Genomic DNA, 72,089 nt, shown 5'->3' on the forward strand with positions numbered 1-72,089 from the left:
TAGTTCCAGGAAGCTCGACCTCAGCCTAGGTCTCCTGTGCAGCTGACAGGGATCCAGTGCTTGAGCCCACACCTGCTACCTCCCTTTAGGCACATTAGCAGGAAGCTGCATTAAAAGCAAAGGCAGAACTTGAACACAGTCCCTCAGATAGGATAAGTGGGCATTCCAATCAGCACCTGAATGCTTTGTACTACAGTGCCCACTCCTGTTCACCTCAGATTTTAGAATAGTACCACTAAGTAATGAATCAGGGATTGGAGGATATTTTCTTTCAAAACTTTGTAGATGTCTTTCCATTGTTTCAGTGGTGAAGTCAGACATCATCATGCCTGGTTGTTCCTGGTGTACTATGGGCTATAATTTCTCTCACTGCTTTCAAGTTCTTTTCTTGTTTTTGAGATTCTGCAGTTTCTGATTTCTTTAGGGTCATTTTCCTTCTATCTATCCAGAATAGTGTGTCACTGGGGATTTTCCATCTATAAATTGATGTTCACAAATCATGGGATGTTTGGTCATGACTAAATATACATTTTCTGATTTACTCATTCTCTTTTCTATCTGAAGCTCCAATTGCATGTATGAGGATACTTCAAAAAGATTGTGGAAAGTTGAAATAAAAGATAAGGTTATTTTGATGCAAAAATTTTTGTCTGAAATGCTCACACTAGTTTTCAAGAAGTTCATTGACAGGGCTGGTTTTGTGGCATAGCAGGTGAAGCCACCAATGGGGACACTGATAGTTCCAGTTCAGTTGCCAATTGCTCCACTTCTGCTCCAGCTCCCTAAAATTGGAGTTTTTCCAACTGTGTGAGAGACTTGGATAGAGTTCCTGGTCCCTGGATTCAGCCTAGACCAGTTCCAGCCATTGCAGACATTTAGTTTTTGAACCAGTAGATGGAAGATCTCTGGCATGCTGCCTGTGAAATAAATAGATAATTTTTTTTAACAAAAAGAAGTTCAGGGGTCGACATTGTGGCATAGGAGGTAAAGCTGCCACCAGCAATGCCAGCTTCCCTATGGCACTGGTTTGAGTCCTTGTTGTTGCACTTCAGATCCAGTTTCCTGTTAATGTGCCTGGGGAAGCAGTGGAGGATGGCCCAAGTCCTTGGGCCCCTAAACCCATGTGAGAGATCTGGGAGAAGCTTCTGGCTCCTGGCTCCTGGCTTCAGACCAACCCAGCTTGGTCACTGAGGCAATTTGGGGAGTGAAACAATGGATGGAAGATCTCTCTTTCTCTTTCTGTGTCTCCTTATCTTTCTGTAAGCTCTGCCTTTCAAATAAATAAATAAATCTTTAAAAAAAGTTTAAAAGTTCCTGTATGATTTTAAAAATGGTTTTACCAAAGTGAACTTATGCTTACTTCCACTTTCTGCAAACTTTTTGAAGTACTTTAGCTTAGTATATTGGTTTCATAGTTTGCTAAAGCTTTCTGCATTTCCCTTCTCTCTTTCATAAATATTAGGAAATATCAGGGCCAGTGAGGTGCAATGGGTTAAACCACCAACTGCAATGCTGGCATCCCATATCAGAGTGCTGGTTTGGACCTGGCTACTCTTCTTCCAACCCATCCCCCTATTGATGCACCCAGTGAAGCAGCAGATGATGCTCTACATACTGGGGCCCAGCCATCGATGTGGAAGATCTAAATGGAGTTCTAGGCTGCTGTTTTTGTCTGGCTCAGCCCTGACCATTGTGGCCATCTGTGGAGTAAACCAGCAGATAGTAGATCTTTTTATGTCTCTCTTTGTCTACAAATATCCCTCTGCATTTCAAAATAAATAAACATTTTTAAAATATTAGAAACTATATATTGGTCTATTTGTCATAAAATGTCATAAAATGGATAATTTTATAATGAAAAAATTATCTCTTGCAGTCTGGAGTCTGGGAAGTCCAAGGCCAAGACGACCCATCTGAAGAGGGCCATATTCCTGCATCCTAACATGACAGACGTCATTACATGGTGATAGAGTAAGAGAAAAATCTCATAGCCTCAGGATCTTTCAAAACTGGTGTTAATCTGTTCCGAAGAAGTGAAATTATTGCCTAGGGGATCAGGTTCCTGACACATGCTTATGGGGAAGTACATCAGAATCAGACCATATTTCAAATTCTATTAGTTTTTTGTTTCTATGCTAAACTATTTAGCCTACAAGTGGATTTTTATTATAGGTACTCTATTTTATAACTATAGATATTAAATTGCAATTTTTTCCTGGTTTTCTTTTCTATTGGTAATCTTGTCTATCACCCTTTATATTATTATTATTTTAAAATTTATTTATTTACTTGAAAATCAGAGTTACACAGAGAAAGAAGGAAAGACAGAGAGAGAGAGAGAGGTCTTTCATCCACTGGTTCACTCCCCAATTGGCTGCAATGGCCGTAGCTGCATTGATCCGAAAGTAGGAGCCAGGAGCTTCTTCCGGGTCTCCAGGTGTGTGCAGGGGCCCAAGGGCTTGGGCTGTCTTCTACTGCTTTCCCAGGCCATAGCAGACATCTATATCAGAAATGGATCAGCCGGGACTTGAACTGGAGCCCACTTGGGATGCTGGCACTGCAGGTGGCAGATATACCTGCTATGCCACAGTGCCGGCCCCCCTTTATATTATTTTTATATTACTCTTTAAATACTGCAAGATATTTAAAGATAGTTTATAAATCTTGTAAGAGTGTAATCGGCAAACAGATGATTTTACTTCTGTGTACTTTCATGTGGTTTTATTTCTTTTTCTTGCCTAATCATTCTAACTAGAAATTTATGTACTGTATGTAATTGATATGATGAGAATGTATATCCTTGTCTTTTTAAGTCTTAAAAGGAAATCTCAGATTTTCATGACTCTGGTGGTAGCTTTGGGGTTTTCATTTATGACCATCATTGTGTTCAGGTATATTTCTTGGACATCTAATTTTTTTTAAGATTTTATTTATTTATTTGAAAAGTAGAGTTACAGAGAGGCAGAGAGAGAGAGAGAGAGAGAGAGAGAGAGAGAGAGAGAGAGAGAGATGTCTTCCATCTAGTGGTTCACTCCCTAAATGGCCGCAACAGCCAGAGCTTGGCCTATCTGAAGCCAGGAGCCAGGATCTTCTTCTAAGTCTCCCACATGGGTGTAAGGGCCCAAAGGTTTGGGCCATCTTCTACTCCTTTCCCAAGCTATAGCAGAGAGCTGGATTAGAAGTGGAGCAGCTGGGTGTCTAACTGGCATAGGGGATGCCAGCACTGCAGGCAGCAGCTTTACCTGCTATGCTGCAGCAGTTGGCCCTGGACACTTAATCTTGAGAGTGTTTTTATTCATGAAAATGTATTGAATTTCATCAAATGCTTTTTCTACATCTGATGTGATGATCACATGGTTTTCTTTACCCAGTTTTAAATTTTAGGATTTGATTTTTTTTAGGATTTGATATTTTTTATTGTTCCCTTTATATGTAGATATTATTTACATACACATATATGCTTTTGTCCTTTGTTCTGTTAATGTGATTAATCATTTATTGATTTGTATATATTTAACCATGTTTCCATTTTACCACTCAATTGTGGTAAATGATCTTTTTGGTTTTGCATATATAAGGTTATGTTTTCAGCAAAGAGAAAATTTCATCTCTTCATCTCATTTGCATGATTTTATTTATTTTTCTTCCCTAACTGCCAGGACTGGAGGTCATGTAACTAGATGCAGTAGGAGTGGTGAGAATGGGTATCTTTATCTTGTTTTTAAATTTTGAAAAACTTTTCAACTTTTCACTGACTGTGGTTTTAGCTCTGAGCTTGTTAATGGCATTTATTGTGTTGAGATATATTTCTTCTATAGCAAATTTCTTGAAAGTTTTTTTTTATGGATATGTGTTTGAACTTTAACAGACGCATTTCTGCATCTCTGGGGTTGTACTATAATTTTGTCCTTCATTATATTATTGTGGTGGGTCATATTTGCCAGTTTGTATATGTTGAATCATTTTTGTAACCTAGGGGCAAATGCCACTTAATTGTGATAAATGATCCCTTTAATGTGCTCTTGAATACTGTTTGCTAGTATGTTCCTGAGCAATGTTCCATCTGTTTATCTGAGATATTGGCTTGTTGTTTTCCTTTCTTTTAGTGTCATCAGGGTGATAGTCCTATAAGATGAGTACAGAGGTATCGTTCCCTCAAGTGTTAGAAGAGTTGCAGGATCAGTATCATGATGTTGTTCAAATGTTTGGTAGAAACCAGTCATACACCCCCTTGGCTGTGGCCTTTTCTTTGAGGGAAAACTTTGTGTTACTGACTCAGTCTTTTTACTCATTAAGATCTGTTAGTATCTGTGATTTCTTCAACTTCCGGTCTTGGTGGGTTATATGTTTCTAGGAATTGATCCATTTCATATAGATTGTCAATATTTTTTTTAAAAATGTTACTTTTTTTAAATATTTCTTTTTATTTATTTGAAAGGCAGAGTTACAGAGAGGCAGAGAGAGAGACCCCCATCTGCTGGTTCATTCCCTAAATGGCTATAACAGCCGGAGCTGGGCTGATCCAAAGTCAGGAGACTGGAGTTTCTTCTAGGTCTCCAACATGGGTGCAGGGAGCCTAAGGACTTGGGCCATCTACTGCTTTTCCAGGCCATAGCAGAGAGCTGGATTAGAAGTGGAGCTACTTTGGCTGGTGCCGTGGCTGAATAGGCTAATCCTCCACCTTGCGGCGCTTGCATACTGGGTTCTAGTCCCAGTTGGGGTGCTAGATTCTGTCTCAGTTGCCCCTCTTCCTGGCCAGCTCTTTGCTGTGGCCAGGGAGTGCAGTGGAGGATGGCCCAAGTGCTTGGGCCCTGCACTCCATGGGAGACCAGGATAAGCACCTGGCTCCTGCTATCAGATCAGCGCAGTGCACCGGCTGCAGTGCGCCAGCTGCAGTGGCCATTGGAGGGTGAAGCAATGGCAAAAGAAGACCTTTCTCTCTGTCTCTCTTTCTCATGGTCCACTCTGCCTGTTGGGATCACAATTGCATTTAATTTCACTAAACTTAAGTTATTGATCCTGATCTCTGTTGCCCTGGAATTCCAGTCCTGTTTGCTAATTGACCTATGGATTCCTGGTCACATTAACCATTCATGAAGAGATGAAACTTGGGTAATGTGGGCTGGTGGGCTAGTGAAGTAGAAAAGGTGGGGGCTCTGCAGGGAAGTGCTTTTAAGTAGTAATAATAACTTCATAATTAGCTCACTGGTTTGTAGTGCATAGATTTCAGTGATATAACTAAAACAGGCAGACAAACCAGCAGTAATCCTTCTGTTGTAAAATTAGATTAGGTCAATTATCTAACTGTTGAGTGATTTCAGATAGTTACTTATCACAAAAGGAAGCACTTGCTGCATGTGACAAATCCATAGCTCAGCCCACAGTGCTTAGGTTTGGAAGCACAATTAGTTTTGTCTCTCTTCTACCTTCATGATAGAAAATTTTAATGCCCAGAACTTTCCAACAAATCAAGAATATGACCATTAACCAGGTAAGACTATAGAAAAATTTACTTATCTGCCTTGGAATTATTATATAGGCACTTGTTGAAAGTGATTAACTTTCTTTCCCTTTGGTCCAAAAGGGAGGTTTTTTCTACTTACTGTTTACTTTGCTGATGGTGAAGTAAATCTAGCTATGAAATTATAATTTAAGCTCTTATTTTGGCTATGCTATTACAGAAAAATGTTAGCCACCTCTTTTATAAGGTCTAAAGATTAAATTGTGTGTCCTACAGATTCCTGCATAATAGAATTAGAAAGTTTTTAAGTGAGAATATAATTTTCCTCATGGGCATTGTCTACCTTAGAAAAACTACTACAGAACATGCCTGTGACTATAGACTTTTAGTTTAGGCCACCGAAGAATAGAGATGGGACACGGGCACTCCCTTGACTTGCATCCTCTGGTCTGCTTTAACACAAACCAGGAGGAAAAGAAAGCTAGGCATCATAAGCAATGGGTGGCAGGCCTATTAATGGCTGATCTGTACAGTGATCTGCCCTCAAGGAGACCCAACAGGCCAGTCCACTGCAGTGGCTTTCAATGTGGTAAGTCTGGGCTTCAGCAGAAGTCAGCTTGTGGAGAGCCCTGGCAGCTCTGCCAAGAGTTGGATCACTGGAAATGGACCTGCCCTGGAGTCCAGAGATCTTATTGGCTCTAAGCTGAAAAGCCCTTCACTCAACCCAACTTCCAAAGTGACCACTGCAGCTGAGGGGATGGCCAAGTAGGGTCAGCAACATTGCAGGCAGAACTGTAAATTTCTTGTTAGAGATGCCACCTGCCTTTACCTGGCCAGCTGTCCTCCCAAGCCAGCTAAGTAATGAAAGTCAACAGGGTGCCTTCCCCCAGGAGGTTCACACCTCCCTTAGGATGTACCCCATGTGAAGAGATAGATAGGTCTGGGCCTCTTAACTTACAAAGCCGAAAGCCCAACAGATTATTCTCAAGCCCCTTCTGTCAGGTTCTATTTGCCTCTCAATCAGAAAAAAATTGTAGCTTAGACAGCACCTTTCTTAGCTCCTCTAATAATGACTCTGTTCTTTTTTCTAGACCCTGTCTAGCACACTTGGGCCTCATTCCATTATAATCATAACCTCTACCACCAATGGCTCTACTCCCAACCTGTGTGTACTGATGGTCCCTCTTTCCCACTTAATGCTGTATAATTGTTCAGAATTCTCTACAGACAAACCCCTCTACCTACAAATGTTGAGTGACTTTTCTCCCAGTCTTGGCTGGAATCAGCTTTAAGCCATATCCATCAAACTGTCCCCACAAGGGTCGAGAGACCCCCCTCCCCCATTTCCTCTCCTCTATGAAATCCTCTCATTACTTGGTTAATGCCACTCTTAGGACCATTGGTTATTATTATCACCCTGTCTTATATACTACAGTGTCTAAGTGTTTACAGCAGGTTATAATGGAACAATCAAAGGCCTTCAATCACCAGGCAGTCAACCAAATGCTGCTACAAGGATATACTCAGTTCCCCACCCAGGAGACAGTAGCCTGAGGCATTGCCCCATGCCAGCAAAGAGTACCTCATTGCCCCATGTCAGCAGGAAGTAGCTCTAAAGACAGATCATTGTCCCTCTACCCCTCCTGGACTTTTGGGACTAATGTAACCCCATACAACTCCTGCTTTATAAAAAAAAGGGGGGGGAATGTTAGGAAACTGGGGCAGTTTTAGCCAGGTGGCCGAATGGCCCAGCTACCTGAGCCACGCTCCACCCCCCATCCTAATGTGATTCGCTGCTCCTGCTTCCCTGCCCACCCTCAGGCAAAGTTTTAAAAGGGCCTGTTCCTGAACAGCTCTTCCCTCCTGCTCTCTTGGCCTCTCTTGGCTCTTCTCATCTCTCTTCTCTCTCCTCTCTCTTAGCTCCTCTCCTCTCTATTTCTCCCTTATACTTTCTCTCTCTTTCCCTTTGCCGCCCCTTCACTCCGGTCTGTTGGGTGTTCCCCAATAAACCCTTTCCATTAAAAAAAAAGAGGGAGGTGCCTTTCTCTGAAGGGAGGAGAGAACTTCCACTTTGACTATGACTTTGTCTAAAAATGATCAGAGTCGGCGAACTCGGAAGGCTTCCATAGCCTTGGCAACTCATGATGGGTGGTTACTGGTGCCATAAACTAGAGTGTCAATTTGTTGGGTCAACAACAGGAGTCACTATGCACTTGCTCCTCATGTGGGATCTCTGTCCTTAATGTGCTGTACATTGTGATTTAATGCTATAACTAGTACTCAAACAGTATTTTCCACTTTGTGTTTCTGTGTGGGTGCAAACTGTTGAAATCTTTACTTAATGTATACTAAATTGATCTTCTGTATATAAAGAGAATTGAAAATGAATCTTGATGTGAATGGAAGGGGAGAGGGAGTGGGAGAGGGGAGGGTTGCAGGTGGGAGGGAAGTTATGGGAGGGGGAAGCCATTGTAATCCATAAGCTGTACATTGGAAATTTATATTCATTAAATAAAAGTTAAAAAAAGAAAGTGATTAACTTAACAGAACAGATTCATAAATAAGTGGAATAATTATGTTCCTGATAAGTGTGTATAATTACATAATTACATGTACCAAGAGAAAGCATGGAAGGATTTGCAACAGAAGCTAATATTGGTTACCATTTCAGTGGGCATTGAGGTGATGTAGGGTACACAAATATCCTTAAGATTGAATAAATTATTTAGACAACATTTACTATATGCTGGGAATTATTTTAGTTATTTTATAAACATTCACTCATTTAATCCCCTAACAACTTTTCCTGCTCTACAGATAAGGAAAATGAGGCCCAGAATATTCTGAAATCACTTGGCAAGCTGATTAAGTGGTAGTTCTGAAATTTAACACCATAGACTGAGCTCATAGGTGCTATGCTCTTCTGTCTGTATAAAAGGAGACACCAACAAAATAATCTCTTTTAGTGTAGTAAGACTCCAGGTAATTTTTACTCTTTCACATATTATTCAAATATTTTTAATGATGAGCATGAATAATTCATGCAATTAGAAAAAATAAAGTATTACTTGGGCTCACCTAATCAGACCAGGCCCTAATTTATTCATTTAGCAACATTTGTTGAGTTCTTAATATATCCAGACAGTATGCTGGATATTTATTATTATATACAATAGTACAATAATAAAAAAATATATATAGTCTCATTTAATCTGAACATGGTTTCTATTATATTACTATTTTTGTCTGTATTTTACATATGTGGAAATAAAGACTTAAGAAGAAGTAGCTTTCCCAACTCTAAGGAGGGAAATTGTAATAAAGAGAAAAACAAATCCTAGATTTCCTGGGTTCATGCCTTGCAGAATTATACTGTGAGCTATATATATGTAATCTAAAACTTCCTAGTAGCCACATTTGCAATTTAAAATAGGTGAAAATAATAGTAAATAGTACTGTTTTTGAGAGCTTGGTTCATTCTTTCAACTCTTCCTGAAAAGAGTGGCACCAGGGGTATGATGCTACCATTTAATATCCAAGCAGAATCCAATATCCAAGCCCAATCCAGCAGAAATCCCCTGCACCTATGTGGGAGACCCAGAAGAAGCTCCTGGCTCCTGGCTTCAGATCAGTGCAGCTCCAGCCATTGTGGCCAATTGGAGAGTGAACCAACCTATGGAAGACCTCTCTCTTTCTGCCTCTCCTCTGTGTTTAAAAAAAAAGTTTTTACAGAGATGGAAGTGCTAGGACAGTGGCTTTTTTTTTTAAATGGGCAGAGTAGACAGTGAGAGAGACAGAGAAAAAGGTCTCCTTTTTCCGTTGGTTCACCCCACAATGTCCACTGCAGCTGGTGTGCTTCCAATCCAAAGCCAGGTGCTTCCCCTGGTCTCTCATGTGGGTGCAGGGCCCAAGGACTTGGGCCATCCTCCACTGCACTCCCGGGCCACAGCAAAGAGCTGGACTGGAAGAAGAGCAACCAGGACAGAATCCGGTGTCCCAACCAGGACTAGAACCCAGTATGCAAGCGCCGCAGGTGGAGGATTAGCCTATTGAGCCGCAGCGTCGTCCAACAGCGGCTTTTATTAGGACCTGTTTTCAGTATGTTCATTTCTTGGACTGCCTCTGTGGATCACTGTGAAGGCTCAGGTTTTTTTTTTTTTTTTTTCTAAAAGTTTGAGATCAAGTTTTTTTTTTTTTTTGAATAGAACTGAATCCATATTCAACAATTCTGTTAACCCTATCAGCTTTCTAATCTCCCATTAGGTTTTGGGTAAACTCAAGTATACAATACCTGATATGCTCTTAAAGTTGATTTGGTGCTTTCTTTCACTTATGAGATGCCCCAAATATTTTACATATCTTTCCACAAATTGAAGCTTATGTTTAGAAATGCACAGCCCTCTTCTTTCAAAAAAAGTTATGAGGATCCATAGTGGCTACAAATACCTCCATCTGCCTTTTTTTTTTTTAATCTAGAATCAGTAGATCATCTCCATATTGTAACAGATTTCATGCACAGGCAGACATAAGTTTGCAAGAAGTTATTCTAAAATCTTGTCTAAAATTTGACCAAATAAATTGGGTGCCTCAGTGAATTGCTGGAGCAATGAAGTCTATGTGTATTGTATTCGTCCCTCATAGAGATTTTCCCACTCATAAGCAAAGTGGTCTCTGCTCTTTGTCTCTAGTGGGCAGACCTAGAAAGCAAATTTTAAGTCAACAACATTAAATCATTTGTGGTCATGGGGTATCTTACTGGGCAGGGTGTAAGGATTCTGCACCACAGGGTGACAAGCCTGTATGATGTGGTGGATAACACTTAAGTCAGTGATAGTCTACACAATCCATCAGATTTACTATAGGAAGAACTAGAGTGTTATATGGGGATACAGAGGATACTTACCGTTCATCTCTAATGAGAGTCCCTGTTTTAGGCTGACGTCCCTTTCTTCCTTCATTAGAAATAGGATATTATCTTTTATGAACTATTTGACCTAGCTGTTTCAGTTTAGTTTTTATAGGCATAATTTTAACACTCTTTTTAACCCCATACTGAGGGGCCAATGTGTTTTTCTTCTTTTTCTCCAAGGAAATTAATTAGGACTCTTACATCTGTCCATTTACACTGTGAGTCCAAGTCCTATATTTGACAATTAGTGCTCTGCCCAGGAGCTTGATTCCCCACTCCAGAACATATAAGAAGGATTCTTCAATTTGTCCCAATCCTAGTTTAACTTTTTTCTCCCCCCAAATAGGCTTTTTCTGCCTATTTCTGCCATAGCAGATAACTGTATCAGAAATGGAGCACCTAGGACTTTAACTGGTGCCCATTTGTGATGCTGGCATTGCAGGCAGCAGCTTTACCAGCTATGCCACAGCACCAGCACCTATTTATTGAATTCTTTACTTAGTGAAGGGTTAAGCTTATGATTATAAACTGAAAGTATGCCACTGTAAAAATTAAAAAAATAGGGGCCAGCCCTGTGATGTAGTAAGTAAAGCTGCCTCCTGCAGTGTTGGCATCTCATATGGGCACCAGTTCAATCCTAGATGTTCTATTTCCAATCCAGCTCTCTGCTGTGGCCTGGGAAAGCACAAGATGGCCCAAGTCCCTGAGCTTCTGCATTGGCATGGGAGACCCAGAGGAAGCTCCTAGGTCCTGGCTCTGATTAATGTGGCTCTTGCCCTTTAGTTGGAAAGTGCGGGAGGATTCCACCTCTAGATTCATCAATTGTTCTAGGGAGGACCTGTTGCAAACAATCCCTTGACACCCCCCCCCCCCAACATAGTCCTGATTGAGGGTCATAAGAAGAATTATCATTCTTTGTTTTTCTAACTCAGGACAACTTTGTATAAACATCCTGGCTTTGTACAATGGTGACTCAGTAGCTCTAGGAGTATACTCACCACATTCATCAACTTTTGGAGATACTCCTTCCCTCTTTATGATTCTTTAGTCCCAGTGAGATCTCATTTGCCTATGAGGGGGTATTTTTTTTAAACTTTTGTCCATTTTTCCACTGTGGATATCAAAGTTTTGTCTTTTGCTATTGTTTCTCCTCCTCCTTTTTCACAAAGACTTTTTGAGCTTCTGCTGATAATTCTTATCCAGCCAGCTGTTAGTTACAAAGTTGTCTGTTAACAGCCATTGTCTCAGCTGATTCTCAAGAGAGAGCTTAGAACATGTTCTCTTTAGATTAAGATTTTGTAAGAAAGCCAAGGAGCTTTTCTTTTCTTTTTGACTTAAATGCTCTTGAGATGTTTTGTGGTCTTGGGGTTGATTTTTTAATTCCCTTGATCACCAATTTCCTCAAATCTTGCATTCCTTCTCAGGAATAATTCCATTGGCAATCATTGGGAACTTGTCTGCAACTGAGGAGACTCTGGTCCAGGGTGTCTTCCCTTTCTCAAATGGTCATAACCTCCCTCCCAATCACACCCTTTCTTGTGAACGATATATTCATTATTTATTTACTCATATATTTATTCATTTGAAAGGCAGAGTTAGAGAAAGAAAGATAGGGAGAGAGAAGGAGGGAGGGAGAGAGAATCTTCCATCTACAAATGGCTAGGCCAGGCTGAAGTCAGGAGGCAGGACCTCCATCCAGATCTCAGATCTGTCACATGGTGCAGAGGCCCAAGCACTCTGGCCATCTTCTGTTGCTCCCTGGCTCATTAGCTGGAAGCTGGATTTGAATCAAAACAGTCTGGACTCGAACCAGCACTCACAAGGAATGCTGGTGTCAAAGGCGGTGGCTCAACCCCTGGTGCCACAACTCTAGCATTATATTTGTAGATTTTGTTAACTAGGACAGACAGTAAAAGCCTAATCTTCTGGAAAGAAGCTCCAGGATGTGACCAGTAAGAGATCCAACACATAATTCCCAGGGTTGTACAGAGCATGGACTCTGACAAACTCCCATATACTTAGAATTTAACTTCTCCTTTGATGTGGGATAGTTCCTGTGCATATGGATTAAACTTTGCTGGTTTGGTGGGAAAAAAATCAATGAAAGCAAATATTTGGAGATTGTACATTGAATGATAATAATTGACATGGTTGCATGTCCACTTATTAGTTATCTGTCTGAATCCCACAGTGAGAGGTGACTGTGTCTCCCAGTATGATTTGTCTACCTCATTACACTACCCAAAATCATTTTATATATGGTGAGATTCAGTTGGATCAGCAAACACTGTTTATAATGCTTAAATCATCCTGATAGTTTCAATCCTTTATCAATACTGAACGTTCTGTTTCTAAAAATGCTTTGATCTTAAAGTCAACTCTTTCTGGAATAATATTACAATTTTGCCATTATTTGGATTATGTTTTCAATGCAAGCATAGGTTTCCCTTAAAATATTTATTTTTGGATTTGAGGTTTGCAATTCATGAATAGCATTAGAATATCCCCATGGGCTATGCCCAGGGCCAATGCTGTGTCTCAACTTGTTGCATTTTAAGTGGAGATAATCACTTGTAAGACTGTCCTCAGGATACTAAATAAAAAGGTAGAGATGGGGCTGGTATTGTGGTGTAATGCATAAAGCTGGCATGTATAGTGCCAGAATCCCATATGGGAACCGGTTCAAGTCCCAGCTGTTCCACTTCCAATCCAGCTCTCTGCTATGGCCTGGGAAAGCAATAGAAGATGGCCCAAGTGCTTGAGCCTCTGCACCCATGTGGGAGACATGGAAGAAGCTCCTGGCTCCTGGCTTCAGATTGGCACAGTTCTAGCTGTTGCAGCCATCTTGGGAGTGAACCATCAGATGGAAGAACTCTCTCTCTCTCTCTCTCTCTCTCTCTCTCTCTCTGCCTCTGCCTCTCTGTAACTCTTTCAAACAGATAAAATAAATCTTTAAGAAAAATTTTAAAAGTTGGACTTGCCAACAGAGCATCCGTTATCACATTTGTACCCCAGTCATCTAGAAATGGCCTTTCCATATGGTTGAAGTGTCCACTCTGAATGGGCACAAGATGAGATAGAGTTGAATATAAATCCAGTTAGAGGCCAGCCAGAAAAAAACTTTGTGAGTTGGGAAATTCACAGAGATTAAAAAAAAGTGGGGGGGGGCTGAGGGTCACCTGGAAGGGAGAGGATAATGAAAAAGTAATGAAAAAGAGAAACAGAATCTGAAGCTGCCATATCAGACAACCCTGAAGCTCTCTACTAGTGTCTGTTAGAGAAGGAATTCCAAAACTAGATTATACTCCAAGTTCCTATTGCCAAATGTGAAGAAATTCCAGGAACAAAAGTAAATTAATGATAAAAGGAACAGAACACTCCCAGATGAGAGGGTGAGCAACCTAAGAAGAAAATGATGAGCCAGCACCATGGCTCAACAGGCTAATCCTCTGCCTTGCGGCGCCGGCACACCAGGTTCTAGTCCCGGTCAGGGCACTGGATTCTGTCCTGGTTGCCCCTCTTCCAGGCCAGCTCTCTCCTATGGCCAGGGAGTGCAGTGGAGGATGGCCCAAGTGCTTGGGCCCTGCACCCCATGGGAGACCAGGAGAAGCACCTGGCTCCTGCCATTGGATCAGCATGGTGCGCCGGCTGCAGCGCGCCGGCCATGGCAGCCATTGGAGGGTGAACCAACGGCAAAAGGAAGACCTTTCTCTCTGTCTCTCTCTCTCACTGTCCACTCTGCCTGTAAAAAAAAATGATTGTGGCAATACAAAAGTTGAGCATTTTCCCTTTCTAGAGGTGGCACGGTTCTGAGGCAATTCCTAATCAGATATTCAAATGAGTTGGAGTTTCGGGTGGGATTTGAGTGCTGCTCACATTTGTGTTCCTTTTGGGAAAATCTCAGGACTGCAAAAGTATTTGGTTGATGTGTTCCTATAGAACACATGGAGACTGAACAACATGCTCCTGAATGAACAGTGGGTAATACAATAAAAAATAAATAAAATTTCTGGACATAAATTAAGATGACAGCACATATCAAAACATATGGCGTTCAGGAAAAGTTTGTAATAACTGGTGTAACAATTGGTGCCTACATAGAGAAACTGGAAAAGTACCATATAAATGAGCTACCTATGCATCCGAAGAAACTAGAAAAACAACAAAATTGAAACAAAAATATTAAAAAAAAACAGTGAAATAAAGAGTGCTCGGCGCCGTCCTCGTCCAGCAAGAGACAGAGACCGAACACTTTGCACGGGGTTCCTTTATTGCTCGGCAAGCAGGAGATCCAGCTTCGATCTCTTCTGGGCAGGAACTTCCCTTACACCCGCGTAGCAAGGGTTTATATGCACAATACACGTCACAAATCAGGTGATAGGCTAGAAGCGCGGGGATAGGACAATCTCGTGGCAAGGCGGGAAGGAGCGAGCTAGAGCGGGAAATCTAAGGCGGGAAGGAGCGAGCAAGAGCGGGAACTCCCTGAGATGAGGAAGAACCCGGAAGCAGGGAGTCGGCGCCATCTTAGGGGCACGGTTCCTCCGGTCTGGTTCCCTACATCTCCCTCCTTTTGTTTTTGCACAAATCACATCCCCGACGGCCCTGGCTCATGAGGGCCGGGAGAATATTTACTAGGCAGAGAGTAGAGGTGCATACCCAGCGTGCTTGTGATCCGTTAGTTACGGAACTTCAAGGGCCTGGCCACAACCCCTGATGTCTCCGTTAGGGATCAGTTTTTATTCCCTTTTGCTGGGGCAGGCTGGGAATTGAACCTGCATGCATATGCATATGCTCTCCCAGGACCCCCGGAACCCCCGGGTGGACTCCTGCTGCAGTACCTTTGGTCTCGCATACCCAGTTTTCGCTCCCCGTCAGGGATGGGTGATACAGCCCAATGAATGAGAGGGGGAACAAGACAACTCGAGGAAGGTGTGTGCCTGATGGAGGCATTGTCCATATGTGAGGCGTGAGTAGGGATGGGGGGACGAGGGTTTTAATCGCTGGTATGGACCCGGTCATAAGTCATGCGAGCCAGCATGGCATATGCATCCGGATCACGGTGATGGAGAGCAGCATACGCTGCCGCGCGGAACTGATGTCTGACGCTCTCCAACTTGTTGTTGATGAAGGAGCTCACCCAGCGAAGTACACAGGGACGTCTCGTTGTTTTGTTGCAATTTGTCGTCCTGTGAGAGCGTGGTAATCTCGGTTATCTCGGGGGAGATGTCGTCCGTAGGTGATAGAGGTGTATCTTGTGGCGGCGGGGCTGTTTTTCTGACCAATCTTTCCGGTATCCAGAGAGGTTCTCTTCCAGATTCCTGTGGGAAGACACAGACCGCGCCTCGGTTCCAGCATAATACCGGATCCGGGCCGTACCACTTTCCCGTGAGGACATCTTTCCAACGGACATAGCCTCGTGAAGATGGCTCCTTTAACATGTGTCTCTCAGCGGGGGACATAGAATGATCTGTCAAATTCAAAAAGTTTATAGTAAACAGTGCAAGGGAGAGGCGCATTCGAGGGGTTTTGCCCGTGGCAATTCCCTCCTTTTGTTTTAAGAGAAAAGCCTTGAGGGTTCGATGAGCCCTTTCAATTATGGCCTGTCCCTGAGGGTTATAAGGGATTCCAGTTTTATGTTGTACCTGCATACGGGTGCAGAAATCTTGGAATGATTTACTTGTGTATGCAGGACCATTATCTGTTTTTAAAGTTTTTGGTTTGCCCCAGGCTGCCCATGCAGCAAGGCAGTGATTAATGACATGGGTGGTACGCTCACCCGTCTCCAGAGAAGCAAAAATTACTTGGGAACAGGTGTCAACTGACACATGAACATACTTTAAGGTCCCAAACTCGGATATGTGGGTGACATCCATCTGCCAGATATGTCCTGGTAGTAATCCTCGGGGATTAACCCCCACCGAAGGCACAGGGGTTAAAGTAGGGCATGCGGCACAATGGCGAACAATATCGCGAGCGGCAGCACGAGAAAGACCGAATTTGGCGGCAAGGGTTTTTGCGTTTACATGGAACTCTGAATGAAACTGGATAGCCTGCTCTTCTGGGGAAGAAAATTGGAGTATCCAAATGGGGCGTGTGGCTTGATCAGCTATAGCATTGCCTGTGGTCATGGGTCCAGGTAAGGAAGAATGAGCTCTAATATGAGTAATAAAGAAAGGAGCAGACCGATTCCAAATAGATTTTTGCAGGGTGAGGAAAACTGTCGCTACGGAGGATGAAGAATTGACTAGTCCTGCGGCCTCAAGGATAGACACAGAATTAACCACATAGCGTGAATCAGACACAATATTGACAGGTCCGGGGAAATCAGAGAAGACTTGGTTAACTATAAGAAGTTCAGTTACCTGGGGGGAGTTAGTAGCGAATTGGAATGTTTTTGGCACAGATCCTGAAACAACATATGCACCGACTCCTGTTTTAGAACCGTCGGTATACACTACTGGGGCTCCCTGTAAGGGCTTTTGGGATGTGGACTTTGGAAAAATAACTGGGTGAGACTGAACAAAGGTTAGCAAAGGATCAGAGGGTGTTCTGTTTGTAATAGTTGCGGAAGTGGAGCAGACTAAAACCGCCCAAGCATCAGTACAAGCGATTAGCACACGTACCTGTTCCATGGAATAGGGGACAACAATGGTGGATGGTTCGCGTCCAAAATGTTGGATAGCCCTCTGAATGGCTAGGAGAGTTATCTCCGCCACTGCCACGGGATAGTAACTAATAGATCTAGTAGATGACATTGAGGGATGGATCCAGAGGAGAGGCCCATCCTGCCATAGGACCGCGGTGGGCTGTTTAAGGGTGTCGAGGACCCAAAGAGTAAGGTCTCCCGCAGGGTCCCAACGTTTTAGGGCAGCTTTACTAAGGGCATCGTTGACAATTGACAGTGCTTGTTTGGCCTCAGAGGTGAAGGTTCGGGGGGAAGCAAGATCCGGGTCTCCTTTAAGTATATTAAAGAGGGGCTGCAATGCAGCATTAGGAATGTTAAGGTAGGGCCTAATCCAATTGATATCCCCTAAAAGTTTTTGTAAGTCATTTAGAGTGGAGATAGCATTGATTTTTATTTGAATTTTTTGAGGTCTAATTTGAGTAGGGGCGACTATAGCCCCAAGATAAGAAACTACAGACGACAACTGCACCTTATTAGGTGCAATATGCAGCCCTGCCCCTTCCAGCACTTGTTGGAGTGTACTGTATAAGGCCAGGAGCCTCTCTGCTGTGGGGGCTGCACACAGTAGGTCGTCCATATAATGTAGGCACCTGCAGTCGGAATATCGGTCTCTAAGAGGTTTTAGTACTTGGGCTACATAGACTTGACACATGGTGGGGCTATTAGTCATACCCTGAGGCAAGACTGTCCACTCCCAACGCTTGTCCGGTTGTTCCTGGTTCTGGGTGGGGACAGTAAAAGCAAAACGTGGGGTATCCTTTTTGTCCAATGGAATGGAAAAGAAACAATCCTTAAGATCTATTACAATAACAGGCCATTGGTTGGGAAGTGCCGAAAGCAGAGGAAGACCACGTTGCACAGGGCCCATAGGCTGCATCTGTGCGTTGACTGCCCTAAGATCATGTAAGAGTCTCCATTGACCTAATTTTTTGCGGATGGCAAAAATAGGCGTATTCCATGGAGAGGTGGATGGGATCAAATGACCAGCGTTGACCTGCTCCAAGACCAGAGTGTTGACTGCCTCCAGTTTCTCCTGAGATAGGGGCCACTGTGGAACCCAGACGGGTACGTCCGTTAGCCACGAGATGGGTAAAGGCTCCACTGGTTTAGGAGGCGAAACAGTGACCCCTAGGAAAAACCCAGGCCAACTTTACTTGGTCTTTGTTTTGGTTCAATGGGGGAAGGGTGGCCCTGGAGCTGGACACCGAGTCCCTTGCCTGGGACGTAACCCATATTTTGTAGCATAGATCGTACTGCAGGGGAAGTGGTGACCAAAGCAACATCCATTTCGGCCAGGACGTCTCTCCCCCAAAGGGAAATGGGTAGAGGTAAAATGAATGGAGAAAACTGTCCTCTATGACCCTCGCTATCCTGCCATGACAACAAGGCTGCACTGATTTTTGGGAAATGAGCAAAACCAAGTCCTTGCAAGGTTTGTTCCGCCACATTTGTAGGCCATGTACTAGGCCAGTCCTTTGTTGCTATAATGGATTTGTCGGCTCCTGTGTCTAAAAGTCCCTTAATGTCCTTGCCATTGATCTGCAACACTAAAGTGGGACGTTCATTTAAAAGCATATGTAAGCCGGTAAAATTAATGCCAGAGGACCCAAAGTTACCAGCGCCGCGAACGTGGTTTTTAGCTGGGATTAAAGAGTGAAGACTGGGCAGTAATAACATTTGTGCGATACGGTCTCCAGGATTGATTACTAAAGGTCCCTGAGGGGCCTGAACCATGATCTTTACTTTACCAGTGAAATCAGAGTCAACTACCCCGGGGATCACAGCTAGCCCTCGGAGGGCGGCGGAGGACCGACCCAACACTAATCCAACCGAATCCGGGGGCAGAGGACCGGAGCAGTCGCTCTCCACTAATTGTACCCCCATCTCCGGAGTTAAGAGGAGAGGGGAGGTGGCGCGGAGGTCCAGGCCTGCGGACCCGTGAGTGGCACGGGCTGAGGGTGCACTGGGTGTAGCGCAGACACGGGAGGTGGAACCTGAGAGTAGATTTGATTTTGGGGGCTCCTCGCTGGGTTGGGGAGCCCCCTCTGGCCGTTTTTTGGCCCCTGGGCGCTACCTGTAAGTGGGTTGCCATCGATATCGAAAGCAGAACGGCATACCTCTGCCCTATGAGGGCCCTTGCGGCAACGGCGACAAGGCTCTATGCCTGAAGGCTGTGCCGTGGAATACCCATGGCTGAGATTGGGGCAATCGCGTTTTCTGTGACCCGGTTGATGACATTGGAAGCAAAGTCCTGAAGATATGGGGGGTCGGGTCGATTTAGATTTTGGACTGTTTTCTTTGACTTTTGCCAGCATCGCAGCTAGGCCCGCATTAGTAAGTGGCCCACCGGTATCTCTGCAGTATTTTAACCAGGAGTCCAGAGATTTATGTCTATATTGTCGAAGAATGTTTTTGCACTCTTTATTAGCCTGCTCAAAAATAATTTGTTTGACCAGTGGCTGAACGTCAACCTCGGAAGGGAAAATACGCGACGCAGCCTCAAGTATGCGAGCGACAAAATCAGCGAAGGGTTCGGCCGTGCCCTGAACGATCTTGGTGAGGTGGCTAGCTGAGTCACTTGGATTGGACGCCTGCCTCCACGCACGTTGGGCACAGTTGGAAATTTGCCTGTATACTTGTCTAGGGAATTGGGTCTGGTCAGCCTGATAAGGTCCACGCCCTAAAAGCATATCAGCATTCCACGTAGGGTGGCCGTCCTCAGCATTTTCATCTGCCTGGTCATGACAGCACTCTGTATTCATAGACTGCCACAAAAGAAAGCCGCCTGGACTTAAACAGGCCCGAGCCAATTGGGTCCAGTCGCTAGGTGTTAAAATGGACTGGCCGACTGATTCAAGGAGTGACAATGTGAATGGGGCTGTGGGTCCATAGTCATGGACCGCAGCCTTAAGTTGTTTTAATACTGTCATGTCCAATGGTTCGTGCCGGGCCTCTCGCGTGCCCAAAGCCAAAACAGGGTAAGCCTGAGCGGGGGCAGCGGGAGCGCCAGTTCGCAACTGTTTCCAGGCTTGTTGATGAAACTGTCTGCCTGAAAAAGGTGGCACATTTGGGACGTTTAATGGCCATGGCGGCACGGGTGTTAGATGGGGCTGAGGCACGCCTACATGACCGCCAGTAGGAGGCGCTGCGTCTTTAATCTGATGGGCGGGCACGACATCGATAGGAGGAGCCGTAGGCACTAGAGGGCGTAAACAGGCATCTTTTAACTTTTGCCGCAGCTGCGCATACGTAGGAGGCGGGGATTTAGGATCGCCGTCCCCTTCCCCCTCAGACTCAGAGGAGGCGGAGCCACATTCGGAGCCTGAGGCCAGTGAGGAAGTCTGGCATCCCGTGTCCTTAAATTGTATGAGGTCCCGGGCGCCGTCCGAGCTCTGAGAACGAACTTCCTCGAGAGCCTCGCGAACCGCCGTAAGAGTCGGGCGGTCCGCTCCCACCGACCTCTCCTCTTGGAGGCACGCCCGCAGTAGTTCCCATAAGGGGAGAACAACGGGGTCGATATCGGGTTCCTGGGGATCGTTAACTGTGCGCCGGAGATCCTTTCCTAATTTCTCCCAAGACTCAAGAGTTATTTGGCCCTCGTGGGTGAGCCACGGCGCAAAGAAATCAACACTTCCAAGGAACCTGACAAGTGTGGTCTTAGAAACCTTAATCCCTTTGCTACGCAATAATGCTTTTAACGGATTAAGCAACATTGAATGGCTAGATGAATTTCCCATTTTCAGTTTAAAGCGGGAAGACACGTCCGCTATCTTATTTTCAGTTTAAAGCGGGGGAACAAGTCTGCTATTCTTTCAGTTTAAAGCGGGGAAACACGTCCGCTATTCTTTCAGTTTAAAGCGGGGAAACACGTCCGCTATCTTAGGGTGCGTCCACCCTCCAACCACGAGATATACCTCACTCGCGGGGCCCAGACGGTAAGACTGACCTCGCTTACCTTCTACTTACCGGGCAACGTAGAGGAAGCTCCCCGTACGGGCCACCAGCTGCTCGGCGCCGTCCTCGTCCAGCAAGAGACAGAGACCGAACACTTTGCACGGGGTTCCTTTATTGCTCGGCAAGCAGGAGATCCAGCTTCGATCTCTTCTGGGCAGGAACTTCCCTTACACCCGCGTAGCAAGGGTTTATATGCACAATACACGTCACAAATCAGGTGATAGGCTAGAAGCGCGGGGATAGGACAATCTCGTGGCAAGGCGGGAAGGAGCGAGCTAGAGCGGGAAATCTAAGGCGGGAAGGAGCGAGCAAGAGCGGGAACTCCCTGAGATGAGGAAGAACCCGGAAGCAGGGAGTCGGCGCCATCTTAGGGGCACGGTTCCTCCGGTCTGGTTCCCTACAAAAGAGCTGTTTTTTGAAAAAATAAACAAAAATTAGTACACCATTGAACTATAAACAAAAGGAAAAGACCCAAATCAATACAATCAGACAAAAATAAATATAACAGATACCACAGAAACAAAAAGTATCATCAGAAATTATTATGCATGCCAATAAACTAGGAAACCTAGAAGAAATTGATAGATCCCAAGAAATATACAACCTATGAAAACTGAATTATGATGATATAGAAAACCTAAACAGATCAATAAGCAAGATGGAAACTGAACTAATAATATAGACTCTCCCAATAAAGAAAAGCCCAGAACCAGATGGTTTCATCACTGAATTCTACCAGACATTAAAGCAGAACTATTCTTAATTCTTCTCAAGCTATTCAAAACAATTGAAAGGAACCCCCCCAAACTCCTTTTATGAAACCTGCATCACCTTACTATGTAAATCTGAAAAAGATGTAATCTTACACCTTAAACAAAAATCCACTCAAAATGGATCAAAGACCTAAATCTATGACCGGAAACCACCACATCATTAGAGAACATGGGAAAAATTCTACAGACATTGGCACAGGCAAAGACTGCTTGGAAAAGGCACCTAAAGTATATGCACTCAAAGTCACAATTGACAACTGGGATTACATCAAGCTGAGAAGCTCCTGCAATAAAAAAGAAATACTCAGCAAACAGAAGAGACAACCCCTAGAATGGGAGAAAATATTTGTAAATTATGCAACTGAGAAAAGGTTAACATCCAGAATCTATAAACAGCTAAAAAAATTCAACAAAACAAACAATCCAGTGAAGAAATGGGCAAAAGACTTAAAAACAAGTTTCTTAAGAGAGCAAATTCCAATTGCCAACACATTTTTGAAAAATGTTCAGGATCACTAACAACAGGAAAATGCAAATCAAAACCAAAAAGTTCCACCTCACTCCAGTTAGAATGGTACTGAAATAGACAAATGACAAATGCTGCAGAGGATGTGGGGAAAAGGTACCCTGATCAATGCTTGGTGGGAATGTAAACTGGTGTAACCACTGTGGAAAACAGTATGTAGAAACATCAGAAGGCTGAATATAGACATACCATATGATCCAGCCATCCCTCTCTGGGAATTTACTCAAACCAAAAGAAATCAGCATCTGAAATAGTTATCTGTAACCCCATTCACTGCAACACAATTCACAATAGCAGAGATACAGAATCAACCCAGATATTTATCAACTGTTGAGCAAATAAAGAAATTATGGTGTATATACACTATGGAGTATTACTTAACTGTTAAAAAAAAGGTGAAATCCTGTCTTTTACAAGATGGTTGCAATTAGAACCTATTATAATTAGTGAAATAAGCCAACCTTAAAAAGACAGATACCATATGTTTCTTATGATCCAATGTAACTAATAGAATAGTTGAAATATAATGTATTGGAGTGAAACAAACATTTTGAGGTCTGAGGACTGTTTATAGCCCTGCCTCTTCCATTGAATAACAGTATTTCTTTACTTCTGTTCTGTATTGTTTCTCTCTTTCCATACTATATGTTGAACTCCTTTATCTAGAGCAGGGTTAACTATATGATCATTAAGTATACTGGAAATAGATTATAGTCAAAATGAAGACTGGGAATCTCAGAGGCAGGGGCAGGAAGGATTGTAGTATAGGAGGATGGAGAATACAGGGATTCCCACTATATTTCTCAATATGTACAATATAAAATATATGAAACTTGTTTAATAAGTAAAATTAAACATAAATATAAAAATAGAAATAGGAAAAGCACAGAAGCTGGAAAAAGCAGCAGTCTAGAAGACATACACAAAGCAAAGTTTGGGATTCTGTTGGCTACAGACACTCATGACTACAGGAGACTCACTTCCTACCCTAGGCAAAATACTCATTATCCAAAGCTAAGAATATAGCATTATGCCTGGTAAATGAGTGAGGTGATGTGACTGTGATCACAACACTATTCTGTACCAGAATAATGTAGGGGAAAAATCATAGGCAGACAACACAACAACTGCATCAAGTAACTTTGTAAATGAGAATGGCACCTTAAGTAAATATTAAAGGCAATATTTATTTATTTATTTTTTGACAGACAGAGTAGATAGTGAGAGAGAGACAGAGAGAAAGGTCTTCCTTTTTGCCGTTGGTTCACCCTCCAATAGCCACTGCGGCCGGCACATCTCGCTGATCCGAAGCCAGGATGCCTCTCCCAGTCTCCCATATGGGTGCAGGGCCCAAGGACTTGGGCCATCCTCCACTGTATAGGCAATATTTATTAACACTCACATGTGAAAGCAGAGCTCATTTCCACTGTCCTACTCACAGTAGAGGAGCTAAAAATGCAGGTTGTATGACACAAAGAAAGATGATTTTGAAGAACACACAGTAGGTCTTCATAGCTCGTTACATCCTCCTGTGAAAACCCTAAAATCTGTTGAAGTCTGATTTGCAAAAACATTTTTTTTCACATCCAATATGTGTATATAGTGCATTCTTTGCAAAATTCGGTAATTTTTGCTGAATCTTGTCTTTGAGTAAATGGATTTTCCACTTCCATTGCATGTGTAGAGATTTTCCTCTGTAAGTTCTCTGATAGATAATGACAGCTGGCCTATGGTAGAAAATTTTCATCTATATCCACATATCTTCTCCTGTGATTTTTCTCATGTGTGCTGAAGACTTCTCTCAAAGTAATTGTTCACAAAGATTCCATTATCACGGTTTTTTTCTTTGTGTGAATTCTGTCATGTATGCTGACGTGCAATTCCTGGAAAATATGTCCTTTTTATATTTAGTCAATTTAAAATGTTTCCTTCTGTGTGAATTTTATGACTACTGAGCCTTGAATTCTGGAAAACTGTTTCTCCACATTTTTTGCATTTATAAGATTTTTTTTTCCCTGTGTGCGTGCTCTGATGAAAAATGAGTTGAGACTTCTGGCAAAATGCTTTTCCACACATATTGCATTCATAAGGTTTCTCTTTTGTGTGAATTCTGATAGTTAATGAGGGAAGACCTGTGGTAAAATGATTTTCAACACTCGTTACAATCATGGTTTCTCCTTTGTATGATTTCTCTTACAGCTAATGAGGGCAGTCCTGGGGCAAAAGGGTTTTCCACAAATATTGCATTCATGAGATTTCTCCCTTGTGTGAATTTTCTGATGTATAATGATACTTGACTTCCAATGAAAGGCTTTTCCACATATATTGCACTTATAAGGTTTCTGCCCTGTGTGAATTATCTGATGTTTATTGAGGACTGAACTCTGGGAAAAGGCTTTTCCACACTCATTACATTTGTAAGGTTTCTCCCCTGTGTGAGTTCTCTGATGCATAATGAGATGTGACTTCCGATAAAAGGCTTTTCCACATTCATTGCATTCATAAGGTTTCTCCCCTGTGTGAATTTTCTGATGTGTACTAAGTTGTAAATTCTGACAAAATGCTTTTCCACATATCTTACATCCATAAGGTTTCTCTCCTGTGTGGATTCTCTGGTGTTTAATGAGGTATGACTTCTGATACAAGGCTTTTCCACACTCACTGCATTCATGAAGATTTTCCATTGTGGCAATTCTCTGGTCTCTAGAGATGTCTGACTTCTGGTAGATGCTTTTCCCACATTCAATGCACTCAATGAGACTTTCCCCTATGTGAGTTCTGTGATAGGTAGTAAGGCAGGATTTACAGCTGAAAGATTTCCCACAGTGCTTACATATATGGACAGTTTCCCCCATATGTGTTCTCTGATACATTGTAAGATCTGATTTGTAATTCAGAGATTCATCATACTCAAAAGATCCATGGAGTTTCTCTCCTGCTTTCTGACATTTACTGAGATAGACATTTTTATGGAAATTTTTACTTTCAACCAGTGTTTTGTTTCCTAAAATGACAGTTGATTTATTAGAGGTATGTTCCACACAAATCCTTTCACATTCAAAGGATAGTCTCTTCCTGTTACAGCATTTCCCTTGGCCATTGTGTTCAAAAGCCTGATGTATATTCTGAATCTGGTGATGTTGACTAAGATGTTCCAAGTATTGGAGTGAGTTCTCAGTGACATTAGGTCCATGAGGTTTCTCTCCAGGTGGTATTTCATCAGGTCCCCTAGAGAGTAGAACATTCAATAAGTCATATACCTCAGGTTTCTTTCCTAAACTATTTTCCATTTATGTATTCAGTTTACAAATATGTCCTGAGGTTAAATTAAATCTTTTCTTTTTTATTTCTGAATTCAACTCTCTTGGGAGTTGAGATACTTTTGTAATTACAACTTGCCTCAAATTTACTTCTTCACTTTTCTGGTTGGTTTTGATAAGGTCATCCTTTCTGTTGGCAACTGCAATGAGAAAAAAGTAACCAAATTCATGAACCATATCAAACTGTTTCTTTTGGAATGCTTGTTGAAAAGTAAGTTTATTGTTATCTTAGTTGCATGGATTTAACATCAGTAGAAGTTATTCATTTATTACCATTTGGTGGTTTTTACAATAGTTTTCTCAATATTCAAAAATATTCTTAACTACCTTAAATATTTTTTAAGTTGGGCAAGTGGGTCAAGCCACTGCTTGAGATGCCTGCTTCCCCTAACTGTGCTAGGTTGAGCCTCGGCTACTCTGCTTTCAATATAGTTTGCTGATCATACATCCTTGTAGACAGTGAATAATGCTTCAAGTGCTTGCAACTCTGCCACTCACTTGAAATACCTGGATATACACTTGAAAAGTTTAGATATCATTGCAGACTTTTTGCTTCAGACTGGTCTACTACTAATGGTTCAGGAAATTTGGCAGTAAATCAAAGAATGGAAGATATTTCTCTCTCCTGCTCTAACTGCCATTCTTTCAAGTGGATGAAAATAACATAAAGAATTTAATTTGTATATTTTCAGATTTATTGGGGCTAGCATTGTGGCACAACAGGTAAAAACACCACCTGCTATGCCAGCATGCTATATAGGCATTGGTTCAAGGCCATGCTACTCCAGTTACAATCCAGCTCTCTGTTACTGTGTCTGGGAAATCAGCAGAATATACCACAAGTGCTTGGGTCCCTGAACTTATGTGGGAGACCCATAAGAATCTCCTAACTCTTAGCTTCACCCTGGCTATTGAAACCATTTGAGGAGTGCACCGGTAGAGGGCATGATTCTATCTCTTCCTCTGTGTAACTCTGACTTTGAAAATTCAAACCCTGAAAAGCAGTTAAAGAGAGAGAATAGGAGAGAGAGAGAGATTTTGAGAGAGAGAGAAAGAGAGAGATATCTTCCATCTGCTGGTTCACTTCCAGATGGCCATAATGCACATGGACCACACCAGAAAAAAGCCAAGAGTCAAGAACTTTGGGTCTCCCACATTTGTGGCAGGGTTACAAACACATGGGCCATCTTCCACTATTTACCTAGGCACATTAGCATGTAGATGGATAGGAAGTGGAGTATCCAAGACACAAACCAGCCTCCAAAGGGGATGCCAACATTGCAGGTGGTATCTTTACCCACTACGCTGCAAGAATATTCTGATAAATAACCATTTTTGAAGGTGGAAAAACATCTCATAAAAATATCCAATCACTTCTCTAAATGAAATAGTATGTTGAGTACTTTCCAGTGGACATTACTTTTCCCTATTATTTTTCTCTACTTTATTTTGTTATGATAATGATGTATTTGGGGGCTTGCACTATGGCTTAATGGTTTATGTCCCCACTTGCAATGCTGGCATCCCATATGTGCACAAGTTCAAGTACTAGATGCTCCACTTCCAATCCAGCTCTCCACTAATGCACCTGGGAAAGCAGAGAAAGATGGTCCAAGCCCTTGGGCCCCCTGCACAGATGTGAGATTTGGAAGAAGCGCCTGGATCCTGGCTTCAGCCTTGTCTAGCTTCAATAGTTGCAGTCACTTGGAAAGTAAACCAGCAGATGAAAGATCTCCCTGTCTCTCACTTTATTTCTATGTCTGAGTTTCACAATTACCATGATTATTTTTAAATGGTGTGATCTGTGCTTCTCCACTGATATTTTCGTCTTGAAAATGGGATAGCTTTATTAGATCACTTACTTGCAGATGCAGGAAGGGGACATGTGTCTGTCTCTTAATCAGGTCCTATTGTAGTGTCATGCTTAATCTTCCCAAGGGAATGGCTGTAGGCATCTATTAGCTTCTGCAAATATAAAATAGCCTTTTACCTGCAAGCTATGACAGATTGCCCCATATTCCTGAAGGAATTTGATACCTTCAGCATCACAGTACCAGAAAAGTATGGAAAATCCTGATATATTGTCATGGGCATGCTCTTCGTACAGGATTAATAGAATAGGTCCTGCCATGCACACTATGTTCTTCTTCTGTGAGAATTTTTTTCCAATTCATTCTGGTATTCTGTTATCACTTCCTGGTTTATACACTGCTGTTTGACAATTTGAAGTTTTGAATGTTTTTGATTTCTGTGTTGGAGGATTTCTTGTCAACTACTTTCAAAGAAAACCTGAGTCCTTTATGCATTTATCTCTTTCCCATTTTAGAATTATTTTTAAAAAAGGAGAGGGTTATTATGGCACAGCACAAGCTACTTTCTGCAATACCAGCATCCCATACTTGCAATGCTAGTTTGAGAACTAGCTGCTTTGCTTCTGATCCAGCTCCATGCTAATGGACCTGGTAAAGGAATGGAAAATGACTCAAGCACTTGGTCCCCTGCCATGCATTTATCAGACCCAGATGGAGTTTAAGGCTCCTGGCTTCAGCCTAGTACAGCCCTGGCCAATATGGCCATTTGAGGAGTGAACCAGCAGAATGAAGATCTTCTTCTGTCTCTCATTCTGCCTTTAAAAAATAAAGTATATCTTTTTATAAAAAAAAAAAGAAAGAGGAATTCAAACTCTCCTCCCAAACAAATGTGAGCTGCTCAATAGAATTCACAGGTACACTTGTCCTTAGATATCAATCTCCTGGTGAGCACAGGACCACCAATTTTCATGTTCCTATGTAAGGTCATGCTTAGTATCATGATTTCTGATGTCACAATACAAAGGCTCTTTTTTTATTTACTTATGGGTCAGAGAATGAGAGAATGAGAGCCAGAAAAAATAAGGACAGAGCTGTTTCACCTTTTAAATATTTGCAAAACCTATTATTTTCTTATTTATTTTACAGAGACAATGAGAGAGCTCCCATTCAGTAGTTTCATCCACAGATTTGAGCAATAACAAAGCCTGTGTCTGTTCAAAGCCAGAAGTGGAAATTCAATTTCAGCAAGTAGTAAAACATTGTCTGTGAGCTGGCCAATTAATAAGCACTGAAAGAATGAATAAATAATTGAATAAATTCCACAGAACAGGCTATGAAAGTAGGAAGAAAGACAAGTTAGAATTTGGGGGATGTATCAAACCTAGAAAATCACTTTATAAGAGCCAGAAAAGACTTGCATTTTGGTTAATCCAAGAAAATATTCAGCAAGAGCAGGAAAGCAGCTAGATGGATATATGCATGGCAGCCTTTCCTGGAGGCTGTAGAATGCCTTTGTTGCATGTATGACACCAGCTGGCAGAAAGTCTGGGATTTAGGAAAAGTTAGTGTGTAATGCTGCAGTCAGCATCTGCTGAGCTTTCTGTCCCAGTCACCCTGACCAACATGTGCTCACTTACTTGGAAGGCTCTGGTTCAGGGGTTTTTCTACCATCCATGGTTCTGCTCCTTGTTCCAACTTGAAGATCACCTCAGGCTTGTTAATGCAGTGCCCTTTTAATAAGAAATAATGTTTGACTTTGTGAAACCACTAACTTCGGGTTTTGAGAGACAACAGCTTGGGCCCAGAAGCAGTGCCAGAAAAAGGCTAAGTTGAATTGCTTTCTAGAGGGAAGAATTTTTTTCACGGCCTCAAATCCTATACCAACCCCATATGAAGCCTTATAAATTGTTGAATTCTCAACTGAGAAAAAATAACTGTACTTGGGTACGAGCTAGTTTTTACTTACCCAAGGACAGTAGGATGCTATAGATTTCTAGCATCACATCCCTGTACAGGGTCCTCTGAGAATGATTCATGTTCTGCCATTCCTCCTTGGTGAAGTCCACAGCCAGGTCTTCAAATGACACCAACACCTGTAACAGCACATTCATCCTCAACATATCAGTCCTGGATCACTAATCACAAAGACTGGAAGTGGATTTTTCTGAGTGTCTTATTTGCTACTTATATATAACAGTTTCCTCTGTAATCTATATGGCAACAGAGAGAAAAATCACAATGAAACTACCCTACCCTTAAAATAATTTTAAAATTCCAAAATCACAATAGGGTTTCCCTTAATATTCTAGAACTGGGGTTTCTTCTAATGATTCTGAAATCTGTTCACATGGTAATCAATAAACATAAGTATAAATGGAAAACAAAACTAGCATGCAAGATGAATTAAAAAAGACACACGCTCAAGACTGTCCAAGGTAAAAAGAAAATTCCTTTAAAATAGATTTGGGGAGAGAGCAATGTTTTGTCTCAATGGGTTAAGTTCTTTCTTGTGATGCTGGCATCCCTTAAGATCAATGTTTTGAGTTATGGCTGTTATACTTCCAATCCAGCTTCCTGCTAATGTGCCTGGGAAAGGTGCAGGAGTTGTTGCAAGTACTTGGGACCCTACCACCCATGTGAGAGACACAATTGGAGCTTCAGGTTCCTGGCTTTGGTCTGGCCCAGAGCTGGCAATTGTGGTCACTGGAGGAGTGAACCAGTGGATGGAAGATCTCTCTTTAATTATCGTTCAAGTAATATAAATCCTTTTTCAAAAATTTAAAGCAATATATTTCTCTCTATTATCCGATTACTGTTCATTGAAACACCAAAGATGGTGACATCTTATGCGAGAATGTGTTTATGTTAAGATGCAACAAGAATGGTGGTAAATAGCAAAGAACACAGGCCAGGTACTGGGAAAAAAACTCCACTACATCTAGGTGAGTGGTCCTGGGCTATGATGAGATGAAGACAGTGAAAGTGTTCAAGGAGGGCCTGGCACTATGGCGTAGTAGGTCAAGCCTCTGCTGTTAGCACTGGTACCCCATATAAGTGCTGGGTGGAGTCCTAGATGCTCCATTTCTTATCCATCTCTCTGGTGTTGGCCTGGGAAAGCAGTAGAGTATGGTCCACGTGCTTGGGCCCCTGCACTCATGTGGAAGACCCGGAAGAAGCTTCTAGTTCCTCATTTCTATACTGACCCAGCTCCAGCCATTGTAGCCATTTAGGGAGTGAACCAGTGGATAGAAAACCTGTCTCCTTGTCTCTCCCTCTCTCTATCTGTAACTCTACCTCTCAAATAAATAAATAATCTTTTTAAAAAAATTGTCCAAGGAACTGATAATTAATATTTCATTTATATACTTGACCCAATAAATTTTATGTGCTATTTTTGTAAACTTGTTTATAAAGTATGTTCATAAGCATCATAGTGTATCCTGCAACAATTAGAATAATTATTATTTTTACATGAAAATGAGTACTCACTCCCTGAGGCACAGGGTGCTTCAATACAATGTGATAGTTACTTAAAGATATTTGCACTTTAAATGTCCTCCAATGGAGGCAAATGGGGAAGGACTAAATGGCTACTTAGAGAGGAAGAGACCAAAGAGAGACATTGCCAGAGGCCAGGTGGAAACTATCACTGCAGCCCTTTGAGGAATGCAGCAGGATGAAGCTGGGAGTTATGTGAACAGTCTAATCTGGGACATTGCAGCTTGGAAAGCCAGCAGTGGGCCACGGCCCACTCACCTCCAGGGATGTAACAAGTTCAAGGACATTTTTTACTCAAATGTTCTACTCTCTTCCTCTTTCTGGGTCAGGTGGTGATCACATGGCATCTGGTCAAGATCTGTGTGTAGAGAATGCTGTTTCTAGTTAAGCAGAGGCTTGTCCTGGTGTCAGCAAGGGGATTTGGCAGAACTAGGGCCAGCACCATGGTTCACTTGGCTAGTCCTCTGCCTGCAATACTGGCATCCCATATGGGCACTGGGTTCTAGTCCCAGTTGTTCCTCTTCCAGTCCAGCTCTCTGCTGTGGCCCGGGAAGGCAGTGAAGGATGGCCCAAGTGCTTGGGCCCCTGCACCCACGTGGGAGACCAGGAAGAAGCACCTGGCTCCTGGCTTTGTATTGGCACAGCACCGGCTGTAGCAGCCATTTGGGGAGTAAACCAATGGAAGGAAGACCTTTCTCTCTGTCTCTCTCTCTCTCTCACTGTCTGTAACTCTACCTGTCAAATAATTTAAAATGAAAAGGGCAAAACTAAAAGCCACAGGGCAAGGCAGAGAGAGGTTCCTGCTCCTCTCTTGGAGAGAGTCCTGCTGGCCCCTACTTTTCTATAAACTTTTGTTTTCCTTTCATTGCACACCATCACCTCTTCAACCTGCAGAGTTGCTGCATGGTTCACAGCAAGGGGCACCTGAACAGGGACCTGACGAGGAAGGATCACCTCAAACAAATGAAAATGAAAAGTTTAATGGAGAAGAAGGCTGCCCAAACATCCAGTCATGACCATAACTTTTGTGAATGGAGTTTTTCTTTACCCAGAGTAATGGGGTAGGATTTAAAGATCGAGACTAAACAATATTGTAAAGTTTTAAAATAATTCTTGAAAGGGAGAGGAATCATTGTATCAGAAAAATTTTACAGGAATTTTTCTCAACAGTAATATTATATATTCCTAGATTTCCAAAGCATGAAACTAGATATCCAAGGGAAAAGGTTGGGGATTTGTTTAAAAAAGAATAGAATTCACTTCTGATTTTTTTATGCAGTGGATGAAATGTGAAATCCAATGAGTTAAAGAAATCCATATATAACTTGGAAGAAAAACATACCTGTGAAACAGAGATTTAGAAGAGAAACCAAAGAAAATATTATAACTAAAGAAGTTAATGTCAAATAAGAAATGCAGTGGAATTCTTAACAACATACTTGTGAAGCAGAAGAAAAAGTATTTGAGTGGGAAGGTAAATCTTAGGAAATGTCATGGATTAAAAAAAAAAAGGATGAAATTGGAAGTTAAAAATTTTTTGATGGGATACTATCAAATGACCCAACATATAGGTCTTTGGATTTTCTGAAAGTATGGAAAGAGAGAATAGATTGGAAGGTATATTCAGTGAAGTAATTATGGAAAAGTCCCCTAACCTGGAGAAAGAAAGATACACTTAAGTACAGGAAGCACACAGAACTCTTAATACACATGACAGAAAAGATTTCCACCATGATACTTTGCAGTCAAACTTTCAACAGTAAAGCATTAATAAAAATTATCAAATGTACACAAGAGAAACATGATTACCTTCAGAAACATATCCAATTAGACACAGGTGATTTCTCATCAGAAACTCTACAGGCTAGGAGAGAATGCAGAGACTGTCACCCCTGAATACTATATCCTGCAAAGCTCTCATTTATGAATGAAGGTGAAAAAAGAACTCTCCATAACAAACAGAAATTGAAAGAATATGTCACCAGGGGCTGGTGCTGTGGCATAGTGGGTAAAACCACCATCTGCAGTTCCAGCATCCCATGTGGGTGTCGGTTCAAGTCTCGGCTGTTCCACTTCCAATCCAGCTCTCTGCTATGGGCCTGAAAAAGCAGCAGAAGATGGCCCAAGTCCTTGGGCCCCTGCACCTGTGTGGGAGACCTTGAAAAAGCTCCTGGCTCCTGGCTTCAGAATGGCTCAGCTCTAGCTGTTGAGGCCAACTGTGGAGTGAACCAGCAGATGGACAACTTCTCTCTCTCTCTACCTTTCCTTCTCTTTGTGTGTAACTCTCATTTAAAGACACAAAGAAGGGTACTATGCTATAATTAAGGGATCAATTTAACAGGAAGACATGACTATAATAAACATCCAATATATACACCAATGCCAGAGCACCAGGCTATTTAAAATAATATTTAATTGACATAAAGAGAAACATGGAGTCCAATAATGGAGGACTTCAACATCTAGCTTCATCAATCGACTGATCAACTTGACAGAAAACCAACAAAGAAATATGAGAGCTAATCAACACTATGGACCAGGGCCAGCACAGTGGTGCAGCAGGTTAATGCCCTGGCCTGAAGCGCCGGCATCTCATATGGGTGCCGGTTCTAGTCCCAGCTTTTCCTCTTCTGATCCAGCTCTCTGCTGTGGCCTGGGATAGCAGTGGAAGATGGCCCAAGTCCTTGGGTCCCTGCACCCACGTGGGAGACCCAGCAGAAGCTCCTGGCTCCTGGCTTCAGATCGGTGCAGCTCTGGCCATTGCAGCCCATTGGGGAGTGAACCATCAGATGGAAGACTTCTCTCCCTCTGCCTCTCTTCTCTCTGTGTGTAATTCTGACTTTTAAAAAAATAAATAAATCTTTAAAAAAAAACCACTATGGGAGTTAGAAACGTGCCAGGGGATTCCAATACAATCCCATCAAAGTGGCATATACCAATGCCATCTCACTAGTCCAAGTGATCAATTTCAGTTCACAATTGATTATATTGATAGGTCTAAGAGTCAAAGGGATCACACAAACAAGACTAGTGTCTGCTAATACTAACTGATAGAATCAAAAAGGGAGAGAAGGATCCAACATGGGAAGCAGGATACACAGCAGACTCATAGAATGGCAGATGTCCTAAATAGCACTCTGGCCTCAGAATCATCCCCTAAGGCATTTAGATCTGGCTGAAGAGCCCATGAAAGTATTTTAGGCATAGAAAGCCAAGACACTCTGGCAAAAAAAGAAGACCTAAATGAAAGATCTCTGCGAGTGAGATCCCAGTGGAAAGAACAGGGCCATCAAAAAGGAGGTACCTTTCTCTGAAGGGAGGAGAGAACTTCCACTTTGACTATGACCCTATCGGAATAAGATCAAAGCCAGAGAACCCTAAAGGCTTCCATAGCCTTGGCAACTCATGACTAGAGCCTAGGGAGATTACTGACGCCATAAACAAGAGTGCCAAATTGTTAAATCAACAACAGGAGTCACTGTGTACTTATGTCACATGTGGGATCTGTCCTTAATGTGTGGTCCAATGTGAAATGAAGCTATAACTAGTATTAAAACAGTATTTTTACACTCTCTGTGTCTGTGTGGGTGCAAACTGATGAAATCTTTACTTAGCATATACTGAATCGATCTTCTGTATATAAAGATAATTGAAAATGAAAAAAAAAACCTGGTGTTAAGTTGGAAATTGCATAGAAAATTAATCAATTTTTAAAAAATATCATGTAGGATCTCTGTCTTTAATGTGCTGTACACTGTTATTTAATGCTATAACTAGTACTCCAACAGTATTTTTCACTTTGAGTTGCTATGTGGGGACAAACTGTTGAAATCTTTACTTAATATATACTAAACTGATCTTCTGTATATAAAGAGAATTGAAAATGAATCTTGATGTGAATGGAATGGGAGAGAGAGCAGGAAAGGGGAGGGTTGCGGGTGGGAGGGAAGTTATGGGGGGGAAGCCATTGTAATCCATAAGCTGTTCATTGGAAATTTATATTCATTAAATAGAAGTTAAAAAAAAACACTATGGACCAAATGGACTGAACAGATATCTACTGAATATTTCACAGTTGCAGAATACACATTCTTTTCATCACTATATGGAACCTTCTCTAGGATAGACCATATGCTAGGCTGTAAAGCAAGTCTCAGCAAACCCAAATTATTGAAATCATACTATGTGTCTTTTCTGACCACAATGGGATAAAGCTGGAAATTTAGATTGTAAGAATCTCTAGAAAATATGCAAATATATGGAGACTGAATAACACAATATTGAATGATGAACAGTGATTCACAGAAGCAATCAAATGAGAAACCAAAGAATTCTTGGAAATGAATGAAGCTGACAATACAACACGCAAAACTTAAGAAACGGGGCCAGCACTGAGCTGTAGTGGGTAAAAGCTGTTGCCTGCAATGCCAGCATCCCATATGGGCACCAGTTAAGAGTCCTGGCTGCTCCTTTTCTGATCCAGCTCTCTGCTGTGGCCTGGGCAAACAGTGGAAGATGATCCAAATCCTTGGGCCACTGCACCCACGTTGGGGACCCAGAAGATGCTCCTGGCTTCTGGTTTAGGATCAGCACATCTCCAGCCATTGTAGACATCTGGGGGAGTGAACTAGCAGATGGAAGACCTCTCTCTCTCTGCCTTTCAAATAAATAAATAAATCTTAAAAAGAAAAAAAACAAGAAAGCAGAACTGAGATTCAAAAAACAATGATACAAAATTGAAAATAGATCTACCACATGACCTAGCAATCCTAGTCCTGAGAATTTACCCAAATAAAATGAAATTGGCATATGAATAGTCCATGTTTACTGAAACTCAGTTCACAAAAACCAAGATATAGAATCAGCCCAGATGTCCATCAATTGATGACTGTATTAAGAAATTGGGTACATATACAGTATGTAATCTTAGATTTAAAAAAGAATGAAATCACTAATCCACTGTTGGTGGGAAGGCAAACTGGTAAAGCTACTCTGGAAGACAGTCTGGAGATTCCTCTGAAACTTGAATATAGCTCTACCACACAACCCAGCCATTCCACTCCTTGAATTTTACCCAAAGGAAATTAAATTGGCAAATAAAAGAGCTGTCTGCACCTCAATGTAAAAAAAAATAATAAAATTCGGTCATTTGCAACAAAATGGAGGAATCTGGAAAACATGCTGAGTGAAATAAGCCAGTCCCAGAGGGACAAATATCATATGTTCTCCCTGATCGGTGACAACTGAGCACCTAAAAGGAAACCTGTTGAAGCGAAATGGAAACTATGAGAAACAATGTCTTGATCAGCCCTTGTCCTGACTGTCGAGGAGCAACTTACTATTTTATTCCTTTTAGTATTTTTTTCTCCTACTTAATACCATTGGTTGAACTCTTTAGTTAACACACAATTGTTCTTAGGTGTTTAAATTTAACTGAAAAGTAAGCCCTGTTAAATATAAAAGTGGGAATAAGAGAGGGACGAGATGTACAATTCGGCACATGTTCACTTGGACTACCCCTAATGGTAGAGCTAGAAATGTGCCAGGAGATTGCAATTCAATCCCATCAAAGTGGCATGTACCAATACTATCTTACTTGTTAAAGCAATCACTTTAAGTTCCTAGTTGATCAAAAAGATAGGATTGTCAAAGGGATCACATAAATAAGACCAGTGTCTTCAAATAATAATTGATAGAATTAAAAAGGAGAATAATCCTACATGGAAAGCAGTATAGACAGCAGACTCATAGAATAGCACATGCCTTAAACAGAACTCTGGCCTCAGAATCAGCTGTTAAGGCATTTGGATCTGGCTAAAAAGCTCATGCGAGTTTCACAGGCATGGAAAGCCAAGACACTGTGGCAAAATCAATCAATCAATCAATCAATAAATGACCTAAATGAAAGATCTCTCTGTGTGAGATCCCAGCAGAAAGAGCACATCAAAGAAGGAATTACCTTTCTCTGAAGGGAGGAGAGAACTTCCACTTTGAATATGGCCTTGTTTAAATAAGATCAGTTTCTGAACTCAAGAGGCTTCCATAGCCTTGACAGCTCATGACAAGAGTCTTGTGTGATTACTGACATCATAAATAAGAATGTCAATTGTTAAATCAACAACAGGAGTCACTGTGCACCTGCTCCCCATGTAGGACCTCTGTCATTAATGTGTTGTACTATGCAAAGTAATGGTAAAACTACTACTGAAACAGTACTCTATACTTTGTGTGTCTGTGTGGGTGCAGTATGTTAAAATCTTTACTTAGTATATACTAAGTTGATCTTCTGTATATAAAGCGAATTGAAAGTGAATTGTGATGAAGAATGGGACGGGTGTGGGAGATGAGATGGTTGCAGGTGGGAGTGAGGTAATGGGGGGAAAAGCCACTATAATCCAAAAGTTTTACTTTGATAATTTATATATATTAAACAAAAGTTGGAAAAAATTTAATTATTCAATAGAAAAATCTATATTCCATATGAAGCAGTACAATATTTCTCCAAAGATATTGGGATAAATTATTCTCAATGTAATTTTTAAAGCCATGAGTAACAAATTAAAGCATATCAGTATTACACATCAAAGTAAATTAATGCAACAAAGTAGTGTATTCATTTAACAGAGATGCTATAATACTATGTTATAGAGAGGGCAACTTAACAGAAATTTATTTTCTCATGATTCTGTAGAATGATGGTTTAAGAATGAGATGCTGGGGTTGGCACTGTGGCTTAGTGGGTAAAGCTGCCATCTGCTGTGTGGGCATTCCATATGGGCACCAGTTAGAGTTCTGGTTGCTCCACTTCCCATCCATCTGCTATGGCCTGGGAAAGCAGTTAGAAGATGAAGATGGTCCAAGTCCTTGAGACCCTGTACCTGCTTGAGAGACCCGGAAGAAGATCCTGGCTCCTGATCAGTGCAGCTCCAGCCATTGTGGCCAATTGGGTAGTGAGCCAGCAGATGGAAGACCTATCTCTGTCTCTCCTTCTCTCTATGTTTAACTCTGACTTTGAAATAAATAAATACATCTTTAAATTAAAAAAAAAAAAACAAGGTGCTTGCAGATTTCATTTTTTTCTGAGGTCTTTTCCATTTAAGAATAGCCAACTTCTCATGATGTCCTCATATGGCCTCTTCTTTGTATGCTCTCATCACTGGTTTCTCCCCGACAAAGACCAAGTTGAATGGGATTAAGGCCCACCTATAGAATCTCAATCAACCTTAATTATCCATTTGAAGGTTCTATTTCCAAATGCAGACACATGGAGTTTAACATATCCAAATACAGATTTGGGGAGGTACACTCCTTAGTCTATGACACTGAGTGAAACAATCAATAGGAGCACTACAATTAAATATTTAAAATGTTTTATGGTTGTACACATTTAACATAGAATTTAGGGTATCAATTAAGATGCCTATGAATCACACTGGAGTACTTGGGTTTGATGCCCACTCTAGCTCCTGATTCCTACTTCCTGCATCCGAATAACCTAGTAATCTGTGGGGATGGCTCACGGAATTAGGTTCTTGCCACACACAGTAAAGATGCTGATTGAACTCCCAGCTCATGGATTGAGGCAAACCCAGCCCCAGCCATATACCCATACATTGCAGTTATCTGGGAAGTAAACCCATAAGCAAGACTTCTCTCTCCCTCCCTATCTCTATCTACCTACCTACCTACCTACCTATATCTACCTACCTACCTTCCTATATCTGTGTGGAAGTGTGTATGTCTTCTCTCCCTCCCAAATCAATAAATTAAATTTAAAAGGATACACAATAAAAACATTAATCATAAAAAGCTCAATTGGATGCCTTATTTAGCAGCAAAGCATCAAGAAGAAATAGAAGACCAGAGGTATTAAGAGACTTTTTGTCATAATAAATAATATTTCATGATGATAACATAATTATGTCAGTATGCCTAAAAACAACCTCAAAGGACATGAGACAGAATTCACAGAAGAAAGAAATTTTAAAAATCAAATATTATCTGATAATTGATACTCAGTTTATAATATATAATCAATCAAATATAATCAATCAAAATGTGAATGACAAAATGTTGACCTAATTAGTATTTTTAGACCACCCTGTGCAACACACACAAAGACAGCACATATACTGACCCATAAATAAGACTAAAATCACAAATTATTCTACCTAATCACATGGCATTAGTTACAAATTGATAAGAAAGAAGAAATCCAGACCTGACTGGATGAGGAAAGGCTGGGCACCTATGCTTGTGCCCTGTCTGATGTACCCGGGCATTAACTTGAGGTGTTTTAGCAATGTTGGCTGGAGATTCCAGCACAGTGTGCCCCTGTAACTACTTCCACCCCACCTCCCATTGTCCTCTTGAGCATGGCGGCTGGGTCATTAGGGATGACAAAGTGGCAGATCTCTCAACCCATGTCATGGATAAAGGTGGTTCCCACATCCACAGGCAGGTGTCTGTCTGAAATAGAAATGCTCCAATAATTTTTGCCACCTAGCTGTGGAGCTCAAGGCAGGTGATAATAAGGGGGAGGAGGAGATGGTGGCACAGCACCAGAGGTGGAAAACTGTGGGCTATGCAACTGATTGAGCATAATGACAGTGAAGACATGTTTGGTGATTATGACAGCTTTACTGAAAACTTTTTACGTTATGTTGATGACCTGGAACAAAAATATATGGAACTTCCTGAACATAGGAAACACATTACAGACTTTGCCACTGGTGATCTTTATTAAGAAAGTAATGAAAACAAACTCAGCATCCCCACTGTGGGTAACTTTACTGAATTAAAAACTGATGAGCACACAAAGAACCAGAATAGACCTAAAGATATCCCTGTTGAAAATGGAACTGGTTTTTTGTCACATATGCCTTCCTCACAGGTTTTATACTTTGATAATTTGCAGAACTCTTCAAATGATTTCGGGGGTCAGTGACCTAAAGAAAGGGATTGGAATGTAACCTGTCTCAAGACTGGAAATGAAGAATTGTCCCTTAATCACATAGATGCAACCCCAGCAAACTGATTAGTTCTCTCCTAAAGTCAGAACAAATTCAGATAAGAATAGGAGAAAAAGTATTAAAGATCATCTAAAATGTGCCATGACTGGAAATGTCAAGGCCCAAATACCAGTATTTTCTAGGAATAACAGCTGAAAGAGACTCTCCTATCTGAAGAAATTAATGTTGCTAAGAAAACAACTGAATCATCATCAGATACCTTGGTCCTTTCTATTCATTACTCAGCAAAGTGAGACCTTTATGTTCAGTTCAAAGGAATTGAAAAGCTATATGGTAGTACTTTTTGCTGGAATGAAAACAAGATTTCTGATTGCTATCATAGTATTAGTACACATCAGTAGAAATAAAGGCTTTTAAGGTCATATTTCTTGAAAACAAATCAAAAGAGCAATTGTCTCTCAGCCTTCCATAAATATTCTGCTAGTACTAAAACCCTCCCTGTGACTCCCTTCAACAGTCACACTTCTCAAACCAGTTATCCTTGCTGTCTCTCATTCCTCATCTCAAATAATTCTCCAGCTTAATCCGGTTATGGGTTCTGTGCTCTTAGGATTTAATGACCAGGGCACATAAATGAGGTTTTTTTTTTATTGCATTTTTTTTTGTCAGATTCCTCAATTAGATACCTGATGCTATTGACTGCATCATTCTTGAAACTCCTTTCTCAACTTCTTGATCCTCCGCTCCTGCTGTTTTCTGATTATTTAGCTCTTCCACACTTTTGAAAACTGGTGCTTCTGTGACTGTCTCTGTCTTCTCTATCAAAAAGTTGTTGAAATTCCTTTGAATACTCATGTCTTGAGTGAAGTTAGGAATACCATATATTAAAATAAACATATTTGGGGTGAGTGACACACTTAAGATTCCACTTGATGGGGCCAGTGCTGTAGTATAGTATAGTGGGTTAAATCTCCAGCTTGCAGTGCCAGAATTCCATATGGGTGTGGTTCAAGTCTGGGCTCTCCACTTCCAATCCAGTTCCCTGCTGATGTGCCTGGGAAAGCAGTGGAGGGTGGCACAAGTGCTTGCACCCCTGTACCCACATGGGAGACCTAGAAGAGGCTTCTGGTGCCTGGCTTTGACCTGGCTTAGCCCTGGTGGTTATGGCCATTTGGGGAATGAACCAGTGGATGGGATCCTCACTCTCTCTGTCTCTACCTCTTTCTATAACTCTTTCAAATAAATAAAATCTTTAAAATAAAAAAGATACCACTTGAGACACCCACATCATATATTTCAGTGCCTGGGTCCAAGTACCAGCTCCACTTCCAGTTTCATTTCCTACTAATATACAACATGGGAAGGAGCAAGTGGTGGCCCAAGTACTTGGGTACTTAACACCTATGTGGTGGATCTGAATTGGGCTCCTTATTTCTGATTTCAACCTGGCCTAGTCTAGACTATTGTGGACATTTGGGGAATGAGCCACTGGATACAAGATGTTTCAGTCTCTACCTTTCAAGTTAAAAACAAACTAACTAAATATTATTTTTTAAGATTTAATTTTATTTTTATTTGAAAGGCAGAGTTACAAGGGGGGAGTGTGGGGAAAAAGAGAGAGAGAGAGACAGAGAGAGAGAAAGAATGAATCTTCCATATGATGGTTAGCTCCCCAAATGGCTGTGACAGTACCAGGCCAGGCTGAATTCAGAAGCCAGGAGCTTCATGTGGGTCTCCAACATGGGTTCAGGGGCCCAAGGACTTCAGCAATATTCCATTGCTTTCCCAGTCACATTATCAGAGAGCTGCAATAGAAAGGGAACAGCCAAGACTCAAACTGATGCTCATATGGGCTATTAGCACTGTAGGCAGAGATTTTACCTGCTATGCCACATAATGCCGACACCCTAACTGAACACCCTTAAAGACAACTGTAGTTAAGGTTTCAGTGCAGTATTTACTGTGGCAACACATATACTAAAATTGGAAATATTTAAGTGAGGAGAGGTAGTAGTAATAAGAATATTATGTTTTTCAAAAAAATAGGTCCTTGTTTATAAGAGGGCACTTCAGAAATTTTGGACAATGCATATTACTAAAAACAGGTATGGACTTCAAAGTTTGTGCATCAAACTAAATTTGCCTTTTAATTCCATTTTTTATGAACTTTCTGAAGTACCCTCCCATTTCAAATACATTTCTTTTTGATTTATTTCAGAAAGAGAAGTCTTGTATCCACTGAGTCACTTCCCAGAGGTCCACAAAAAAGTGAACTAGCTGCAGCTGGGTGCCAAGAACTGAATGCAAATCTCTTATGTAGATAACAGGCCGAATTGCTTGGGCTGTCCCTAATGCTTACAGGAAGCTGGAGTTGAGAGCCAGAGACAGGTGTCAACCTCAGGAGGACACAGACTTCTTAACCACAAATGCCCACATTCAAGTATGTGTCTTAGATAAACAAGATGGACTGGAAGATCAGCCCATCAACTTGTCATTTTATAAGTATTTCTAGAACTCCTTTCAGAAATTTATGAACTTTGCAAATATGGGTTCTTATCTCAGAAAAGACCATCAGGTTTAAGAAGTAAGACTACTGGAATCAAAAGTCAAAAAAGAATCTAATAAATTATGAATAGTGAGGTTCACAGTTTAATCACTAATGGTGTTCATTGACCTTGAAGTAGATGTGAACTTTCTTCCATCTGCTTTTCTTTTGTGCCTTATTTTTTGTTTAAGCTGCATTTCCTGCCAGAATGAACATCTGAGTACAGGCCTCTGTCTAATTCATCTTTTTTGTATGTAGCTGACCCTGTGCCAGGCACATTCTGGTTTGTTCTCAATTGCTGGAGACTGTAAACCTCCTAGTGAATTATGGTCCTGTCACTTAGCTTTGGCACGCTCAGCCTTAGTTATTCATCATGAAATAGGGTAATTGTCTTGCAAGTTACATTCTTTGTCAAGGACATGCCAAATTAGATGTTGGTGATAACTGCCAATAATTACATTGGTATTTCTAAGTAAAGACTTTAGTAAATAATAGCTTTCCAGTTCCTTTTTTACTTGTGAGATGGCTTAATAATATGAACAATTTAAAGCAGAAATATTTGTGCTACTTTTCAGAAAGCTAAAGCAGTAATTCTCAAGTTGTGGCTCCTGGACTGCATCACTGGCCTCTCATGGAAACTTGCTGCAATGCATTGTTAGGCCCTGTGCAATCCTGTCACTTGGAACTCCCTTGTGGGATCTGGCTATCTGTTTTTCTTCTTTATTTATTTATTTTTTTAATTTGAGAGGTAAAGTTACAGGCATAGAGGAAGAGAAAGAGAGAAAGGTCTTCCATCCACTGGTTCACCCTTCAACTGGCACCAATGGCCAGAACTATGCTGATTTGAAGGCAGGAGCTAGGAGCTTCCTCCAGGTCTCCCACATGTGGCAGGGGCCCAAGAACCTGAGCCATCTTCTACTGCTTTCCTTGGCCATAGCAGAGGCTAGATTGAAAGAGGAGCAGCCAAAACATGGATGGTGATAATATGAGATGCCATTGCTGCAGGCAGAGGCTTAGCACACTATACTACAGCACCAGTCCAATCTGTGTTTTACCAACTCCCAGGAGATTCTTGTGGGCCTACAAGTCTTTGGACCACTAAACTAAAAACTCACAACCTTACACTGTTAGCTTTGTCTTTTTATTACAGAATTACATGCATAATTTTTCCTATTAGTGTTGAGAACTAAGTTAACATAGTTTATCCTTTGATCTGTGAAGATAAGTGAGATTCTTCATATCATTTTGTACTTAAAAAATATGAGTTGGATAAAATGTGAATATGGTTAATGTCACATAAACATGAAAATTGATAACTAATGGGTGGTACCCATCTGAAGTATTTTTAATATTTAGATATTAAGTACGTACATATTTGGGAATCACCAAAACACAATACATTAAACTTTTAAGTCTCATTCAGATGGAACTATTTTGATATTGCAACAACTGGCAGATAAATCAGTTTCCTAGCTCTGTTTTTTTTTTTTTTAACATTATGGGTATATTTTATTTACTTTTGGCATTCACATGGCTTCAATTCTTTTAGGAATAAAAATCAGCTTTTATGCCAAAAAATAAAATTTGCAATTGAAACAGAAAAAAAGAAATCCAGTAGGATCCCAATATTTAAGGAGAGAACTTCCACTTTGAATATGGCCTTGTCTAAATAAAATTGGAGTTGGTGAACTCAAGAGGCTTCCATAGCCTTAGCACCTCATGATAACAGCCTGGGGTGATTACTGATGTCATAAATAAGAGTGTCAATTGTTAAATCAACAATGGGAGTCTCTGTGCACCCACTCCCCCTGAAGGATCTCTGTCCTTAATGTGTTATACTATGCAAACAAATGGTAAAACTACTATTCAAACAGTACTTTATACTTTTTGTTTCTGTATGGGTGCAAACTGTTGAAACATTTCCTTAGTATATACTAAGTTGATCTTCTGTATATAAAGATAATTGAAAATGAATCTTGATGAAGAATGGGATGGGAGAGGGAGTGGGAGATAGGATGGTTGTGGGTGGGAGGGAGGTTACAGGGTGAAAACCCACTATAATCCAGAAGTCGCACTTTGGAAATTTATATTTATTAAATAAATTTGAAAAAAAATTATTAAATAAATTTGAAAAAAAGAAATAACAGACTTCTAAATAATCTATGAGTGAAAGGAGAAATCACAAAGGAAATTAGAAAATACATTTAGTATATTGTACCAAGCAATGAAATTAGTTGTAGATTTGTGGTGTCCAAAATGTCTTCTCTATTCCTACCTTTGAGGTAGAACCTAATGCACATTCAATGTGGGCTGGCCTTAGCAATCTGCTTAGCTAACAGAAGTTAGCCTATTTGGAACACTGAGAAAGTTATTATGGGTAAAGAATAGTACTCTAACTGAACAGTTTAATTTATTTTGATTTTTAACTTCAAATAACAATCACCTCAGAGTTTATGTCATGATATAAACCTACGATTATCAATTTAAATTGTTACAAGTAAACACTGGGTGGCTGGGGCCGGAGCTGTGGCTAACTTGGCTAATCCTCTGCCTTGCAGCACCCTCATATGGGCACCGGGTTCTAGTCCCAGCTGCTCCTCTTCCAGTCCAGTTCTTTGCTGTGGCCTGGGAAGGCAGTGGAGGATGGCCCGGGTGCTTGGGCCCCAGCACCTGCATGGGAGACCAGGAGGAGGCACCTGACTCCTGGCTTCGGATCGGCGCAGCGCCGGCCAAGGTGACCATTTGGGGGGTGAACCAGTGGAAGGAAGACCTTTCTCTCTGTCTCTGTCTCTCTCACTGCCTAACTCTACCTGTCAAATAAGTAAAAAATAAAATAAAAAAAAAGTAAACGCTGGGTAAGAACTTCAACACTGTCTTATCAGTGGCTTATCTGTTATAACTTTTATATTCCATAGACAACAAAAGGAAATATCAAAAGGAATTATATAAAATTAAAATTTACTGAATATCAAAAGACTCAAAAGGATAAAAAAGACACCCATTTGATTGGAGAGATAATTGTAAATTGTATGCATATGTGATTAGTGTTGAGAATACATGGTACATAAAAAACACTACAACTCAAAAGCAATAAAAACAGATTTCAAAATGTACAAAAATTTAAACAGACATTTCTACAAGGAAGATACACAAATGGCTAATGAGCACATAAGAAAATTCTGAACACTACTTGTAATTAGATAAATGGAAATGACAATCACAATTAAATACTACTTTATATCCACTGCAATAGCCATTTAAATAAATGTAGGCAAGGTTGGAGAAACTAAACTCTAATGCATTTTTGGTGTAAATGTAAAATGATGGGATCAATATGGAAAATGATGCTGACGGGCTTTATATGATTGTGGGGTTCTGACCGACAAAGTTCAGAAGCAGCACTAGGCATCACATAGAGACAGTGGATATGCTAGTGCCTCATTGGTCTCTGTCCTCAGTAGCCAATTAATTCTGATTGACCCTGAAGATCTCATCCAATCCTAATCACATCTCAAATGCTCCACCTTTAAATACCATCGTCAAATTGAATTCCTATGTTCTTAATAACTCAAATTGGGAATTATCCCAAACAAATGATATTCAAATCATATCAACATATATCCGAATATCAGTGGGCTTTGCTAAAATATTTGACAAATGTTACAACAGAGTTTAACCTTGAGGACTAAATGCTCCATGACATAGCCAGTAAAAAGAGAACAAATATTTTGTAATTCCACTTACATCGCATTGCCAGAAAAGGCAAATTTACAGAGTACAACAGTGGCTCTCAGGGTCTGGTTTAAGGGAACAGGGATTTAATGTTTGATGCAGTCAGTTTCACCTGAGGGAGATTAAAAAGATGAATGGTGTTCATTGTTGTCAAGTAATGTGAATATGCTTCTGGAAGCATCCAATTTATCACCTTAAAATGCATGATTTTGGGCCACTGTGGTGGCACAATGGGTTAAAGCCCTGGCCTGAAATGCCAGCATCCCATAAGGGCATGGATTCTAGTCCCAGCTGCTCCTCTTCCGATCCAGCTCTCTGCTATGGCCTGGGATAGCAGTAGAAGATGGCCCAAGTCCTTGGGCCCCTGCACCCACATAGGAGACCCAGAAGAAGCTCCTGGCTTCAGATTGGTGCAGCTCTGGCTGCTGCAGCCATCTGGAGAGTGAACCAGTGGATGGAAGACTTCTCTCTCTGTCTCTACCTCTCTCTGTAACTCTTTCAAATAAAATAAAATAAATCTTAAAAAAAAAGAAAATATGTGATTTTAAGGGACCAGAGCTATGATATAGCAGGTAAAACCTCTGCCTGCAGTGTCAGCATTCCATATGAGCAACAATTGTAGTTCCAGTTGTTCCTCTTTCAATCCAGCTCTCAGTTTGTGGCCTGGGAAAGCAATATAAAATGTCCCAGGTCCCTGGGCCCTGCATACATGTGGGAGACCTGGAAGAAGCTCCTGGCTTCTGGGTTTGGATCGTCCCAGCTCCAGCCACTGTGTCCATTTGGGGAATGAACTAGTTATGGACACAATGGCCATAGCTCAGAGTCAGGAGCTTCTTCCAAGGTTTCCCACACAGGGGTAGGGGCCCAAGCACTTGGTCCATCTTCCACTACTTTCCCAAATGACAAACAGAGAGTTGGATCAGAAAAGGCGCAGCCAGGACATGAACCAGCACTCATATGGGATGCCAGCGGCACAGGTGGAAGCTTAGCCTACTATGCCTCAGCAGCGGCCTCAATGATTTTGTTTTTAATGAATAGCACCTCTTTGGCCTTCGCTGTGGCTCACTAGGCTAATCCTCCACCTGTGGTGCCAGCATCCCAGGTTCTAGTCCCAGTTGGGGCACCGGTTCTGTCCCCGTTGCTCCTCTTCCAGTCCAGCTCTGCTGTTACCCAGGAAGGCAGTGGAAGATGGCCCAGGTCCTTGGGCCCTGCACCCACATGGGAGACTAGGAGGAAGCACCTAGCTCCTGGCTTCATATCAACACAGCGCACCGGCCGCACCTGGCCACAATGCACCAGCCTTAGGGGCCACTTGGGGGGTGAACCAATGGAAAAGGAAGACCTTTCTCTTTGTCTCTCTCTCACTAACTCTGCCTGTCAAAAAAAAAAGATTCAATGAATAGCACCTCTTCTTTTCCACACTGCATACAAACATTGATATAAAGATTGAAAAACAGAAACATAAATAAAAGTAGCAACATTTGACACCAGATGAAATTAAACATGAGAAAGTTGCAGGAGACCAGGAAAAATATTCTATTTTGTGATTTTGCAAAGGCTTGCTCATAGTAACCCCTTAAACAAGTAAATGGAGAAATGAGTGATGTAGTTTTTTTGGGTTTTTGTGTGTTTGTTTGTTTGTTTTTGACAGGCAGAGTTAGACAGTGAGAGAGAGGCAGAGAGAAAGGTCTTCCTTCCATTGGTTCACTCCCCAAATGGCCACTGTAGCTGGTGTGCTGTGCCAATCCAAAGCCAGGAGCCAGATGCTTCCTCTTGGTCTCCCACATGGGTGCAGGGCCCAAGCACTTGGGCCATCCTCCACTGCACTCCTGGACCACAGCAGAGAGCTGGACTGGAAGAGACGTAACCAGGACTAGAACCCGGAGTACCAGCACTGCAGGCGGAGGATTGGCCTAGAGAGCTGTGGCAATGGCCTGATATAGTTTTAATTTTAGATTTGTTGATCTTGAGTTGCAAACTGCATAACTACAAAGAAACATCCAACAAGAAGTACAGACTATAGTCTGAAGGCTGTGAAAGAGGCCCATGATGGAGGGAAACAGGATTTTCAGAGTACAAAGGGTCAGATTCGTTAAGGAGAATTACAGAAATTTATGAATTAGAGATCACATGGGATACTTGCATGAGTGATGAGAAATAGAAGAATTCAAAGAGAAAAAGAAACCATCAATGGTATCATGACAAAGAGAAAACAATTTTCAGGAGATCATGTACAGCAGTTGAGAAAAGCAGTTTAAATCAGAGACAGGAATTTAGCCTTTTGCTTATGATGTCAGTCAAGATAACCTAATCATAATACATAGTGCCTTGATTTGATTTCCAGGTATAGCTCTTGATTCCAGGTTTCTACCAATGCTGGAATCTTTCTACTTCTCAAATATCACAGTTCAAAATATGGCAAAGATTCAGTAAGGCAAAGTCTAGAGAATACTCTTCAGCTTATACTATACTTAACAGTATTGATACATTTAATAACTGAATTAAGGAGCCAGCTCTGTGGCTCAGGGATTAAAGCAACTGCCTGTAGTGCTGGCATCCCATATGGGCACCAGTTCAAGTTCTCGATGCTCTATTTCCAATCAAGCTCACTGATAATGTGCCTGGGAAAGCAGAGGAGGGTGGTCAAAGTCCTTGGGCCCCTACACCCATGTAGGGGACCCAGAGGAAGCTCCTGGCTCCTGCATTTGGATCAGCTCAGCTCTGGCCATTGCAGCTATTTGGGTAAGGGACTAGGATGAAGATATCTCTCTCTCTGCCTCTCTGTAACTCTGCCTTCCAAATAAACAAATACATCTTTAAAAATATTCAAATTAAGACTACTTTGAGTAGCTTAAAGTACACATGTAGAATGAAATTATTTGCCTGAGTATATACTTTAGGATAGTCTGCACCACAACCTGCTGGGAGAAATATATGGAGAGTTAACAACATCCAAATACAGTTAAGAGTTAGGAAAGAGCTTGAATAGATGTTTCTCAGAAGAAATACAAATAAATGGTCAATAAGTATGTTGAAAAATGCTCAGTATCAATAGTCATAAAGGAAATGCCTACCAAAATATACTGAGGGGGGAGGGTTAATGCCATGCTGTAGTGAGCTAAGCTTCCATCTGCAGTGCCAGCATCTCAGATGGGCATGGGTTCTAGTCCCGGCTGCTGCTCTTCCAATCCAGCTCTCTACTATGGCTTGGGAAAGCAGTGGAAGATGGCCTAAGTCCTTGGGCCCCTGTACCCATGTGGGAGACCTGGAAGAAACTCCTGGCTCCTGGCCTCAGATCAGCCCAGCCCCAGCCATTGTGGCCATTTGGGGAGTGAACCACTGGATGGAATACCTTCCTCTCTGTTTCTCCCCCTCTCTGTCTAAAACTCCATCTCTCAAATAAATAAATAAAATCTTAAAACACACACACACACACAGGAATATCATCTTACTCCAAAAAGAAAAAAAAAGAGGGGGAGGGGGCTAGTAATAATGCAGATTTTTAAAAGCCATTATATATTGTTAATGGGAATGGAAATTAGTACAGGAATTATGGAAAACAGTATGGTCCTTCATAAAAGAAAAAAAAAACTTAAAAATCAATCTACTGTAATATATAGCTACTCTATTCCAGGGTAAAAAGGAAATGAAATCAGCATATCAAAGAACTACCTGCACTACCATGTTGACTAAACACTGCTGACAATAGCCAAGATAATTCAGCCATAAAAGAATGAAATATTGTTTACTGCAAAATGAATGGAACTGGAGATCATTAAGTCAATGGAAATATGCCAGATATAGAAAAAAATGTTCTCTACATTAAACAATAATGGATCAAAATACAGGATAATGTAGTTGATACTATATGCACCTTGAGTTAAGCTGTTCCTGTAGCACCAGCATCCCCCATGGACACTAATTCAAATCCCGGATATTCCACTTTACTTTTTTTAAAAAAGATTTATTTATTTATTTGAAAGGCAGAGGGAGACACACACACACACAGAGAGAGAGAGAGAGAGAGAGAGAGAGAAAGAGAGGTGTCTTCCATCCACTGGTTTACTTCCAGAATGTCCACAATGGTAGGAGCTGGGTCAATCTGAAGCTAGGATCTTCTTTTGGGTCTCCCATGTGGATGCAGAGGCCCAAGGACTTGGGCAATCTTCCACTGCTTTCCCAGGCCATCAGCAGAGAGCTGGATCAGAAGAGGAGCAGCAGGACTCAAACAGGTGCCCATATGGGATGCTGGCACTGCAGGCAAAAGCTTTACCCAGCACGCCACAGCACCAGCCCTCTGGCTATTCCACATTTGATCCAGCTCCCTGCTAATGGCTTGGGAAGGCAGTGGAAAAAGGCCAAAATATTTGGGACCCTGCACCTATGTAGGAGACCAGATGAAGCTCCTGGATCCTGACTTCAATATGGCCCAGTCTTGGCCTTTATAGCCTTTTGGGGAGTGAACCAGCAGATGGAAGATCTTTCTTTCCCTCTCTCTTTATTTCTCTCTCTACAATTCTGCCTTTCAAATAAATAAAAAAAACAGAATTATGATTACTAGAGACTGGGAAGAGTGAGCACTCTGGGTAGAAGGAATTTGAATAGCAATTACCAAAACAAAGTGAGATAGAAGTAAGAAATTCCAGAGTTTCATAACACAGTATGGTGCCTGTAGTTCACAATATGATGTTCTGTAAAAAGAGCTGGAAGAAAGGGAAAGAAAGCGCTGGAAGAGAGCAGCTGGTAAGACCTAAACACAAAGAAAAAGGTATATAAAAGATAGTTCTCTGGTTTGTTCAAATCCTGTTGTGTGTATGTGTTCAAATCCAATATTATATAAGGAATACATGTTGGCTCAGTACTGTCGTGTACTGAGTAAACCCACCACCTGCAGTGCCAGCACCCCATATGGGCACCAGTTCAAGTCCCGGCTGCTCCACTTCTGATCCAGTTCTCTGCTATGGCCTGGGAAAGCAGTAGAAGGTAGCTCAAGTCCTTGGGCCCCTGTATCAGCATGGGGGATCTGGAATAAACTCCTGGCTCCTGGCTTCAGATTGGCACGCCTCTGGCCATTGCAGCCAATTGGGGATTTGATTCCTCTTTTTTATGTTTTTTTTTTTTTTATTTGAAAGGCAGAGGCAGAGAGAGAGAAAGAGAAGTCTTCTATCCACTGGATCACTCCCCAAACAGCCTGGGCCCATCAAAAGCCAGGAACCAGGAGCTTCTTCTGGGTCTCCCATATGGGTGAAGGGGCCTAACAACTTGGGCCATCTTCTACTGCTTTCCCAGGCCACTGTAAATGACTCTATTTGTGACTTGCCAACACTGGAGAGAGTGGGATCGGAAGTGGAGGAGCAGAGACTCAAACCCGTGCCCATATGAGATGCCAGCACTGCAGGCAGGGGCTTTACCTGCTACACCACAGAACCAGCCCCTCCTTGGTATCTTAACTGAAGGCAGAAAACAGATTCCTCCAGAATCCTCAATTAAAATAAGAGTGGTCTGGGCATTTCACATAGTGGTAAGGAGGCCGTTTTGAATGCCCTCTTCTCACATTGGCCTGCTTGTACTTGAGTCCTGGCTCTACCCCAAATTCCAGGTTTCCACTACTGCATACACTGGAAGAAAACAGATGACTCAAGTACTCAGGTCTTTGCTAACATAATCTGGAATATACATTAAGTTCCTCCATTCTGGCGAGGGCCATCTCCAGATCTTGCAGGCATCTGAAGAGTAAAACAGAAGATGGTAGATCACTGTCTCTCACTTACTGTGTGTCTGCCCTTTATAAATAAGATAAATGAATAAAACAATTTAAAAACAGAAGGCTGGAATTGTGGATAACTAACTTTGACACCAGTATCTGATATCTGAACACCAGTTTGAGCCCTGGTGCTCAGCTTCTGATCCAGCTCCCTGGGAACATGGTCTAAGTCCTTGGGCCCCCATCACCTATATAGGAGACTTAGATGGAGTTCTTAGCAGCCCTGGCAATGATGACTACTTGGAGAATGTACCAAGGAGATAGCCTTTCTCTCCCTCTGCCTCTGACTCTCCGTCATTCAATTACATATTAATTACACTATATCAAAAGTATTTAAAATATGCATTATCTAAATAAATCATTTAAAAGGTAGAGACTGACACATGAAAATTAAAATCGAGACCCAGTTTTTTGTTGTCTCCTGGAAAACCATTAAAATATAAAGACACACAGAGGAAATTTGAGGCCATTTTGGTCAAAGAACAACAACTTGCTTTGGCATAGGAGAAATAAAGAAGTCTGTTGTACAACATTGTGGCAATATTTAATCACAATATATTCTACTATGGCAAATAACAAAGAGATCAGATTTTAAGTGTCCTCATCATTAAAAACAGGTATGTGATGTAATGGATGTGACAATTGATTAGATTTATTCGTTACCAGTGCAAGAATATCTTTAAACATCATTTTATGTGCTGTATGTTCAATTCTGTCAACATAAAATGAGTAAGTATGTATTTAAAAGGTCAACATGAAGGCATAGATTGATTAAACATAAGTATTCAGTCTACTATAACACCTTTACAATGATATCTGGAAACTTATTATTCATTTCAGACTAATTAGTGTGTAAATAAGAAAAATCACAAGTGAAGCAGCAGCCAGTCCTCCAAGAAGACATTACAATGAATCTACTAAAGTACCTAACATCAAACTACACAAGAAAAAATGTACAGAACTCCAAGGAGAAATACATCCACCACTGGTAATCAGAATAAATAAATGCAATAGTATACATGCTTAATCAGTGGCTTTTAGTAGTTAGCAATATGCAATCATACAGAAATATCAATTAACAGTGGATGGAGAAAATAAATAAGGTCACCCCAAGCATTGGCAAGTCACAAATAAGTAAACACATGAAAAGTTAGACAGTTAATCCATCTACTCTATCAACACTTCCTACAGAATCAGAATTTAACCACAATCTCTAACAATATTTTCCCATTATTTTAATAATTTACCATAAACTAGCACTTGAGAAACATGAACCAGGACATACCGTCAGAGCCAGCATTGTGGCAAAGCTGGTAAAAATTTTGTCTGTAACACCAGCACTAGCATCCCATATGGGCACCAGTTCGAGACCTGCCTGCTCCACTTCTGATTAGTGCCCTGCTAATGTGCCTGAGAAAGAAGCAGAAGATGGCCCCACTGCCTGGGCCCCTGCATTCACATGGGAGACTGGGAAGAAGCTCCTGACTCCTGCCTCTGACCTGACTCAACTCTGGCCATTGCAGGCATTTGAGGAATGAACCATCAGATGGAACATCTATTTCTCTCCCTTTGTCTCTCCCTTTCTGTCTATAACTCTTTCAAATAAGTAAATCTTGAACAAAGAAAAAGAAAGGTGGGGCTGGCAGGGTGGCGCAGTGGGTTAATGGCCTAGCCTAAAGCGCTGGCATCCCTAATGAGTGTCGGTTCGAGACACAGCTGCTATGCTTCCTGTCCAGCTCTCTGCTATGGCCTGGGAAAGCAGTAGAAGATGGCCCAAGTTCTTGAGCTCCTGCTCCCATGTGGGAGACTCGGAAGAAGCTCCTAGCTCCTGGCTTTGGATCGGCACAGCTCCAGGGGTTGCAGCCATCTGGGGCATGAACCATCAGATGGAAGACCTCTTTCTCTCTCTTTCTCTGCCTCTTCTCTCTCTGTGTAAGTCTAACTTTCAAATAAATAAATAAATCTTAGAAAAAAAAGAAAGGTATTGCCAACAATGTAAAAAAATTTAATTTATATTATTCAAGCCACATGTAGTGAAAGCACTAAATGAACTGGCAGAATCACACCCTCAGACTGTGGTATGCATGGATGAAACTGAGGCAAAAGAAAAAAAGGAGGGGGGAGGGGATGTGGCATAGAGGGCTAAGCACTGTCTGCAGTGCTAGCACCACATGTGGCCTTTGGTTCAAGTCCTGGATGCTACACTTCTGTTCCAGCTCCCTGCTAATGTGCCTGGGAAATCAGTACAAGATGGCCCATCTTAACCACATTTTTTTTTTTTAATTTTTTACACTGGGGTGTCAGGTAGGCATTCTTTGTTTCCCTGTTATATGTAATGTTCTCAGATACAAAATAAGTCTTTTAAAGAGTGACAGAATTTTCTTGTGGAAAAAAATATTAATAATAACATTTTACCTGAAGCTGAATGAAATGTGACATAGATTAAATACTTAGTAGTACCATGAACTTCGGAGGGCAATTGGCTTTTGGCAACGTGGAAGATCTAAACATTTAGAGACTTTTTTTTTTTTGCCAGGCTTAATGCTTCCCATGAACATGGTTTATCCCCCTCAATCTAATGGAAAAATTTAATCCCAATTTTAGAAATTAAGAAGTGGGACCTCCTAAGTGGTGACTAAGACAAATCCATTCACGTGATGAATGGGGTAATGGAGTCATCTCCCAGAGGCTCTGTTCTGTTAGACACCTTGTATTGGCCTCTCCTGCTCACCCTTTATTTGGCCATGTGGTCTCTGTGCTACCCCAGGCCTCTGTCACAAGACCATCACCAGAGGTTGCCTTGGAACTTTGGAGAAAAAACACGAAGCAAATACTATTTCTAATAACTTACCCAGTCTATGATACTGGGTTATTATCAACAGAAAAAGAGGCTTGGGTTCCCAGGAAGAACTGCACTGACCGGCTGGTTACCAACATGAAACCCTGTTTCCAACTCAGAAGAATCAGGTCACCCCAGGACAGAAAGGTGGCACAGAGGACCCCCAGGTCACAGCCCCCCCCCCCCACACACACACAAAGGCCAGATGGAAAGTCTGGAGTCTGAGGACCCTCCTGGCACAGAGGACCCCCAGATCACAGCCCCCCCCCCCCCCACTCACAGTTCCCCCCCCCCCACACACACAAAGGCCAGATGGAAAGTCTGGAGTCTGAGGACCCTCCTGGCACAGAGGACCCCCAGATCACAGCCCCCCCCCCCCACACACACTCACAGTTCCCCCCCCACACACACACAAAGGCCAGATGGAAAGTCTGGAGTCTAAGGACTCTCCTGGCACAGAGGACCCACAGATCATACCCCCCCCCAAAGGCCAGATGGAAAGTCTGGAGTCTAAGGACTCTCCTGGCACAGAGGACCCCCAGATCACAGCCCCCCCACCCACCCACACACAAAGGCCAAGTGTAAAGTCTGGAGTCTAAGGACACGCCTGGCACAGAGGACCTACAGATAACAGCCCCCTACACACACACTCACAGCCCCCCCCCCCCCCCATATACATACACACACAAAGTCCATATGGAAAGTCTGCAGTCTCTCTGAGGGCCCTCCTAGCACAGAGGACCTACAGATAACAGCCCCACACACACACACTCACACCCCCCCACCCCCATATACACACACACAAAGGCCATATGGAAAGTCTGCAGTCTCTCTGAGGGCCCTCCTAGCACAGAGGACCCCCAGATAACAGCCTCCCACACACACACTCACAGTCCCACCCCCACACACAAAGGCCAAGTGTAAAGGCTGGAGTCTAAGGACACTCCTGGCACAGAGGACCCCCAGATCACAGTTCCCCCCCCCAACACACACACACACAAAGGCCATATGCAAAGTCTGGAGTCTGAAGACCCTCCTGTCCTCGCCACACATTTGGGGAAGATGCAGGACTTGAGGACTGAGCCAAAGCCACGGACTGCAATGATGGGAGGAGACGCCCAGGGCCCAGCTGCTGGCCCAGAGGGAACTGGGCCCACACTCACCATTTTCCGGCTGTGAGGCGTCTGGTTGTCCTGAGAACTCGGTAACGACCCTAACGATCGAAGCTCACAGAGAGGCAAAGCGGAGCCACCTGGAGCCACCACCAGAAACAGCGCTGGGAAGCGGAGAATGGCGGCGCGCAGAAGGAAGACGCATGTGCAGTGCTCCCCTGGCAATGCTGGTGGGATCGTTCACACAGCCAGTGAGCATGCGCGACGAAAGAGAAGACGCAGCCAATCAGAGTCGCCTGTGTCAGAAGGGCGCTCTATGGGGATTGTGCCGTCTTGGGAAACTAAGGGGGTGTGGCTTGAGAGCACAGCTGCCGCAGACTTGGATTCTTCGGACGGATACTCCCAACAGTAGGTGCCGCTGTCACCCCCTGATGAGCTCACCTCTTGAGATAGCTCCTTCCTCCGTTTTCTCTGATTCTGCTAGGGTCTGTGACTTCTTAAGGTGAGTTACACTTGCCAAATATTTACTGGATTCTGGGTCTTTCCTTTATATATCTTTTCAGGGAGTTTATTTAAGATTTTTTAATATCGACTTGAAGACTACTCGATTCATCATTCTTTGTCCTGTTTCTCTTACATTCATTTCCTACTCTATATTTTGTCCCTTAAAATTGTTTTCTATTTGTTTCTTGGTGGTGCGTGGTAACACCCCTGAAGACATGTATTGCTGTTGTATCCAGTAATCGTGCTTAATTCTTTTTCAATAAAAATTTTATTTATTTAATTATTTGAAGGGTAGAGCTATAGACAGGCAGAGACAGATGGCCACAATAGCTGGAGTTGCTCCAATCCAAAGCCAGGAACCAGGAGTTTCTTCCAGGTCTCCCACACAGGAGCCATCTCTGCTTTCCCAGGCCATGGCAGAGAGCTGCACTGGAAGTAAAGCAGTGCCCATATGGGCTGTCTGCACTGCAGGCGGTGGCTTTACCCGCTATACCACAGCATCAGCCCCAATGCTTAATTCTCTTATCAGCTTGTTTTTAATTTGATTGTATCTGATTGCCTCTATAATAGTGTCATATTTTAAAGATTTATTTATCTGAAAAGCTGAGTTACACAGAGACAGGAGAGGCAGAGAGAGAGAGAGAGAGAGAGAGAGAGAGAGAGGTATTCCATCCACTGGTTCACTCCCCAATTTGCTGCAACTGCCAGAGCTGCACTGATCCAAATCCAGGATCCAGGAGCTTCTTCCAGGGCTCCCACATGGGTGCAGGGGCCCACGGACTTGGGCCATCTTCTGCTGCTTTCCCAGGCCATAGCAGAGAGCTGGATTGAAAGTGGAGCAGCCAGGACTCAAACCAGTGCCCATATGGGGTGTCTGCACTGCAGGCAGTGGCTTTATCTGCTATGCCTCAGCGCCAGCCCCAATAGTGTCATTCTGGTATAGAAATTTAGTTTTGGCCAGCGCTGCGGCTCACTAGGCTAATCCTCCACCTGCAGTGCTGGCACCCGGGGTTCTAGTCCCAGTTGGGGCACTGGATTATGTCCCAGTTGCTTCTCTTCCAGGTCAGCTCTCTGCTGTGGTCCAGGAAGGCAATGGAGGATGGCCCGAGTCCTTGGTCCTTGCACTCACATGGGAGACCAGGGGAAGCACCTGACTCCTGGCTTCGGATCAGCGCGGTGCGCCAGCCGCAGCGGCCATTGGAGGGTGAACCAACAGTAAAAAGAAGACCTTTATCTCCGTCTCTCTCTCTCTCACTGTCCACTCTGCCTGTCAAAAAAAAAAAATTAGTTGCTTGGGAGACAGCACTGTGGCATAGTGGGTAAAGCCACTATCTGCAGTGCTGGCACCCCATATGGGTGCCAGTTAGAGTCCCAGTTGCTCCATTCCCAATATAGCTCTTTCCTATGACCTAGGAAAGCAGTAGAAGATGGTCCAAGTCCTTGAGCCCCTGCACAGGTGGGAGACCTGGAAGAAGCTCCTGGCTCCCAGCTTCAGATCTGCGCAGCCCCAGCCATTGTGGCTCTTTGGGGAGTGAATCAGCAGATATACGATCGATCTCTCTGTCTCCCTTTCTGCCTCTGCTTCTCTGTAACTCTGCCTTCCAAACAAAATAACTTAAAAAAGTCACTTAAAAACTGAGCCTTGTACCTAATTTATCTGTTTCTTGTTTAGTTTTCTTTATTACCACTTCAAAACAATATTAAGGAGAGATAGTGAGAGGAGGCAGCCTTGTCTAGGTGTGTGGGATCCCAAGAAAGCATCTTTAAATGTTCTGTGTTTATTATACTGTTTGTTATAGATCTATTGTAGACTATTTTAACCATAATATTTTAACCATAATAATGCTTTTTAACATTTATTTATTTATTTATTTGAAAGAGGTACATAGAGAAAGATTGATTTTCCATCTTCTAGTTCACTCCCCCAAATGACTGTAGCAACATGGACTGTGACAGGCTGAAGCCAGTAGCCAAGAGCTTCTACGTCTCCCAAGTGGGTGCAGGGGCCCAAATTCTTGGCTCATTCTCTGCTGCTTTCCCAAGTGTGTTAGCCGGAGCTGGATCAGAGCAGAGCAGCTGCATTCTTATGAGATGGCAGCACTGCAGACAACTGCTTAATCTGCTTTGCCACATTGGTGGCCCTAAGAATTGTTCTTTTTTTCTCTTCTGCTGACAGTTTTGTTGTTGTTGTTGTTGGAGGCTTAATTTTATTAAATACATTGTAACATTTAATCCAGATGATCATGTGATTTTCTTGTGTTTTTCACCCATATGATTTATTTTGGAATGCTAATGACTTTGGCATTTTGTGGTATTTTTGCTTGATACATATCCATTATGTTTTTATATTTGGTTAAATAAAATGTTTTTCTCAAAATATGTGTATCTGCCTTTATAAAAAGTGATATTTTATTCTACCTTTTTATTTCATGCTGATATGACCATATCATCTATGGAATGCTGGTTTTAGAAAAGAATTTCAAATTTAGTTCCTACTCATTGCCACTGCGGATAAATCTGGGAAGTTGAGAATTTTTTCTTCCTCAATTATTTAGAATGTTCTGTAAGTCTGGGTATGAAACTGGACTCTTTTTCATAAATCTTGCCTTTAAATATTGCAAAAAATGCTCTTATTATCTTGACACCAATCCATGCCTTTTCTTATGTATCTCAGACAACACCACAAGGGCCTTCTGTGTCCTCATCCACTGTTGTACATCAAGTGCCCCCACTTCCTGTGACAGTTTGGCTATCTGTTCATTTACTGAAGTACATAATGATTTCATACAAGTGAGAGCTATTATAAATAAAATTGTCACATGCATTTTCTTGCTGGATGGTACGTGAGTATGTTTTCACACCAACTGAGTAACTTTATAGGGACATCTTTTTTATTTTTTTTAATTTTTTAAAAATTTTTGATAGGCAGAGTGGACAGTGAGAGAGAGACAGAGAAAAAGGTCTTCCTTTGCCGTTGGTTCACCCTCCAATGGCCGCCACGGTAGGCGTGCTGCGGCCGGTGCACCGCGCTGATCCGGTGGCAGGAGCCAGGTGCTTCTCCTGGTCTCCCATGAGGTGCAGGGCCCAAGCACTTGGGCCATCCTCCACTGCACTCCCTGGCCACAGCAGAGAGCTGGCCTGGAAGAGGGGCAACCGGGACAGGATAGGTGCCCTGACCGGGACTAGAACCCGGTGTGCCGGCGCCGCAAGGCAGAGGATTAGCCTAGTGAGCTGTGGCGCTGGCCTAGGGACATCTTTTTTAAAAGATTTTATTTATGTATTTTAAAGGCAGAGTTACATAGAAGGAAAGAGAGAGAGATCTTCCTTCTGCTGGTTCACTCTCTGAATGGCTGGGACTTGGACAGGCCAAAGCCAGGAGCCAGGAGTTTCTTCCAGGTCTACTATATGGATGCAGGGGCCCAAGAATGTGTAACATCTTCTGCTGTTTTCCAAGGCACATTAGCAAGGAGGTGGATTAGAAATGGAACTTCCAGGACTCCTAACCAGCACACATATGAGATGCCAATGTTCTATGCAATGAATTAACCTGCTGTGCAACAGTACTGGCCCCAGGGACAACATTCTTTTACAGATTTATTTATTTAAAAGGAGAAATACAGTGAAAGACAGAGATCTCCCATCACTGGCTCACTCACCAAATGGCTGCAACAGACAGGTCTAGGCCAGGCTGAAGCCAGGAGCCAGAAGCTTCTTCTGGGTCTCCCATATGAGTAACAGGGGCCCAAGAACTTGGGCCATTTTCCTTTGCTTTCCCCAGGCAATGAGCAGGGAGCTAGAACAAAAGTGGAGTAGCCACAACAAAAGCCTCAGCTCATATAGGATGCTGGCATCACTTGTGGTGGCTTAACCCACTGCACCACAAAGCCAAACCCAGAAGGACATCTTTGCTGTGTTGCAAGGTGATACTTTTGGATGTTTTACAATATCATCACCAGATGTCTTGTAAATTTCCATTATGTGTTCTGACTGATAATGAATGATATTTTCTAATATTCCATCTTCACAAACTTTTGGCACTACCATGTTTATTTGCTCTTTATAACCATTTTAAAATTGTTTCATGTATTTGTCTCATTGCTGTTTTAATTTGCAGTTTAATTCACAATTCACTCTTTTATCTCATAATTTTCTAATGTTCAGTATATTCTGTGTGCCTATTTTGGATCTGTGTGTATTCAATGTAAAGGTTATTCTTTATTATTTTGGTGTTTTAAATTGGAGAATTTATTGCCTTATTGCTGAGTTTTACAAGCCCTTAATAAACTTTGCATTCAATTCCTGTAAGCAAATATTTTGAAATATTATGTCCTAGTGTGAGATCTAGCTTCCATTTTTTCAATGGTATTTTTGAGAAAGCATTTTTTTATTTAACAGACATCACATGACATTTTTATGGATAATACATTGAGTATGTTACATAATAGAATTTTTCTCATGTGTTTTCTACTGGATTTAACATTTTTTTCCACTACACATAGGAGTCTCTACATCATGCTGAATGAGTTTATATGTTATGCAGAAAACATTTGTCTTTTTTTTTTAATTCATATGGTCATCCATTTGCACCATCTCCATTTATTGGGAAGACTACATATTCCAATATTCTGTAGGGAATGACTCTGTTCCTTTGGCTAAGATCAGTTAAGCATAAGTATTTATGCCTTTCCATTTATCCACATGTCTAATCTTTGTCTAGCATCATGTAGGTTCACAGAAAGCCATGAAATCAAGAAATGTAGATTCCTCAAGGTTTCTCTACACTTCTCAGTATTGTCTAGACTTTGAAGTTTGGACAAATGTTTGTCATTTTCTCCAGAATAGCCTGATATTATTTTTATTGGATTGCAATGAATCTGTTGGTCCAAGTAGGAAGAAGAGATATCTTAATAATATTCTGTCTTTCAGTCATTAAGAAAGCATCTATTCCATTTATTTATATTTTCTTTCTTTTCGTTTATAGGTTTTCATAATTTTGGCATACATAGTTGCATACATGGCCCTGAATTTACAGTTCACTTCTTATTATTTACTTCATTGTCATCCTTGTTTCTTTCTCTTTCTCTTTCTATAGATATAGATGACATATCCCCTAAATGACATATCCCCTCTTTTTTGATATTGTTAATGCTATTATTTTTCTTTTACACTCTATTTTTCCTTCCTGGTATTTATAATAGTAGTTCACTTTGTGTGTGAACATTTTGCTTAATTTCCCCCATCAGTTCTCATCATGATTTGGATTATGGACTCTATTTCTGCTTGAGTATCTAAAATGATATTATTATTTGAATTAAAATGATTTAGTGAAAGGACATAGAGTGAGAGCCCATGGCTACAAGTTAAACAAATCCTCTTATTGTCCTGCACTGTGCCTTAGAGCTAATAGAGGGTATAATAATATGCCTTTCTTGCCTGCCATGTGTTGCCTACAGTTACCTGGCTTGAAACATTCACCTCATCCTTAGTTACTCCTGAATTACTCTGAAGTAGACTAAAGATTACATTAGGTTTGAAATAACTGTCTGCTTCATGTAAACTTGTCAAGAGTGATTGCTTTGGGAGGCCGCTGCTGTGGCACAGCAGGTTAATGTCCTGGACTGAAGTGCTGGCATCCCATATGGGTGCCAGTTCAAGACCCAGCTGCTCCACTTCCAATCCAGCCCTCTGCTATGGCCTGGGAAAGTAGTAGAAGATGGTCTAAGTCCCACTCCTATGTGGGAGACCCTGAAGAAACTCCTGGCTCCTGGCTTCAGATAGGCACAGCTCCGGCCTTTGTGGCCAACTGAGGAGTAAACCATCAGATGGGAGACTTCTCTCTCTCTCTCTCTCTGCCTCTCCTCTCTCTGTGTAACTCTGACTTTCAAATAAATAAATAAATCTTTTAAAAAAATAGTGATTGTTCGGCCTGCGCTGTGGCTCACTAGGCTAATCCTCCACCTTGCGTCGCCGGCACACCAGGTTCTAGTCCCGGTCGGGGCACCAATCCTGTCCCGGTTGCCCCTCTTCCAGGCCAGCTCTCTGCTGTGGCTAGGGAGTGCAGTCGAGGATGGCCCAAGTGCTTGGGCCCTGCACCCACATGGGAGACCAGGATAAGCACCTGGCTCCTGCCATCGGATCGGTGCAGTGAGCTGGCCGCAGTGTGCCAGCCGCGGCGGCCATTGGAGGGTGAACCAATGGCAAAAGGAAGACCTTTCTCTCTGTCTCTCTCTCACTGTCCACTCTACCTGTCAAAAAAAAAATAGTGATGGCTTTTGTTCGTGGATATGGAAGTGAACATGTTAAAGTCACACAAAATTTCAGTTTAAATGCATATTCATTCTCTTTTCAGATTTTAAAAAACAAAACCTAATATTGCACACAAATGACATGACTATGAGAAATGAATGGTCTGAAATAAGGAAACATAAACCTTATTACTGTGTGGCACAATTTTGCAAAACAGTCATCCATGTGTGCTGGGCATTGAAATGTAGAAGGATTATTGGAATAGAGTTGTTTATTATTGGATCTGAGGAAGCAGTGGTGTGTGTTTAGAAGACGAGCTGCTAGCAGAACACTGTATATGTGAATTTTGACAGTGTGGATGTGTTTGAGTGTATTATTGAGGTTGAACACTTGATTTAGGAGTCTTCTTAAAAATATACAGTAAAGCACTTTCATATTTGATCTAATGATGTGAAGTATTATATACATTTTGACAAAATGTCCAAGTTTCTTGGAAGAAAAAGGCAGATGTTAGAATGCAGCAGGGTAAGCCATCATGTGGGATGTCTGCAGCCCTTATCAGAGTGCCAGGTCATATCCAGCTATTCTGCTTCTGATCCAGTCCTTGGTAATGCACTCTGAAAGGCCACAGTTGATGAATTGTTTGAGCTCCTACTACCCCTATAGAAGACCTGGGTGGAACTTTAGGCTCCTTCTTTGGTCTGGCCCAATCCTGGTTATGTTTAGTTATTTACACATTGAACTAGTGAGTGGAAGATTTCAACTTGGTCCTACATCTGTACCTCTCTGCCTTTTAAATAAAAAAAGAACATTTTATTGTGCTGTAACATAATTTTGAAATCAATTAATATGAGGAATCTTCAAAAAGTCCATGAAGTGCATATTGAGAAAGGACTATCCATGACATAAATTATATATATACATATCTACATATATATAATATTTTTAAAAGAGAAAGAGAGACAAATATCCCAATTGCTTGTTCACTTCCCAAACACCACAACAGCAGGATTAAGCCTGGCTAAAAAAGAACTGGAATCATCACCTATTGCTTCCAAGGGTGCACATGGTCAGGAATCTGACATTGGTATCCGAGACAAGATTTGAATTGAGGCATTTTGTTATGGGATGCAAATTTCCAAAATGATGTATTAAATACTAGATTAAATTCTTTCCCTTAAACTTGTATTTCATTTATGTTTTTCATGGGGGTTTTTATGTGCCATCATACTTCTTTTTGTAGCCTCTAATACATACAAGTTTAGATTATATCTTATAGTGCAAATCTAAAATGAGTTTTTTGACACTTTCTTCATAGAGATAACAAACGAAATTGAAGCAACTGAATAAATGCATGAGAATGTCAAGATAACATATAATCAAAGGAGAGGATCATGGCTAGGTTGAGTGTTTTGCTGTGCCAACATTGTTGTTGCCAAAGACACTTGGAAAAAAATTGTTGGATTACTTTAAAGAGCCAGGAACTTTGAGATGTCAAAGACATTTGAAAAAAATGATCGTCCCAAAGATAACCATGGCTTTTCTTTTGCTTAAAGTAAGAAACCCATAAGAACAGTTGAACAGAATTATTCATTTAGAAATAACTTATCTTGTAAGATTTGCTAATAAAGAAAGAGTCCCAGGGAAAAATCATTGGTGATTATTTTAAATCAAAATACGAAGTATGAGGAGTCAATTGACTAGGAGCAAGCTACAATCCTGGACTCCTCTCTCTGAGGCAGGTGCCTGGTGTGGAAGGGAGACTTATTAATGGTGATGTCCTGCCCTCCATAACTGAGTATGTAATTTAAAGGCACACAACCTAGGGTGAAGCACAGAGCCAGAAAAATGTATAAACCTAACAAAGGAATTTTCTCTCCACACAAGCAACCTGGGCACATATTCCTAGTCTGGTGACTCCTCTCTTCCTTGCTTAGAGAAATTGGCTGCTCTGTTGAAAGTCAAAGATGAAGTATATCATAAATACCAGCTGGAATTAGGAGTTAAGAGACTCAATAAGGAAGCTATGCCAGGGACATACACTAAATGATATCCAAAGAAAACCCAAGGAATAAGAAAAATCGGGACACTTTAGGGTGCTCTACCTGAAGGCAATGCCACTGCTCACCCACCCTCCCATCAACTGTCCTCAGCTGAGAGAGGTCCAGCAGAACCCTGGAGAATCTCTTTACCTTTTTGCAGAGGCTGAAGGACCACCTCAGACAATATGCAGAGAAGGCATCTGAGGTCCAGGAAAGTGCAGTGACTTTTTTTAAAGACTTGTTTATTTATTTTAAAGGCAGAGTAACAGAGGTAGAGATCTTCCATATGCTGATCACTCTCTAAATGGCTGCAATAGTCAAGGCTACAGCAGCCTGAAGCCAGGAATCTGGAACTGATCTAGGTCTCCTACATGGGTGTCCTGGATCCAAGTATTTGGGGCAGATTCCATTGATTCAGACACATTAGTAGGAAGCTGGAAGAGAAGTGGAACAGCCAAGACTACCAAGTACTTCAATATGGGATGCTGGAGTAGTAAGTGATGGCTTTATCCATTGCACCACAACACTGGCCACAATGTTTATATGTATTTTGTATCTCAGAGTATGCCACACATCTGGAGAAAGCCTCAATAATTGATGATAACCCTACTCAGGTGAGGTGCTCTTTAGTGTTTAACAACTGAGGTATGACTGAAGAAAAAGAAGGCAAAAAGATACAGAGGAATGCTGCCCTGTTATCTATGGCCCCTGTTCTATTGGAGCTAACATAGACAGAAGAGATGCCATGGGTGAGTGACCATGGCCTCCACCAAAGGATCACAAGTAAGGCTACTCATCAATTTGAGAGATAGTCAGGTGCTTATTGCAAACAAGGGCAGTGGGAACTGAAATATTTGAGCTGTCCCCAGAGAGATGAGGAATCAGGTAGGACTGATACATGCCAACTTCTTTTGAATGAAAAGACATGTGACAGGGCCTTGGGACTCTCCAGTTGGCTCCAGACCACTAGATTCTCACCCTCTCTGAGGATCCCATGTAAATTTATTGGGAAGCAAAGGTAAAGTTATGCTCAATACTGGTGCCATGTCAGCAGTGTTAAATACCCAAAAGGAATATCTCTGTGATAAAACATATAATAAAAAGACTATCAGGAAAGTGAGAGACTAACAAGCTTCTGGAGCTCTTCACCCGGGAAATAAGGGTAAAAACATGAATGCCATCCCTTCTGCATACACCAGAATCTCCTTCTCTCTTTAGAAAAGAGACATTATCTAAGTTAGGGGACTCAAGAAACTGGGACTAGGATAGTATTGAGATTCAAGTCCCTAAAACTTAAGGGTTTCAGCTCATGTCCGTATTGCAAAAATACTGGTGCCTGAACAGGAAGATTCCTCCAAGAGTCCTGAGCAGAATTAACCTGGAAGTATGAGCACAAGGCTGAGTGTGATGAGTAGCCAACTCCATTCCAGTAAGAGTAGAATTTAAAAAGATGGACCGGGGCCAGTGCTGTGGTGTAGCCATTAAAACTGCCTCCTGCAGTGCTGGAATCCCATATGGGTACTGGTTGAGTCCCACCTGTTCCACTTCCAATCCAGCTCTCTGCTACAACCTGGAAAAGCAGTAGAGGTACCCATGTGGGGACCTGGAAGAAGCTCCTGGCTCCAGATTGGCCCAGCCACAGCCATTGTGGCCACTTGGGGAGTGAACCAGCAGATGGAAGACTTGTCTCTCTCTCTGCCTTTATGTAATTCCGCCTTTCAAATAAATAATAAAATAAATCACTAAAAAAATAAAATAAAATAAAAATACAGGGGAGGCTTTTATCATAGTGGTTAATATGCTGCTTGGGGTGCCTACAACCTATATGGGAGTGTCTGGATTCAAGTTCCAGCTTTGTTTCTTATTCCAGATCCCTGGGAGGCAGCAGATAATAGCTCATTTAGGTGCTTGCCATTCATATGGGAAACTAAAATGGGTTCCCAGATCCTAGCTTTGCACTAGCCTAGACTGCACTATTGTATGGATTTGGAGAGTAAATCAACAGATGGAAGATCTATCACAAATAAAAATTTCAAAGGCTGTTTTAAATTCAGGAACTGCACTGGCATTGCAGTACAGTGGGTTAAACTGCCGCCTGCAAGACTAGATCTCATTTAGGAGTGCTAGTTCAAGTCCCAGCTGCTCTACCTCTGATCCAGCTTCCTGCTAGTGTGCCTGGGAAAGCAGTGGTGGATGGCCTAAGTACTTGAATCCTTGAGCCCATGTTGAGAGACCAAGATTGAATTCCTTACTGTTGGGTTTGGCCTGGAACAACCCCAAGTGATCATGGCCAATTGAGGGTGAAGTGAAACAAAGGATGGAAGATCTCTATCTTTCTCTGTCATTCTCTGTCTCAGATAAATAAAAAAAAATCTTTAAAAAAATCCAGAAATTCAAGAATAAAGATCTATCCAAGAACTTAGGAATTTCAGTAATATGGTCTTGACATACATCCTATTGTTCCTAATTCCTATACTTTTTTGGCAAGTCTACCCAAGGATAGTGAGTTCTATACAATGTTGTATTTAATAAGAAAACTTTTGTTCATCCTGTTACATTCTGAATCCCAAAGGAAATTTGCTTTAGAATGGGAGGACCTAGATTCCCACCAGAAGCAATAGTACTGCTGGACTGTCTTACTCAAAGGGTTTGACAATTACAAAGAAATCCTAGGTTGTGCTTTAAGAGAAGTAAATTACACAGAACTGGGGCCAACACTGTGGCATAATGGGTAAAGTCACTGCCTGCAGTGCCAGCATCTGTTCTAGTCCCAGCCCCTCCGCTTCTGATCCAGCTCTCTGCTATGGCCTGGGAAAGCAGTAGAAGATGGCCCAGGTTATTGGGCCCCTGCACCCTGGAAGAAGCTCTCGGCTCCCAGCTTCAAATCAGCACAGTTCTGGCCATTGCAGCCAATTGGGAGTGAACCAGCAGATGGAAGAATCTCTCTCTCTCTCTCTTTCTCTCCCCCTCTCCCTCCCCCCTCCCTTCCCCTATCCCTCGCCCTCTCCCTCCCTCTCCCCCTTTCCCTCTCTTACTCTTTTTCTCCTTCTCCCTCTCCTTATCTCTCTGTGTAACTCTTTCAAATAAATAAATAAATCTTAAAAAATACAAAGAACTACATTTCAGTATGTAGATAATATCCTGAAAGCCATTGAAACTAAGGAAATCTCTGATGACAACATTGCAATCATGTTTGGTTTCCTGAATTAAGTGCAAATTCATCACCAAAGTAAGTAATGCAAAAGATACCTTTTTTATTTCTTCTTATATATGTCTTATATATATCTTATATATGTCTCATATGTTGTTGCTCTCTTTTTTTCCTATTCTTATTTTTAGTTTGTCCTGTATATACTTCTTTTTAAAGGTTTTATTTATTTGAGAGGTAGAGTTACAGATAGTGAGTGGGACAGACAGAGAGAAAGGTCTTCCATCTGCTGGTTCACTCCTCAAATGGCCACAATGGCAGGCACTGAGCCGATCCAAAGCCAGGAGCCAGGAGATTCTTCTGGGTCTCTCACACAGGTGCAGGGGCCCAAGCACTTGGACCAACTTCTACTGCTTTCCAAGGCCATAGCAGAGAGCTGGATCAGAAGTGGAGCAACTGGGACTAGAACCTGTGTCCATATGGGATGCCAGCACCACAAGTGGAGGATTAACCTTCTGTGCCTCAGTGCCAGCCTCTGTCCTGTATATACATTTAAAAATAGGTAGGAGAAAAGAAAGAAAAAGATAGGTAGGAGGCACCCATTAATATGACCTCAAGTGGGCATGATGGATGATAGACTACAGCAGTAGCATACCTCTTCAGGGATTCCAAACTGAAGACATCATGTGCATGCTCAGAACAGATCTATGTCTTAGCATCTTCAATGTTATGATGATTCATCTTTTAATGTTGCCACTTTAGCATCTTTCAGGCAGAAACTACAAAATAGGTGAATAAAAATAGTGAAGAAATCCTGACTGTTATATAAGTGAATTGAGTGCAGATTAAAAAAAAAAAAACTCGATGATTATCAGTTTGGTTTGGAGGCATTACACTCTGCCTCCAATGCAGTGTTCCTCAATGGAGAAGCTATTGAATAAGTGGGAGAATTCTTCCTGGCACAAGTAACAGACAGTCCCCCCCCAGAGATGTCCAAATCTCTCAAACGTGTTAATGTATATGGCAAAACAGAGTGCAGGGCCTGGCGCTGTGGTGCAGTGAGTAAACAGTTTGGCCTGAAGCACTAGCATCCCATATGGGCGCCGGTTCAAGACCTGGCTGCTCCACATTTTTTTTTTTAGCTTTTATTTAGTAAATATAAATTTCCAAAGTACACTTTATGGATTACAATGGGATCCCCCCCCATAATTTGCCTCCCACTCACAGCCCTCCCATCTCCTGCTCCCTCTCCCATTCCATTCACATCAAGATTCATTTCCAATTATCATTATATACAGAAGATCAATTCAGTATATACTAAGTAAAGATTTCATCAGTTTGCACCCACACAGAAACACAAAGTGTAAGTAATGTTTCAGTAGAAGTTATAGCATTACTTCACATGGGACAACACATTAAGGACAGATCCCACATGAGAAGTAAGTACACAGTGACTCCTGTTGCTGACTTAACAATTTGACACTCCTGTTCATGGCATCAGTAATCTCCCTAGACTCTAGTCATGAGTTGCCAAGGCTATGAAAGCCTTTTGAGTTTACTGACTTCTCTCTTATTCCAACAGGGTCATAGTCAAAGTGGAAGTTCTCTCCTCCCTTCAGAGAAAGGTACCTCTTTCTTTGGTGGCCCCGTTCTTTCCACTGGGATCTCACTCACAGAGATCTTTCATTTAGGTCTTTTTTTTTGACAGAGTGTCTTGGCTTTCCATGCCTAAAATACTCTCATGGGCTCTTCAGCCAGATCCAAATGCCTTAAGGGCTGATTCTGAGGCCAGAGTGCTATTTAGGACATCTGAAATTCTATGAGTCAGCTGTGTATCCCACTTCCCATGTTGGATCCTTCTCTCCCTTTTTGATTCTATCAGTTAGTATTAGCAGACACTAGTCTTGTTTGTGTGATCCCTTTGACTCTTAGATCTATCAGCGTGATCAATTGTGAACTGAAAATGATCATTTGGACTGGTGAGATGGCATTGGTACATGCCACCCTGATGGGATTGTATTGGAATCCCCTGGCACATTTCTAACTCCACCATTTGGGGCAAGTCCAATTGAGCATGTCCCAAATTGTACATCTCCTCCCTTTCTTTTTCCCACTCTTATGTTTAACAGGGATCACTTTTCAGTTAAAATTTAAATACCTAAGAATACTTGTGTGTTAATTACAGAGTTCAATCACTAGTACTAGAACAATAACAACAACAAAAATTACTAAAAAGGATAAAGTATTACATTGTACATCAAGAGTCAGGACAAGAGCTGATCAGGTCATTGTTTCTTATAGTGTCCATTTCACTTCAACAGGTTTCCCCTTTGGTGCTCAGTTAGTTGTCTCCGATCAGGGAGAAAAAATGATATTTGTCTCTTTGAGACTGGCTTAATTCACTCAGCATGATGTTTTCCAGATTCCTCCATCTTGTTGCAAAAGACTGGACTTCATTGTTTCTTACTGCTGTATAGTATTATATGGAGCACATGTCCCATAATTTCTTTATCCAGTCTACTGTTGATGGGCATTTGGGCTGGTTCCAGGTCTTAGCTATTGTGAATTGAGCTGCAATAAACATTAATGTGCAGATGGCTTTTTTGTTTGCCAATTTAATTTCCTTTGGGTAAATTCCAAGGAGTGGGATGGCTGGGTTGTATGGTAGGGTTATATTTAGGCTTCTGAGGAATCTCCAGACTGACTTCCAAAGTGGCTTAACTAGTTTGCATTCCCACCAACAGTGGGTTAGTGTCCCTTTCTCCCCACATCCTCTCCAGCATCTGTTGTTGGTAGATTTCTGAATGTGAGCCATTCTCACCGGGGTGAGGTGAAACCTCATTGTGGTTTTGATTTGCATTTCTCTGATTGCTAGTGATCTTCAACATTTTTTCATGTGTCTTGGCCATTTGGATTTCCTCTTTTGAAAAATGTCTATTGAGGTCCTTGGCCCCTCACTTAAGTGGGTTGTTTGTTTTGTTGTTGTGGAGTTTCTTGATTTCTTTGTAGATTCTGGTTATCAACCATTTATCTGTAGCATAGTTTGCAAATATTTTCCCATTCTGTCGGTTGCCTCTTCACTTTCCTGACTGTTTCTTTCAAAGTGCAGAAACTTCTCAATTTGATGCAATCCAAAATGTTAATTTTGGTTTTGACTGCCTGTGCTTCTGGGGTATTTTCCAAGAAGTCTTTGCCTGTGCCTATATCTTGCAGGGTTTCTCCAAGGTTCTCTAATAATTTGAAGGTTTCGGGTCATAGATTTAAGTCTTTAATCCATGGTGAGTGGATTTTTGTGTAAGGTGAAAGGTAGGGGTCTTGTTTCAAGTTTCTGCACTTGGAAATCCAATTTTCCCAGCACCAATTATTGAATAGACTGTCCTTACTCCAGGGATTGGTTTTGGATCCCTGATCAAATATAAGTTGGCTGTAGATGTTTGGATTGATTTCTGGTGTTTCTATTCTGTTCCATTGGTCTATCCATCTGTTTCTGTATCAGCACCATGCTGTTTTGATAACAACTGCCCTGTAGTATGTCCTGAAACCTGGTATCGTGATACCTCCAGCTTTATTTTTGTTGTGCAAGATTGCTTTAGCTATCTGAAGTCTCCTGTGTCTCCATATGAATTTCAGCATCATTTTTTCCAGATCTGAGAAGAATATCTTCGGTATTTTCATTGGTATTGCATTGAATGTATAAATTGCTTTTGGGAGAATGGACATTTTGATGATATTGATTCTTCCAATCCATGAGCATAGAATATTTTTCCATTTTTTGGTAACCTCTTCTATTTCTTTCTTTATGGTTTTGTAATTTTCATCGTAGAGACCTTTAACGTCCTTGGTTAAGTTTATTCCAAGGCACTAGATTGTTTTTGTGGCTATTGTGAATGGGATTGATCTTAGAAGTTCTTCCTCAGCCGTGGCATTGCCTGTGTATACAAAGGCTGTTGATTTTTGTGGATTGATTTTATATCCTGCTACTTTGCCAAACTCTTTGATGAGTTCCAGGAGTCTCTTAGAGTTCTTTGGGTCCCCTAAATAAAGAATCATATCATCTGCAAAGAGGGATAGTTTGAGTTGTTCCTCCCCAATTTATATCCCTTTAATTTCTTTTTCTTGCCTAATAGCTCTGGCTAGAATGTCAAGAACTATATTGAAGAGCAGTGGTGAGAGTGGGCATCCCTGTCTGGTACCAGATTTCAGTGGAAATGCTTCCAACTTTTCCCCATTCAATAGGATACTGGCCGT

General features: G+C 41.7%; 1 protein-coding gene and 1 pseudogene across 1 annotated transcript; one reads left to right on the forward strand and one right to left on the reverse strand.

The window, feature by feature from the left end:
- Window positions 1–23,492: 23,492 nt before the first annotated feature.
- On the reverse strand, window positions 23,493–56,103 carry LOC133755123 (zinc finger protein 717-like). The gene is made up of 5 exons (XM_062185398.1): window positions 55,953–56,103; window positions 29,406–29,532; window positions 29,077–29,169; window positions 25,708–25,768; window positions 23,493–25,536 (listed from the first exon to the last, which is right to left on the reverse strand). Exons 1-5 carry the CDS (start codon window positions 55,953–55,955, stop codon window positions 24,474–24,476), a joined length of 1,347 nt encoding a protein of 448 aa, XP_062041382.1. The 5' UTR covers window positions 55,956–56,103; the 3' UTR covers window positions 23,493–24,473.
- Window positions 39,366–40,310, forward strand: LOC133755045 (helicase POLQ-like; annotated as a pseudogene).
- Window positions 56,104–72,089: the final 15,986 nt, after the last annotated feature.

This window comes from Lepus europaeus, unplaced genomic scaffold (assembly GCF_033115175.1).
Source record: "Lepus europaeus isolate LE1 unplaced genomic scaffold, mLepTim1.pri SCAFFOLD_3_1, whole genome shotgun sequence".
In the NCBI taxonomy this organism is placed as follows: Eukaryota; Metazoa; Chordata; class Mammalia; order Lagomorpha; family Leporidae; genus Lepus; species Lepus europaeus.

Bases quoted from the DNA above. Each gene is read 5' to 3' on its own strand.
- LOC133755123 (XM_062185398.1), bottom strand. The intron at 25,769-29,076 runs GTAAGTGAGCAC...TTCTCATTGCAG, and splicing joins CCTGAACCAGAGCCTTCCAA to TTGCCAACAGAAAGGATGAC. The intron at 25,537-25,707 runs GCAAGTTGTAAT...TCTACTCTCTAG, and splicing joins AGTGAAGAAGTAAATTTGAG to GGGACCTGATGAAATACCAC.